Genomic DNA, 72,089 nt, shown 5'->3' on the forward strand with positions numbered 1-72,089 from the left:
TCGGACAGACAGCTACTAAATCAAAAAATTAAAATTATTTGCATTTAATATAATAAAGCCCCCATGCATTATTTGTAAAGTCACTAACGAGTTAACGCCTGTTTCATCGAGAACAGTATTAATTCGTTAATATACACTTTTAATATTCCATATTTCCCAGCGAATCACAGCACTGACCACTGTGCCGTGTGATCAGAAAAAGTCTGAAAAGCTTGCAAGTGTATTGCAGGGTACATTGTACTGAGAAATGAGTGTTAAGAAAAAATTCGACACGTTGCGCCGTTTACAAATTATTTAGCATTAAAGTTAGCCGATCAGGGCGTCATGTGCGCCTCCCAGAGGTGGTGTCGCCAAATGTGTTCTACGTTTCGTTTCCTTAAACCAAACAAAAGTAGCTTTTACTCAAGTAGCTTAAATTTAGCACTTCTAAGAAAGACACATTTTAACTGGTAACGAGCATTTCAACAGGTGGTAACTCAGGCCTCACAAATGTCTGCGCTTTGACGAATTTTAGCGCGTGCAGGTGCTTCAGTTTGTATGTGAAACTACCTGATAGGCCAGCTTTAGTGCTAAATAACATGGAAATGGCGCAGCGTATCGAATTTTTTCTTCACAATTATTTCTCAACACAGCCTCCCCTGCAACACCCTTACAAGCTTTTCAGACAGTTCCTCACCATCCTGTGTACTTTATTCCCCAATATTGAACTACTTTACGCTAGGTTCGCGCATATCGAACGGATCATATCAGTCGTGAAAACGGCTGGAAATATTGTAGAACCCTCTTTTTTTCAGGTAATTCCCAGCGAACTGGAAGAAGGGCAAATGGGGTTCTAGTAGCCACTGTTCGAGACGTTTAGCTGATAGTCAAGAGACGTCTTTGTCGGAACCGAAAAAATTTGAGCAATTTCTAATCTGTTACGTGACACAATTTCATCGCAGAAATATATTAATGCTCTGTGAAAGCTTAAGTCTCTGTAAGCGATTGCATATGTATATATGCATGTATGTATGTATGTATGTATGTATGTGCGTGTGTGTGTGTGTGTGTGTGTGTGTGTGTGTGTGTTACATTTTCATATTCAGTTTCATGTATTTCCTTATATCTTGGAATCCAGCAAAGAAATCTAGCGTTCATTCTCCTGGCCACAACGTTTTCTCACGTTTCGTTCATTTCCATTTCAGTCTTCACATGTGGTAATACATACTGATAGTACACTTTCCTTTCCAGGAACACTATAAGCTTATTTTTAAATTACTTTTTTTTACCAAGTTCACTACAGGCCATTTTCTTTTGGTATATATTTATTCACTGCTTTAAAATGCCTTAAATACACAGTCACTCACGACCACCTACTCATGGCTTTCAGTTTCATGTATTTCCTTATATCTTGGAATCCAGCAAAGAAATCTAGCGTTCATTCTCCTGGCCACAACGTTTTCTCACGTTTCGTTCATTTCCATTTCAGTCTTCACATGTGGTAATACATACTGATAGTACACTTTCCTTTCCAGGAACACTATAAGCTTATTTTTAAATTACTTTTTGGTTTACCAAGTTCACTACAGGCCATTTTCTTTTGGTATATATTTATTCACTGCTTTAAAATGCCTTAAATACACAGTCACTCACGACCACCTACTCATGGCTTTGGTACTAGATGGTCCTTAGTCTGCCATCGATATTATAAAAATTTAGTCATGGTAGCTGTGCGTGGGTGGGAATGGGTGATGAAAACTTACGGGGATCACTTTCTAACATATAGTTTTCTTATGATAAGAAAGACAGTGCTTACGTGAGTAGTGGAAGACTCCTAGCAGAGAAGTACGAGCAAGACGGATGTCCGAAAGAGGTAGAAGCGTAAGAGTAAGACAGACTGTGTATTACCAAACGGCTGAAGGCCAAAGCACACTGGACGTGACGTGACATGACTTCACGTCACGTCATGTCACCGTCATGTCAGGGTGTATTCACACTGTTCGTCACGTCACTTCACGTCAGTTGGCTTGGGCCCGAACAGAGCGGTGAGAATGAGAGTATGAGGTACCATCCGTGGCACAAAAAGAGTATAGTACAGAAAATGAGTAACTAACCGTGGTAATTTTTTTAATGGCCAAAACAAATTACATAACGTACTATATTCTCTTGATCAGTTTTGTGTGGCAACGCGCTAAGAAGTGAAACAACTTTTCGAAACATCATCATTTATTTGCTAGCGAAAATGTGTACATACCGACACATCTAACGATATTTATAAGGCAAGAAACAGAGCCTATTTATGTTATCAATTATATTTTTTTCTTGCGTAACTAATAGCGCCGTAAGCAATTGTATTTTTCTTCATTTGAGCTGACTTTTTCACTTCAAATGTTACTTAATGAAAATTTATTTCATCAACTTATATTCTTATTTATACACACTGTGGGCGTCAGTTCTGTTCTGTTATTGTAAAACCTATATAATTTTTCGCTTTCAGTTGCCTGGCCTTTCTTGTGGAAGGGCACTCAATGGAAAAAATTTCGAAGTCTTCATGAGAATATTAGCAAACAAATAAAAAAATATAACGATTAAGAAAACACAAAACCACGAAATCAGCTACTAGGAAATCCGTGAGCGCGGCTAAAATAGTTTAACTTCCGATGTTAACAGATGATGACACCCTCAACACTTTTTTGCTGAGGAACCTTTATGTGACGTGATGTAACAGTCCATTGATGGCCTGTGTGAAAGCCGCTATCTGATATGCATTGTAGAATGTTAGTCGGCGACATGACGTGGCGTAACATAGTGACTAGTGTGTTTTGGCCTTAATCCAGTTCATGGTTCACAGTTCATGGTGCACAGTTCCAGCTGAATGTTGCCTGTCTAATAACATCCAGGGGCAACAAAAATTTAATTTTCGATATTTCGTACAATTACTAACCACATTTAAAAATTTAAAAAGCTCTGCTGAATAATAGGTATAATCTTATGTTAAATGTTTAACACAGTAAAATAAGTACTACAGGTAGAACTGTGTATTTGACTTGAGACAGTGTAAATCAAAGCTCGCAAATTACCCAGATTAAATTCATCCAATATTTGAGAATGAGAGCACTTAGCGGCATCCATCGAACTCTATACATAATTTCAAACCTTTGCGAAAATTTTTCTCGCTGATACCCCCAACAAAATGACGAAAGGAGGAAAGTTTATCGCTCACTAAATTTTCGCTGTTCATCCAGTAAAACGACGTTTTAATTTATTGACGCTTTACTATTAATCCTGTTCGCAATACATTTTGCAGACAGTATCCACTTATAACACTGAATGTACCTGCAAAATTATATCGCTGTATGACACATAGTTCAAGAGATACGACGTCATAAACATTGAGATGCCTGAAAAACTAGCTATTGCTTAAAACGATGGGCAAATTACCCAGACTGCATTCATCTAGTGTTTGATAATTAGAGCAGTTCGTGACTTTCAATAAAAACATAATTTCAAACTTTTCTGAACTCTTTCTCACTTGTCTGCTTCACTTCCAATAGTTAACAAATTAATTTATTTGGAAAGTAATCTGACATTTGAAGTGGTTTTATACATGACAGTTGGATTCTTCACAGAATTGTAGGTTCTAGAATTTTTTATGAGTGTTCCGGAGCCCGAAATTGTAGACATTGTGGAGCACAAATTTCTATCCCTGAAAGCATATAAGGCAAAGTTCGGTGTGAGAATGAGAATGCTCTACGCAGGTCTAGATATTTCTGCAATTCTTTGCTACCAGTCAACTGTAGATGCATTGTTCTTCAAATTTCGACCCTATAAAACACAGCATACAGTATGCCACACAGATATTCCGATAACCTCCGAGGGATTGTAGAGGTTGTCTTGAGGAACCAATCGAGGACAGAAACCCGTCTCCAGAAACATCAATCAACGACGCTACACAGCATAGAAGTTATAGGCACCGACACCTGTCGCTAGGCCATTCCTTCGGCAGAAAATATGGCTTCGTACGCTGACGGACGATAGGCAGAACATCTCGTAAAATTGTTTGTTATGCGGTCATCTCGACTGGTCGCTACGATCACCAGTGGAGATGATGGAGCTAGTTGCTGAGTGGACAGGCCTTCTCGCCTATCTACAAGGTGCGACAATAAAGTAATGAGACTGATTTTCTTTGCAAGATGTGGCAACCCTGCAGGCTTGCGTAGGCACAATATCTTTGACCTTGGTCTATAAGCTGCTTCTAGTCCAAGCGGCACATCGATGCAACTGCTCAGTCGTGAAGGCCGGTTCCCACTAGGGCTGCCGCGCGTTAAAACCGCGCGTCAGCGGCGTGGTTGCCATGGAAACGGCGTCAGCGGCACGGCGCGGCGGGCTCTGCGTCGCGGTTTGACCATGTCGAACCGCTTCCGCTGCCGCGTGCCGCGCTCCAGGTGCGCACCGCCAATCACAGAACGCGCTGAGCGTGACGTCAGGTGCGGAATCCCGGGCCACACGAACTTTCGCCGAACCGCTGGCGCGGACGCAGCGGCAGCTATGAAATACTTATCATCCGATTCCAAGGAAACTATTCGGTTGAAAAATTTGATTCTTGGGCATGTTACAGACTGATATCTTCTCTCGATAAAGGACCGAATTTCTTTTCGTTATTCGTCGTGGTTACTTGCTGTATCGGATTTACGTAAACCTTTATACGAAATTTTAATGAGTGTGCAGAGGTAAAAACGCATTGCGTGGACTTTGCGTACAGTTCATTTTAGGTAATACATTATTGCGTATGAAATTTAGTCAACATATCGAAATTGTTTTTAAAGCTGAGAGCAGATCGATAGCTATCACCGTTCTCGAGATATTGAATGATATGTCGGCGGACGGGCTGTGCGGTAACCGCTCGCGGGTCGCTCGCTACGCGACCGATACTTTCGTCCTGCTCGTCGTAAACCATGTGGTTGTATCGACCGCAAATTTCGTAAACGGTTCAAGAAATTGAAACGTGTTTTTTTGCAAACGATAACTTGTAAAAAGTCATGTATTTCGTCGCATGATAAATATCCAAAATCTGTTTATCTACCGAGATATGAAAGAAACTTCAGTTTTTCGGAAGGGATAGATGAATTTTTTTAAACGCCATTTAATAGCATGTGGAATGAGAAGTTAAACCGAGACTAATTTGCTGGTATGTCATAAGATGTAATTTGCAAAGTATCCACAGCTATTGATTATTTCCTTTGGAAGTAGCAAACGTTTTTTTCTATATCCAGTGTACTTTATTGGTTCAAGACGCTTTTTGCCTTTTACTTTAAGGCAACTTCGGTGGAATCTAGAATGATTCAGTTTTGTTTTGATATGTGATGCTTGCAGATTATAAAACAGTTCACATTTTTTTTTTTTTTTACGTGAATAACTGATTACTTACAGTGAATAGAGTTTTTGGCGGACATCTGCGTTTCCCCTCACCTGGTCACATGCTGGAGGTTGAACTAAAACTTAGTTTGTGGAACATAAGCACATTTTCATGTTCGCTCTTTTTTCTTCTGGCACTAGCTGTAGACATTTTACCGAAAACACTGAATTGAAGTCATAACTAGTGTGTTCACCTTATGTCCCTTACTGTTTGGTTTGTTTATGTACATGTTGCCAACCTAAAGAATTATATGCTGAAAACTAACGTTTGTTTATTTCTGTTCTCCTTATATCTGTATGTGTGTGGGGCTAGCCAGTGATAGTTACAGAAAGTTGAAAGTGAATGCAGTAGTTGTCAGACAGTGGTTGAAAGATTTGGTGTTCAGCTGATTTCAGTTTTGGTTTAAATGTTTTGTGGAGGAGTGCTTGGAAGAGTAAATTCACTGCTTACATTAATAGATAAACTAGTAGAATAGCATTTCAACAGATGATTATTATCAGAATACTATCACCCAACCCCTTTGTCCCCATTCGTTGACGCCTCATAATATGTCCTGTCAACTTACCCGTCTTGTAGTCAAAGTTGTGCCGTAATTTCCTCTTCCTCTTCTATTTAATTCCATTCCTCTTCTTTAGTTACACGATCCTCATATCTAATCTTCAGCATTCTTATTGATCACCACGTTTTGAAAGTGTCCATTGTCTTCTTGACAGAACTGTTCATCACCCACATTTCACTCACATACAAGGCTGCACTCCACACAAAAATGGTTCAAATGGCTCTGAGCACTAGGGGACTCAACTGCTGCGGTCATTAGTCCCCTAGAACTTAGAACTAGTTAAACCTAACTAATCTAAGGACATCACACACATCCATGCCCGAGGCAGGATTCGAACCTGCGACCGTAGCGGTCTCGCGGTTCCAGACTGCAGCGCCAGAACCGCGCGGCCACTTCGGCCGGCCTCCACACAAATACCTTTGTAAAATAGTACCCAATCATTAGAATTTATATTCGATGTGAACAAATTTTCTTTTTCAGGACGCTTTTCTTGCTATTCACTGACTTCATTTTATATCCTCTCTACTTCTGCCTTCTCAATTACTGCTTCCCTTTCAAGTCATTGAAAGTCTTAGAAATGCAGTTTGGTTTCGGTACAAGTTGTAGATAATCTTGTGGCCCTGTGTTTTATCGATGACATCTCCAGAGCTTCAAAGAATGTTTTAATGAAGATTGTCAAAATCTCTCTCTTAACATGCAAATGCTGTAAACACAGTTTCGCAGTTCTTCAGTGTGTCTACTTAGCTAAGTGATAGGATCAGTATTGCCTTGCGTGTTCAGACATCTCTCAGGAATCTGACATTGTGCTTATGTTAGTTTGTACAACCCCTCCCCCTCTCCTCTCTACATATTCCTTCTACTTTCTAGCCTTCTCTTATTTGCTTAATTCTGGCTTGCCAAATGAGTTCTTGACAGTTGCTTCTCCTTTGAGCAAAGTTTTCTTTGTTCTTTCTCATTTTCATTCCCTTATGTTTTCCAAGTGCAAAATCGCGTTGCAATTTTGGACTTTCTGTCAACGTCATGTTTAGACATTTCTATTTGCTATGGCTTACTTTATTTGCTGCATTTTTATATTTTTCCCTCGTGTCAAATTTAATATATCACGTTTTATCTAGCGATTTCTACTGTACCTTCTTCCCGTTCACATACTCTGCTGCACTGACCACTTCTTCTCTCAAAGATATCCATTGGTATTCTAGCGGATTCCTTCCTCTGTTTCAGTCAGTCGTTGCATTACGGTGACTTATTCAAGTTCCATTTCCTTAATTTGCCACCGTTTACTGCCTCTTTAGTTGTAAACCGCAGCTCGTAACCAATAAATTATTGTAGGTTTGCGTCTGCACCAGGAAATGTCTTATAATTTAAAATCTGGTTTCGAAAACTTTGTTCCAAATATGTGTTATTCTTTCATGATTCTTAAGCAAGGTACTGGCGATGATTACATTATGCTCTGTGCGAAATTCTATCTGGTGGCTTCCACTTTCATCCCTTCCCCCCAAGCCTTTGTGTTCTTACTGTTTTCCTGTACCTGCTACCGTATCACATTTTAAATTTTTGTCTCGCTTAACTATCTGAATAATATCTTTTGTCGTACATTGTTTCAATGTGTTAGGAGATAGTGAACAATCATGAACGGTAGTCATCAAATCTGTTTATGGTGAAATGAGAAAACATGAATAATGAAATGTGTGAAAGAGTACATTGTACAGAAAGTGAAATCATGGTATGTCTTCACACAACTTCGTCTTTCCTTCATGTAGGTGTAAGATATAGTTAATCAAACACACCGGGCGTTTCGGTGGGTCTCGCCCCGTACCTCAGTGGCTGTCCGTCATTGGCTACCGCTGGCGTCTGCCGCTTCCAGGTGGGAACGCCGATTCCGCGAGCCGCCGCGTCAAAGCGGAAAACGCTTGCCGCTGCCGTTGCCGCACGCCGCGCTGCCGCGCTCTAGTGGGAACCGGCCTTGAGTTGTGCTGTGACAAATTAACACGTGTTTGTGTCTCTCGTCACGGAAATGGAACTGCATAATATTGCGCAACGGTATGTCATTTCTTTTTGCGTTAAATTGGGTGAAAACGCGACGACAACTTACGGTAAGCTTCAGAAGGCTTTTGGAGAGGAGGTTATGTCAAGAACTCAAGTTTCTCGTTGACATAAAGTGTTCAGTGAAGGCAGAACGAATGTTGAAGATGCAGACCGCAGTGGACGGCCATCAACCTCACAGACGGATGTCAACTTGGCCAGGGTGCGTGAACTCGTACGATCTGATCGAAGATTATCTGTGAAAATGATTGCAGAAAAACTGAACATCAATCGAGAAACGGTTCGTCTTATAGTAACTGAAGATCTTCATATGAGAAAAATTTGTGCAAAACTGGTCCCTAAAAATCTCACACCACAAGAGCGAGAAACACGGGAAAATGTGGCAGCCGATCTGTTAGAGCAAACGGAAATTAATCCGGAATTGTTGAGGCGTGTTATCACTGGTGATGGAAGTTGGTTTTTTCAGTTTGATCCAGAGACAAATGGTACTCAAAGGAATCACCCAGACCAAAAAAAGCTCGCATGTCAAAGTCAAAAGTGAAATGCTTCCTTGTTTGCTTCTTTGATTCCAAGGGAATTGTTCATAAAGAGTGGGTGCCTGCTGGACAAACAATTAACCAATATTACTACAAAGAAATCCGCCCTGGTAGCTGAGTGGTCAGCGTGACAGACTGTCAATCCTAAGGGCCCGGGTTCGATTCCCGGCTGGGTCGGAAATTTTCTCCGCTCAGGGACTGGGTGTTGTGTTGTCCTAATCATCATCATTTCATCCCCATCGACGCGCAGGTCGCCGAAGTGGCGTCAAATCGAAAGACCTGCACCAGGCGAACGGTCTACCCGACGGGAGGCCCTAGCCACACGACATTTCCATTTTCCACTACAAAGAAATTTTAGAAAGACATCGTAAAAGAGTTCTTCGTGTCCGTGCCAACATTGCTGATAACTGGATTCTGCATCACGATAATACGCCGTCCCATACTGCTCTGTCAGTACAGCAATTTTTGACCTCAAAACAAATGGTTCAGTCGCCGACCGGAGTGGCCGTGCGGTTCTAGGCGCTACAGTCTGGATCCGAGCGATCGCTACGGTCGCAGGTTCGAATCCTGCCTAAGACATGGATGTGTGTGCTGTCCTTAGGTTAGTTAGGTTTAATTAGTTCTGAGTTCTAGGAGACCTATGACCTCAGAAGTTAAGTCGCATAGTGCTCAGAGCCATTTGCAGCCAGCCTAAAAACATACGACATGTAACAGCTATAGTTATCAGTCTGCAAATGACGTAAATATTGATGTAATGCTGTTCAGTACACTGTTATCAGTCATCAATAAAAATATCTACACTTATACCGGTTACAGTCTGTGTAAAAGGATGTGTCTTGGCTGAGTGGCTCGTCATCGACCAGCCCAAACCGCCAAGGATTGAAACTTGAAATTTGGAGAGGCTGTTGATGTTGTGGTCTAGAAGCGATTTTTTCTGAAATTTCACAATTAAGGGAGCCAAGTAGGGGATGAAAAGTTTTTGGAAAATATGTCGCTGTTAAGGCAATTTTGAACCAAGTAAGCTTACTACGAAAATTAGCATTTGGTTTCTCGGTCAGAATAAAATAGGTGTTTCAGAATTTTTGGAGCTTCAACCTGGAGAGGGTGAAATAGTGGGTGAAAATGTTTTTTGAAAATAATTCATTATTAAAGAACTACTAAAGCATTTTAAAAGCTACCCCTCTCATTTGTTGTGACAATGGCACAGTCAGATTGCTACCAGAATTATTCGTTTATGTGACCGGAAAGGCACCACAATAAGAACACTTTCTATTTTCTGTTAAAATTCTTGCTTCCAAATGAAACATCTGGGGCTACTCTGTGCACAACAATGACAACTTCAGTCGGCCGAAACCAGGTAATGCAGATAGTTTCTGCTATTTTGTAGCCGGCCGTAGTGGCCGAGCGGTTCTGGGTGCTACAGTCTGGAACCGCGCGACCACTACGGTTGCAGTTTCGAATCCTGCCTCGGGCATGGATGTGTGTGATGTCCTTAGGTTAGTTAGGTTTAAGTAGTTCTAAGTTCTAGGGGACTGATGACCTCAGCAGTTAAGTCCCATAGTGCTCAGAGCCATTTGAACCATTTTGCTATTTTGTAAGATTACCTGTATTACGTTCTTCTCTTCGTTGCTGAAGTCTGCCTTTTCTACAGGCAATCGTTACGTCACTTTCATTTTACACACACTCCTCCTCCGGTTTCCCAGCATAAGGATCCACAAACGTTCTCTAGGACTACTCAAAATATATGTGAAGATGGTATCTGTTCTTTCGGACATTTGACCAGCACCTTCTGTGCGGATGCACAAACATTGCCTGAACTGTAACGGGAATCGGCAGTAAAGCCGCGAGTCATGGGTATAATGGGCAGGGGCACTATGAATATAGTGCAGGACAATAAGTTGCGAATGTGGGTCTCACGGGAGGCGTGGCCGAGTTAAGTCTCTGCAGACGCACTATCCTCTGTGTCCTCAGTGACTCAGGTGGATAGAGCGTTTGCCATGTAAATAGGAGATCGTGGGTTCGAGTCCTGGTCAGGGCACACGTTTTCAACTCTCCCCGTTGACTTATAACAACGTCTGTATGCAGCTAGGGGTATTGATTTCTGTGATTTGAAATCTCGTTAGAGTACTGAATTTCTCAATGATGAAGTCTAACGGAATTACTGGTATTGCTGCAGGTATTCTTCACTACATTGTCATAGGCTAAATCAGGGTCTTGTTTGTCAAGTGTTGTGATCAAAGATTAAGTTCAAACCAAGAGCTTTCACAGAACCTATGAATTTTGTTCGAGATTTGCAAATAGTACATAGAGCAAATCCCACTTCTCTAAACTCAGCTTCTTTGCGAGACTAAAATGTAGTGTTCTTTATGTTTCGGTGGTGGTAAGTTTAATGAATATGTTGTACATGATGAAGATGATTTTCTGCTAATTTTGAAGCACTGAAATTTGAATAGTTCACAAGCTTGACGAAGCTGTAAGCTGTCATAAAATAACAAACATGTAACTGCAGTCTGTAGGGGCACTTACATGCTACATCTACAGGGAGTGAACAAAACTGCGGAAACACCGCGAGAAATGCATATTCGAACAGAAATGCAGATGCTAGCCATACTTCCAGGTTGCAATGTTGTATTAGACCACGAACGACGTGGTCACTGCCGTAGACACTGGCGAGCAGATTGATGCCGTAATCCTGGACATCAGGAAGGCATTTGATACGGTTCCGCACTTACGTTTAGTGAAAAAAATACGAGCTTACGGAATATCGGACCAGGTTTGTGATTGGATTCAGGATTTCCTAGAAGAAAGAACACAACATGTCATTCTTAACGGTTCAAAATCTGCAGATGTAGAGGTAATTTCGGGAGTACCGCAAGGAAGCGTGATAGGACCTTTATTGTTTACAATATACATAAATGACTTAGTTGACAACATCGGTAGCTCCGTGAGGCTATTTGCAGATGACACGGTTGTCTACAAGAAAGTAGCAACATCAGAAGACTCGTACGTACTCCAGGAAGACCTGCAGAGGATTAATGCATGGTGCGACAGCTGGCAGCTTTCCCTAAACGTAGATAAATGTAATATAATGCGCATACATAGGGGCAGAAATCCATTCCAGTACGATTATGCCATAGGTGGTAAATCATTGGAAGCGGTAACGACCGTAAAATACTTAGGAGTTACTATCCGGAGCGATCTGAAGTGGAATGATCACATAAAACAAATAGTGGGAAAAGCAGGCGCCAGGTTGAGATTCATAGGAAGAATTCTAAGAAAATGTGACTCATCGACGAAAGAAGTAGCTTACAAAACGCTTGTTCGTCCGATTCTTGAGTATTGCTCATCAGTATGGGACCCTTACCAGGTTGGAGTAATAGAAAAGATAGACATGATCCAGCGAAAAGCAGCGCGATTCGTCATGGGGACATTTAGTCAGCGCGAGAGCGTTACGGAGATGCTGAACAAGCTCCAGTGGCGGACACTTCAAGAAAGGCGTTACGCAATACGGAGAGATTTATTATCGAAATTACGAGAGAGCACATTCCGGGAAGAGATGGGCAACATATTACTACCGCCCACATATATCTCGCGTAATGATCACAACGAAAAGATCCGAGAAATTAGAGCAAATACGGAGACTTACAAGCAGTCGTTCTTCCCACGCACAATTCGTGAATGGAACAGGGAAGCGGGGATCAGATAGTGGTACAATAAGTACCCTCCGCCTCACACCGTAAGGTGGCTCGCGGAGTATAGATGTAGATGTAGATGTAGACGCCTGTGCAATGTCGTCATTACGTTGCAAGTGTCAATCGTGTTCAGAATAGAGTTCTGTGTAGTTGTGAGTGGATCATTCGTCGGAGCTCAGTGCACTCGAGAGTGAGAAACATTGTAGGTGTTCGTATGGTGGGTCCTTCCATAACCAAGGTAACCGAAGAGTTTGTTGTTTCAAGAGGCGCCGTACGCAAGATTTACACCACTCATAGGGAAAGCTGTAAAACATCATCCGCTGAGCCACTACTCGTACGAAAGTGTGTGTTGAGTGGTGTGACGAACGGTCATTGAAGAGTGTTGTGACGAAAAATAAAAGAGAGACAGCCGCTAAAGTCAATGCAGAGCTCAAAGTCGTACTCACTTACCCTGTCAGCACCACATGAAGGGATCTCCATAAGCAGCCAGTTGCACAGCGAGCTGGAATTCCAAAACCACTCGTGAGTGATCCAAATGCCCGTAACAGGGAAAGGTGGAGCCGAAGCCATAAAACTTGGACTGTGGAGCAACAGCAGAGAGTCATTTAGTTGGATAAGTCTTCTTTCACAATATTTCCAACTTCTGGCCTAGTTTACGTCCCAAGAGTGAAACATGGCAGGGGTTCCGTTATGATTTGGGCAGCCGTGTCGTGGTGTTCCATGGCCCCCTGGTTTCTCTGCACGGTCGTATTACGGCCAAGGATTATGTGACAGTTGGCACTGATCAGATGCATCCCATGGTACAATGTTTGTTCCCCAATGTTGACGCTGTGATCCAAACGATATGTTTTCTGCCCACACAGCTTGCATCGTACAGGAATGGTTTTGTAAGCTCGATGATGAATTGCATCATCACCCCTGGCCATCACAGTCGCCAGATTATGGAGCCTTTCTGGTCTCTTTCGGAGAGAAGGATGCACGGTTCCTAGCCACCTCCATTATTGTTACCGGAATTTTTCAGTATTTTGCTGGAAGAATCGTACAAGATTCCCTTGGAAACCATACAGGACCTGTAGGAGATCCATTGCGAAACGATTGGAAGCCAACAGTTTTCCTACACCGTATTAGGAGTATGAATGTGTTGAATTCTTCGTGTTTCCCTGCATGCAGCTCTGCTTCATCAGACACTCGGTTAAAATTCTGTGGAAACCATATGCTACGTGGTACTGTCTTCGTTCAACAAATTGTCCTGCTCTCTTTTAGCAGGCTTGATTGTTCCCACTTCCTCGAGTGCATCCGTTTCTGAAGGGCTTTGCTGCTCTGTGAAATAGAGTGGATGGTCTCTTTCTCTTTACACCCATAGGTTGTTTGGTTTGGGGAAGGAGACCAGACAGCGTGGTCATAGGTCTCATCGGATTAGGGAAGGATGGGGAAGGAAGTCGGCCGTGCCCTTTCAGAGGAACCATCCCGCCATTTGCCTGGAGCGATTTAGGGAAATCACGGAAAACCTAAATCAGGATGGCCGGACGCGGGATTGAACCGTCGTCCTCCCGAATGCGAGTCCAGTGTCTAACCACTGCGCCACCTCGCTCGGTACACCCATAGCAACTGGAGTACCAACAGGAGTAATGAAAACTTGTCTCTACCTTTGTAAACAATAAAAACTTCGCTCATTTTATATAAAATGTTTTATCCGAATCTCTTGGGGTGTAAGGGGTAATTTCTACCCAAATTTCATCATCATCTACACTTTGTGCACCCTGCTTTAGACTGACGAGGCTCTGGCGACCGAGTAGCTCCGGGAGTTACAGTTACAGTTACAGGAGGAACAGTTACCAGTGCAGACATAAAGAAAATCAAATGGCAAGGAAAAATAAAAGTGGCAACGTGGAATGTAAAATCAATGAGTCAAGCAGGGAAAATACATAATACAATTCAAGAAATGGATAGGGTGGGAGTAGAGATACATGGAGTTAACGAGATGCGATTGCCGAATACAGGAGAGATTTACGTAAACTGACAAAGAGTGCTATGTCCAGGAAGAGCAGACTGGATGCATGAGTATAGAGTCGGTGTAATGCTATTATCGAAACTAGCAAGATGTCTCAAAAGTTTCATACCTGTATCAGCCTGCATAATGTTATTGCAGCTGAGTGGTAGCGCTAGTGATATAAGTGCATGCCCCTACAGTGGACAAGAAAGATGAAGAGACACAAGAATTTCATGATAACATAAATGTAATTTGAGAAAACATATAAGAGTTTACAGTTTGATGGGACATTTTAATTCGAAAGTAGGGGAGGTAGATCGTCCGACATGGTAGGACCATTTGGACTAGGAGAGAGGAATTCTAAAGTGGATTATCTTGAAAATTTTGCGGTGTCAAATGATCTAGTGATTATGAACACCTGGTTTAAACTTCCACCTAGAAGACTGTATATATGGAAGTGTCCAATGGACAAACCTGGCAAATGTGTAAGAAATCAGATTGATTTCATACTAGTAAATAAACAGAAAGACCTGATAGTAAAACAGAATATGCAAACAGAACTCGACTTGGCGATTAAAACAGAAGACGTCAAAAGTAACAATGTCAACTTAGAATGGAACAAATTACAGAATGTCGTACAGCAAATAAAAGAAAAGTACATGAAACCAGAGAGATAGAAGAGTAAGTCATAGGTGATGGATGAGATACTGAATCTAATGGAGTAAAGGAGATTAAATAACGGAAACCCAACGGAATACAGTATGATATATTAAGACATCAGCAGAAAAACAAGAGAGGTAAAAGAAAATGAAAAAAGTGGAGCACTGCGAGGAAATCGAGTTTTTTCAGAATAAATATGATAGTTTCAATGTACACAAGAAAGCCAAAGAAATAACAGGGAATTACAGGAAGATCACCAGTGGAAAACTAGTGGATGAAGCAGGGAACTTGATGGTGGGATCAGAAGGTAAGAACAAGAAATGAAAGGCTGTGGGGCCAGGTAAAGTACAAGTAGATTTCTTAATATTGATGGATGAAAATCACGTAAAATGGTTAACTCGAATTTTCAATCACATTTATGTACATCATCATCATCAGCATTTAAGACTGATTATGCCTTTCAGCGTTCAGTCTGGAGCATAGCCCCCCTTATACAGTTCCTCCATGATCCCCTATTCAGTGCTAACATTGGTGCCTCTTCTGATGTTAAACCTATGACTTCAAAATCATTCTTAACCGAATCCAGGTACCTTCTCCTCGGTCTGCCCCGACTCCTCTTACCCTCTACTGCTGAATCCATGAGTCTCTTGGGTAACCTTGCTTCACCCATGCGTGTAACATGACCCCACCATCCAAGCCTGTTCGCCCTGACTGCTACATCTATAGAGTTCATTCCCAGTTTTTCTTTGATTTCCTCATTGTGGACACCCTCCTGCCATTGTTCCCATCTACTAGTACCTGCAATCATCCTAGCTACTTTCATATTCGTAACCTCAACCTTGTTGATAAGGTAACCTGAATCCACCCAGCTTTCGCTCCCATGCAACAAAGTTGGTCGAAAGATTGAACGGCGCACAGATAACTTAGTCTTGGTACTGACTTCCTTCTTGCAGAAGAGAGTAGATTGTAGCTGAGCGCTCACTGCATTAGCTTTGCTACACCTCGCTTCCACTTCCTTCACCATGTTGCCATCCTGTGAGAATATGCATCCTAAGTACTTGAAACCGTCCACCTGTTCTAACTTTGTTCCTCCTATTTGGCACTCAATCCGTTTATATTTCTTTCCCACTGACATTACTTTCGTTTTGGAGATGCTAATCTTCATACCATAGTCCTTACATTTCTGATCTAGCTCTGAAATATTACTTTGCAAACTTTCAATCGAATCTTCCATCACAACTAAGTCATCCGCATATGCAAGACTGCTTATTTTGTGTTCACATATCTTAATCTCACCAAGCCAGTCTATTGTTTTCAACATATGATCCATAAATAATATGATCAACAGTGGAGACAGGTTGCAGCCTTGTCTTACCCCTGAAACTACTCTGATCCATGAATTCAATTTACCGTCAACTCTAACTGCTGCCTGACTATCCATGTAAAGACCTTTAATTGCTTGCAAAAGTTTGCCTCCTATTCCATAATCTTGTAGAACAGACAATAACTTCCTCCTAGGAACCCGATCATATGCCTTTTCTAGATCTATAAAGCATAGATACAATTCCCTGTTCCACTCATAACACTTCTCCATTATTTGCCGTAAGCTAAAGATCTGGTCCTGACAGCCTCTACGAGGCCTAAACCCACACTGATTTTCATCCAATTGGTCCTCAACTAATACTCGCACTTTCCTTTCAACAATACCTGAGAAGATTTTACCCACAACGCTGATTAAAGAGATACCTCTGTAGTTGTTACAATCTTTTCTGTTTCCATGTTTAAAGATTGGTGTGATTACTGCTTTTGTCCAGTCTGATGGAACCTGTCCCGACTCCCAGGCCATTTCAGTTATCCTGTGTAGCCATTTAAGACCTGACATTCCACTGTATTTGATGAGTTCCGACTTAATTTCATCCACCCCAGCCGCTTTATTGCACTGCAATCTATTGACCATTTTTTCCACTTCCTCAAATGTGATCCTATTTCCATCGTTATTCCTATCCCATTCTACCTCGAAATCTGAAACATTACTGATCGCATTTTCACCTACATTGAGCAACTCTTCAAAATATTCCCTCCATCTGCCCAAGACATCCACAGGATTCACCAGCAGTTTTCCTGACCTGTCCAAAATACTTGTCATTTCCTTCTTACCTCCCTTTCGAAGACTGCTAATTACACTCAAGAATGGTTTTCCAGCAGCTTGACCCATAGTCTCCAACCTGTTTCCAAAGTCTTCCCACGATTTCTTCTTGGATGCTGCAGTTATCTGTTTGGCTTTGTTTCTTTCTTCAACATAACTTTCTCTGTCTACCTGGGTTCTGGCATGTAGCCATTTTTGATACGCCTTCTTTTTCCTTTTACAGGCTGCCTTGACTGTATCATTCCACCAAGCTGTTTGCTTCATCCTACTTTTACACACTACTGTTCCAAGACATTCTTTAGCCACTTCTAGTACTGTGTCCCTGTACCTTGTCCATTCCTTTTCCAATGACTGTAATTGACTACACTCAACTAACTGGTACCTTTCTGAGATCGCTGTCATGTACTTGTGCCTGATTTCCTTATCCTGAAGTTTCTCCACTCTTATCCTCCTACATATGGACCTGACCTCCTGCACTTTCGGCCTCACAATCCCAATTTCACTGCAGATTAAATAATGATCAGTGTCATCAAAGAATCCCCTGAATACCTGTGTGTCCCTCACAGCCTGTTATTATATAGTCAATGACAGATCTGGTTCCCCTGCCTTCCCAAGTATACCGATGAATGTTCTTATGTTTAAAAAAGGAGTTTGTGATTACTAAGCCCATACTGGCACAGAAATCCAAGAGTTGTTTCCCGTTCCTGTTGGCCTCCATATCCTCTCCAAATTTACCCATAACCTTTTCATACCCTTCTGTTCGATTTCCAATCCTGGCGTTAAAATCACCCATGAGCAGAACACTGTCCTTGTCCTTTACTCTAACAACTACATCACTGAGTGCGTCATAAAAACTATCCATCTTATCTTGATCTGTCCCTTCACAATGCGAATATACTGACACAATCCTAATTTTCTTGCTAGACACTGTCAAATCTATCCACATCAGTCGTTCGTTTACATACCTTATTGCAACTACGCTGGGTTCCATTTCTTTCCTGATGTAAAGCCCTACACCCCATTGTGCTATTCCTGCTTTGACTCCTGACAGGTAGAACTTGTATTCTCCCACTACCTCTTCTTTCTCACCCCTTACCCGAATGTCACTAATAGCTAAAACATCCAGCCCCAACTTACTTGCAGCCTCTGCCAGCTCTACCTTCTTCCCAGAGTAGCCCCCATTGATATTAATAGCTCCCCATCTCTTTACCATTTGTTTGCCAAGACGTATCTTAGGAGTCCCTGGTTTGTCAGTTAGAGGTGGGACTCCGTCACCTCCAAAGGTCCGAGGCATTTTGCTCTGATTGTTGCCAGCATCATATTTAAAGTACCAGGGAAGCAGGTTGCTAGCCTTACTTGCCCCGAGTCCCATTGGGTTTTACCCCTAACGGCTGAGGGACTAACCGGTGGATTTGGTAGTCTTTGCCGTATGAGCACAAAGGTGACCACGACTCAGAATATGTCCGAGATGCCCAGCCTTATTCCAAAGTAACTGGTATCCCGACTGTCGGGACCACTTACTTGGCCACTCATACGTTGCCCGTGGTTCATGAACTAGGACATGACTACAGGAACCCACACCATTTATGTACATGAAAACAGTTCATTGGAATGGCTGAAATCAGAGTTCTGTACTTTGCCCAAAAAGCCAAACGCAAAACAATGTGAAGATTATCGTACGATAAGTTTAATGAGCCATATCTTTAAATTGTTTTTCACGGTGATACACAGAAGAATATATAGATAATGTGAGGAAAAGGTAGCCCCAGTTTGGGTTTGCTAATACCGTGGCTACGACGAGAAAGCCTTGTTCAGTGTACAAGGATTGTTTCAGAGATGTAGAGATGTAAATAAAAAAGGTATTTGCTTGTCTAATAGATTACCAGAATGCTTTTAATAAAGTAAAACAGGACAAATTGGTGGGGTTTTTGTATCTGCAAATTATCAAGACCCTGTACTGGAATCAAACAGCCTTGTTGCGGATGGATGGAGAACACACTGAGGCAGTCAAAATTCTCAGAGGACAAAGATAGGGATGTATCTTGTCACCTGTACTACTTAATATATACGCAAAATTCGTATTCAGAGAATCCCTGGAACAAGTAGAAGAAGGAATTGCGATTAACTTAATAAGATTAAACAACATTCGATATGCTGATGATACTATTGTATTGGCTGACACTATCCAAGCTTTACAATTATTAAAGGATATAACTAGGATTTAGCGGTCAGTATGGGCTTGAAGCAAACACCACAAAGACAAAACTCAAGGTCTTAAGTAAGGAAAATATGACAGGAGTAAACTTAGTCATAAACCAAAGGTCTATAGAAAGGGTAAAACAATATACTTACCTTGGAATCATAGTAAATGAGAATTGGGATAACTCGCAAGAAATCAAGATTCGTATTGGGAAAGCAAGAAGTGTGTTTCAGAAGATGAGTGTTGTCTTCAAAAGCCATAACCTAAATTTAAGAACAAAAATTAGACTTTTGCACTGCTATGTATATTCCGTCATCCTATATGGGATAGACAAGTGGACCTTAAATAAAAACATGGAGAACGAGCTGGAGCCATTTGAATTGCGGCTTTGTAGACGGATCCTGAGAATGCATTTGACCTAGAGAGTGACAAACGTAGAAATTTTGAGAAGAATGAACACTGCACCTAAATTAATCGAGATAGTGAAATGCCGTAAATTGCAATATGTAGAATGCATCAAGCGGAATACAAACAGATACTATTTGTTACAAAAAATACTCCGAGGGAAAATCAGCAGCAAAAGAGGTCTTGGAAGAAGAGGAATATCTTTGTTTGACAACCATAGATGCTGGTTCAATATGTCTTCAGCAGAACTATTCCGTGTTGCTACCAAAACGAGATGGATAGCCATCATGATCGCTAACATCCGAACCGGATAGGCACCGAAGGAAGAAGAGTCTGTACTACCGCCTCACAAGATATTTGAAGGCCTCGGCTGTAAACAATGGTAAGGTGTAACTTCGTTCTAGAATGAGACGAGGTACTGGCAGAAGTAAAGCTGTGAGGACGCGGCGTCAGTCGTGCTTGGGTAGCTCAGTTGGTAGAGCCCTTGCCCGCGAAAGGCAAAGGTCCCGAGTTCGAGTTTCGGTCCGGCACACAGTTTTAATCTGCCAGGAAGTTTCTTTTGTAACTTGGTTGTTTCGAGAAATTGCGCAGTATTTCAAGAACATCGATCGCGATTTGTTTAAAATCGGTAGGTCTTTGTTTTTAAACATTTTTAGAGTAACAACATTTTTTTTAAAAAAAAAAAAGCTGTTCAAAACTTCATTCTTCAAAATGCGTCAATGGGTGTTTAATGATGTTTACTTGTAAGCTGAATGCACTTAACATGTGTTAGCACCGATTTATCACTTTTACTCGCTGGGCGAGTTAATAGAGCATCACTGCTAAACCTCCCAAAACAACAAATTTAAAAGGACCAAACTGTTTCTGTTTGTGATACTGTGACTTTCACAATCAATTTTTGCTGTGATAAAGTATAACAACCTTAAAAATTAATCCATAATTTGGCACAGTATAAAATTAATTTCATTGACACCTTATTACATGACGTAAACAATGTTAAGGATCTCCGTTAACATTTCTGCCATCATATTGCCACGTAAATTCATGTAAACCACTGTAAGGGGCACAACATTGCTTACTTAACTTACTAATTATTCACATTTACGTGATTAGCAACACATATTGAAGAGTATTTGCCTTCAGGAACACATTCATGATATTTATCTGAATCGTAGTTATCCACATTATCATCGGATTTGTACAAATTGTACCTCAAAAGCCTTTTCCTGGGGCGAAGTACTCCTACTGGCAGCCAGGTTTTTGGTGCTTACCGGTGTTTACATGCACTCTTCCTGGTAAAGTTGTCATTAATAAGAATTTGGATTTAGAAACAGAGTTGCCATTTCTTGGCTTATTGTGGAGCTCTTGATTAATATGATAAAGCATATGATGTACCATGTTTTGCATGCAATAACTCTGTTTCTCATTGACTGTCATCATTGTTTACAGCTCAAGTTGTCGTTTACTATTCCACTTGAACGACCCCGTACATTCATGTGTGTCATTTATTTAAGACGCTCTATTACATTCTAATATTATCTGTGTGAAGATTTACTTAAAATTTATCTGTAGAAATTTGGATTAATAATGGTAATACAACCCATGCAGCTATATCAGTTACATTTCTTTCCAGATACAAAATTAGAAAACACCATCAACTTAAGAATCTACCAAAATATCACATTTTTATCTACTAGCGACGCGCCCCAGCCCGCATGGGTAGCACTAAGTGTGTACGGCCTAACGACTTACTTGTAATATGTAGTGAAATACACAAACCTTCCACTACCTTACGGTAGTTGCTGAGATTAGCCTTCACACACAGGCAGAAAAACGCCGTGGGTCACTAACGCACAACACTTCCTCGTAAATCAGTCTGTCTGTTCGTGAAACCGTACCAGAATCCCCGCGTACTTTCTGAGATTAGTCTGAACATACAGATGGAACGTCAAATAAATCGTTGTGTTCACGCATTAAGACAACGTCTCCCCGACACGCTTTGCACATCCTGCACTGCTGGCACTCCCAGCTGCCATCTGTGAGTGGTTCTTACACGTTGACTCCGAAGATAGGCGGTGGGCGCATTACCTTGAGTGAACCGTGCACATTGATTAACACTAAGTCTTTTGAAGTTCCCAGCTTCAGTGAATATTACAACGTCTTTGCCAGCATTGTTATGTAACACTTAACACGTTCAGTACAACATGAACCTCCTGAATACTTACTACTTTCGGCAGAATTTTCCGCTTAGTTTTGTACATGAATTTAAGAAAGGTGTCTACATCTTTAATGGTTATCTCTTCTGTGCGTTCCCCTTTCAATTGATTGTATATAAGATTTGATGGTCTCTCTGTAGCTTTTCTCTTCAGATCACAAACTATTTCCTATCTCTGAACTTCATCACCAGCTACTTCTGCGTGGTTGTGGTTGTCTGAACCCTCCAGAACATCGGTGTCTTCAATGGAGACAGTTTCAGTGAAATTTTTGCAATTCTTAATGTTGCACGTCCATCGCGCTACACCACCATTTAACAACTTTTTGGATATGAGAACGTAGCCTTTCTGAAGAAGCATTTTCTTTCCTGTTCTACTCGCAGTAGCTGCGACAGCGTCGAAGGACAAGTCCACTATGAAACGATCTGCCGTAGACTGACGCATGAGCCCACAAACTACCATTGCGAGGAGGCACGAAGGCCTCGGTTATTTAGGTTTGTTCGAGAGACACGGGTCCTGCCACCTGCTAGGCCTACCTGCTTGCGGAAAGTTTGGGTCCTGCGTCCTGACAGGCACGAATATTGCTGTCATAGTTATTTTGTACAGGATTCCGCGCTTCAAGGTATTTTCTGATCCATTTTGCAGCTCTAAAAGAGCTGTACGAGTAAAAGACAGAGGTAAAAACGGAGACACTATTTCTGCACTATCCTGTGAAGTTTGGCATCCATCTTGACTGCAGAATACTTCCGAAACTGTCACCACACCAAGGAATTAACATAATTTCTCATTAACGGTATGAAAACCAAATGCAGAGCAACTTTCAATAACGCATAATGTAACAGAAATAAAAAATTGCAGGAGACGCGAAAAATGTAAACCACAAACAGCATTTCATTATTTTACGCAATGTACAGAGATTCAGGGAGAGCATAAGGGAGCAATTGACAGGAATGGGGGAAATAAATACAGTAGAAGAAGAATGGGTAGCTTTGAGGGATGAAGTAGTGAAAGCAGCAGAGGATCAAGTAGGTAAAAAGACGAGGGCTAGTAGAAATCCTTGGGTAACAGAAGAAATATTGAATTTAATTGATGAAAGGAGAAAATATAAAAATGCAGTAAGAGAAACAGGCAAAAAGGAATACAAACGTCTCAAAAATGAGATCGACAGGAAGTGCAAAATGGCTAAGCAGGGATGGCTAGAGGACAAATGTAAGGATGTAGAGGCCTATCTCACTAGGGGTAAGATAGATGCCGCCTACAGGAAAATTAAAGAGACCTTTGGAGATAAGAGAACGACTTGTATGAATATCAAGAGCTCAGATGGAAACGCAGTTCTAAGCAAAGAAGGGAAAGCAGAAAGGTGGAAGGAGTATATAGAGGGTCTATACAAGGGCGATGTACTTGAGGACAATATTATGGAAATGGAAGAGGATGTAGATGAAGATGAAATGGGAGATATGATACTGCGTGAAGAGTTTGACAGAGCACTGAAAGACCTGAGTCGAAATAAGGCCCCCGGAGTAGACAATATTCCATTGGAACTACTGACGGCCGTGGGAAAGCCAGTCCTGACAAAATTCTACCATCTGGTGAGCAAGATGTATGAAACAAGCGAAATACCCTCAGACTTCAAGAACAATATAATAATTCCAATCCCAAAGAAAGCAGGTGTTGACAGATGTGAAAATTACCGAACTATCAGCTTAATAAGTCACAGCTGCAAAATACTAACACGAATTCTTTACAGACGAATGGAAAAAACTAGTAGAAGCCAACCTCGGGGAAGATCAGTTTGGATTCCGTAGAAACACTGGAACACGTGAGGCAATACTGACCTTACGACTTATCTTAGAAGAAAAATTAAGGAAAGGCAAACCTACGTTTCTAGCATTTGTAGACTTAGAGAAAGCTTTTGACAATGTTGACTGGAATACTCTCTTTCAAATTCTAAAGGTGGCAGGGGTAAAATACAGGGAGCGAAAGGCTATTTACAATTTGTACAGAAACCAGATGGCAGTTATAAGAATCGAGGGACACGAAAGGAAAGCAGTGGTTGGGAAGGGAGTAAGACAGGGTTGTAGCCTCTCCCCGATGTTGTTCAATCTGTATATTGAGCAAGCAGTAAAGGAAACAAAAGAAAAATTCGGAGTAGGTATTAAAATTCATGGAGAAGAAATAAAAACTTTGAGGTTCGCCGATGACATTGTAATTCTGTCAGAGACAGCAAAGGACTTGGAAGAGCAGTTGAATGGAATGGACAGTGTCTTGAAAGGAGGATATAAGATGAACATCAACAAAAGCAAAACAAGGATAATGGAATGTAGTCTAATTAAGTCAGGTGATGCTGAAGGAATTAGATTAGGAAATGAGGCACTTAAAGTAGTAAAGGAGTTTTGCTATTTGGGGAGGAAAATAACTGATGATGGTCGAAGTAGAGAGGATATAAAATGTAGGCTGGCAATGGCAAGGAAAGCGTTTCTGAAGAAGAGAAATTTGTTTACATCCAGTATTGATTTAAGTGTCAGGAAGTCATTTCTGAAAGTATTTGTATGGAGTGTAGCCATGTATGGAAGTGAAACATGGACGATAAATAGTTTGGACAAGAAGAGAATAGAAGCTTTTGAAATGTGGTGCTACAGAAGAATGCTGAAGATTAGATGGGTAGATCACATAACTAATGAGGAAGTATTGAATAGGATTGGGGAGAAGAGAAGTTTGTGGCACAACTTGACCAGAAGAAGGGATCGGTTGGTAGGACATGTTCTGAGGCATCAAGGGATCACCAATTTAGTATTGGAGGGCAGCATGGAGGGTAAAAATCGTAGAGGGAGACCAAGAGATGAATACACTAAGCAGATTCAGAAGGATGTAGGTTGCAGTAGGTACTGGGAGATGGAAAAGCTTGCACAGGATAGAGTAGCATGGAGAGCTGCATCAAACCAGTCTCAGGACTGAAGACCACAACAACAACAACAACGCATTAGGACTGTTGATTAAAATGTGTTTATTACGACGTAAATGTTTATTTTACTTTCAAGGTATGAGAACTGTTGTGATAGCCTAAATGTGGTTTGTTGTGTTATACTGGACAATATACCTTTTGACGTAAGTTGCATTTCTATTAGTTTTCAATATCATGAACTGGAAAACACCTTTTTTTTAAAAAATTCACTTATTAATATTCAGTAAAGCGCTTCAACGCCAGAAATAGAAAAAACAAATGTGAACTCTATTATGGGAAATGCGCTCCATTTCCAATGGTACTGCTCACCTCATTCTTACAAAACAGCCTCTTCTTCTTTATAATCTATACAGTATACGGGGCAGTTACTTTTTTGCAAGCCAGACGCGGTGGCTGAGCGGTTCTAGGCCCTTCAGTCCGGAACCGCGCTGCGGCTACGGTCGCCGTTTCGAATCCTGCCTCGGTCATCGATGTGTGTGATATCCTTAGGTTAGTTAGGTTTAAGTAGTTCTAAGTTCTAGGGGACTGATGACCTCTGGTGTTAAGTCCCATAGTGCACAGAGCTTTTTGAACCATGTTTTTTTTTTTTTTTTACTTCTTTGCATGGAAATCTAGTAATCTCGTTGAAATACTCAAGTGCTTTATTTTCTCTAGAGTTTTTCCACATCTGAGACTTAGCTGTTTTTCTTCATCGCCTTAGTGTCCTTGTTTTATCCTGTTCAGAAATGACACTTTGGATCATTTAGTTACTTTCCTAAAGCTGTATGCACTTTTGCCTAATGGTAAGGTGAGTTTTGATTTCTACATCAGTTACCCTTTCGCGTACAACGTATTTCTTCAAATGAATCTTCTTCGGATCACAGATCCCATTCACAGACCTCAAATTTTTCCGTAGTTTCTATCAAATATTTCCCACTTCTGCATAAACTTCCTGGTATGTGCTTGGTTTCAATATTTCTGAAATTGTATATCGTTCCCTTTCCACTCGGCGAAAAATGCTGTCAGCAGCTAAAAAGGACTGCCCTTTCACTGGAAAATAGATAAGCGCAACAGTCACATGCACTCGACAGTCTTTTCTAACTAAAAATGGCGAAAATCAATTAAAAATGCTCATCCTCTCTCTGCTATACACGCATCTTAACAGCACAAAGTTTTCATATTTGTCTTCTGTATTTCTAACAGTCAGAATGAAAAAACAAAAGAAACACACCAATGCTGTACTATTTGAAAACGAATGGAAGTTAATCCTGGTTGGTCAGTTATAAGGTTTAGCTTCAGTCAACCATTCTTACATTGCAGCCAACAAAATAAAATTACGGAGCTTGATGCATACATACTACAGTACAAAATGCTATTTGTTCCATTTGCTACTTTTCAAAGCTCATTTTGAATGTTTTAAAATGCGTTTTGATGGGTTGTGATTGTAGGAGTGAGTAGAACGGGTCAGAAAACACGCGATTTCATTTAAAACTCTTTTTTCTTACATCAGTGGACATTATGCATTTTAAAAAGTTGTTCCTCAAATAAACCCCGAAACAGGTAGTTGTTGCTAAAGTCACAGTATTTTCGCGTATGGCAATGTTCCATCTGAACCTTAGTAGGGTCGCAGGCAATGACTGCTAGAACTTTGTGAGAGTTGTACAATGAATAAAACGCCTGTACCCCAGATTCCAGGAGGGGAAATGCCCCATCTTCCTCCCCTCCCTTCACCTCCAGTCCCCCCCTCCCCCCAGTCTCCCGTGGCCAACATACGATTAAACTGGCGCGGGGTCTGTAGGAAGTACTAAGGCTTTAGGCCTGAAAGTTGAGGATACAAAATAATACAGCACTTTACTTTGATTCAGAAACGCTATGTACATTTTCTTGGATGATTATCGCTAAACAGACGTTTTAAACATAAATTCTTTTCGCCCTAAAAGAAAATATAAACGCTGCAGTACTACAATCACGTTTTTAACACAAATTCACTTCATTAAATTTGTGCAAAAGGATACACTTAATAAAATGATTGAAATGAGGCATGGAAAATTAAATTTAAGAAAATAATTATATTTACGACCAAATGAAACGAACAAAAATAAGTATCACCATCACTTTGATAAGGATTTTACAAGAATTACCGTTCTGAATACGCGACCTTTATCTTGCGAGCCTGGAGTCTTAGCCATTATGCTGCGGAGCTCCTGGGTAAACTCATGTTATTTTTAATAGTTTAGTGTCTCACAAGAGATTATTTTCGTCACGTTTTCACAAATGAGGGTCCACCAGGGTGGATGGCTGCACAGTGTGAAACCGGGCATCCAAGCCTACACCGTTGTATGGGTGGTTTCAATTAGTTAGTTCCACCCCTCGTGTCTCAGTGGCAAATAAATCTTTACTGTATTCGTAAGTAAATTAATTATAATTATAAGTTTTTTATTATCAGATCAAACATCAATAACTGAAACGTGCATTGTTGTATATGTTGCACTTAGAACCGACTTGGTTTTTTTTTAACCTGGTAGCGTATATAAACAAAGTAAATAAGCTTACCTTATCCTTCAGTGCTTCTCATTTTTCTGATGGCAAATTTCGCAGTCACATAGATAAAATTATATTTCACTATCGTAATATCTTCTAATGTTGTTAAACAATAGCATTTTACCTGCAGTCCACAGTGATGGTCAGAGAAACGACGTACAAAAAAACGAGAACTGTGAAACTATAACACGTTAGGCCTATACAAGAGTAATCCCCCAACAAGTAATCAACCTTCACTGCGAACCAGGTGTGTCCAACATTTTAGTTTACATGGGCTACAGTGAAAAAAGGAGTATTTTAGGATCGCACATAATAAACTTGACACTAACCACTGAGAAAAAGAAGTGAGACAGTCAGAGTTATATAGTTAACACGTTTACGTAACTGGAATTAATTACTTCATGATTCTTTATTTTTTTTACCTGTAGTGTGGTAGACGCTCACTTGTTGGGCCGCACTGAGGATGGGTTTGGGTCGCATGCAACCCGCCGACCGATATTCGGACAACCCCTGTCCTAGACGGCTCGTATCTAAAGTACTGTAAGAAAAGTCAATGCATGATGAAGGAATGACCAATGAAAGTTCTCGGGTGTTCTCTGCGCTCTGCTTTGAATGTCGCAGCCAGTGCGAGCATTAAACGTGATCGTAGCGAGTTATTTAGTGAATTTTTATTCCATTTGTTGCCGGTTGTCACGGCTGATGGTGGTGGTAAGCGAGAGGCATAATTTGCAGTAAACACGCTTTCGTCAGTTGCACAGGACGTTAATGCGCTTGCCGCAACCGTCGCTTGGAACCGGCGACAATGCAGTTGTCGGCCGTGTCTCGAGCTGCGCGAACCGCCATCGTTCGTGGATGGGACTATAGCTCGGACAACATTATGGAAGTTTTTCGGTGGTGTCAGGTTGCGACACATAATGTACGGTGGGGTCAGCGCTCGCTTTTCGAGATGCGCAAAACTTGTTACCACTCATTGCAGATTTGGTCACCACCGTCTTAACATTAGACGTTGGCTGGAATACCGTTGCCATCTAACTTGACAGATTTTCCTACACCCAGACTCGGGGCTCCATAATGCGCAAGGCTACGGTTAACAGATCATACGGTTTATACGGATTCCGTCCAGTTTTAATGCTCTATTTCAACCCCAGGTTGTGAATTTATAAAACAGTGAAAACCTCCGATTTTTGGACTTCCAAGTCAAGTTGTCTTTCTGTGATGTCAGGTGTCATCTGACGGAAAGAAACTGAAATTAGACGTAAGTTGGGAGTGGTAAGACCAAGTTGGCAATACTTCAGGCAATTGTTGAGTGTCCTGGCACGCCGATTTGATCTTCAGCTTCGCTACTGTAGAATTCCGCCCACTAGATGTTCTGATTGTAGATAACGTTTCGAATATGCACAGATACAAATTTAGACTATAAATATCTCACTTGTTCTCAGTACTATGGTAAATTCACATCCAAGAAAGCGTTACTCTGAAGGTTCGACAAAGCGAGAAATACACTGAGGTGACAAAAGTCTTGGGCCGGCCGATGTGGCCGAGTGATTCTAGGCGATTCAATCTGGAACCGCTACGGTCGCAGGTTCGAATCCTGCCTCGGGCATGAATATGTGTGATGTCCTTAGGTTAGTTAGGTTTAAGTAGTTCTATGTTCTAGGGGACTGATGACCTCAGATGTTAAGTGTAAGTGGGTAGGACAAATCCGATATGTGACGAAACAGAATGTCGGATCCATCGGACACATTTTATTGTGCCACTTACCTGCAGTTATCATTGTTAGCCAAGTGGTTATCGTCAAGTGTGAATGTGAATCGTTTCAATTCTTGCTCTAAAGGTGATACGCAGGCTGCTTGCTTATTGATGTATAGATTATCTAATAAAAAATCAATACTTCAACAAACGGCTCTTAAACCGAGGTATATTTACAATATGCAGCAGCTATCGTTTTTGGTCGATATGTCGATATCTTTTCCCATTCATACATCGATAATTTTTTCGATATATCGATGACGAAAATGATACTTTTTATAAATATCAATACATCGGAGTCCCGATACTTTCAAAAATATCAACAATTCTAACGTGCATGTCGCCGTCCCACGACTTTTGCCGCTTCAAAGAATGATTTCGTCAAGAAGTAACCCATTGTTCTTCACGGAAGTATTGTTTGTAATAGTCCCTCAGTTTTTTCATTTGTTGATGTGATAACCCTGCGCGGAGCCTGTAGTATTTGTTCTTAGCACATGGCTAGTTCGGCACTGCCCTCGTCCCCTTGCGGACGCCTACGATTACGGTTACGGATTCTTGCGGTGGGCTGGTAGTGACGGCTGGGTCGCCACCCAGTACGTCCAGATTTGAATCGATGTGGCGGGAAGAGGCGGCCGTTTGGCTGCCCCTGCCGGCTGCGGCTGTGACGGGCCGGCGCGGCGGGGAGCGTTTGAAACGGAACGGTAGGCTCGGGGATACGTTATACGTTGCGGGCCCGGCCGGTCGGCGGCATTGTGGGGCGCAGCCAACGTGTCGCCTAGCTACCTCCCCCTCCCCGCTGCCTCACGTGTCCACGGGGCCGGAGCCGTGTGAATGTTCGTTATACGGCGGGCAGACGTGTTGGCGGGTGGCGCGTTTGAATGGCGCCCTTGTCTGTCTGGGAGCGCAGACAGGCGTGGGCGGAGATCGACCCTCCGCACCCGCCCCTATTAAACGGGACGGCCTTCGTAGAAGGACACCTAGCGCGACGGCTAAGCAGTTCAGTGCACACCGAGCCGTTGTCACAATGCCTGACGGGCAGGAATGTAATAGACGGCCAGAAGTGCGTGGAATCCTGAGTTCCAATACATTTCGAAGCGCTTAATAAAGAATCTGGCATATCACTGTATGGCATATACGGATCTCAAGTTCCTATGTCGAAACTGTGGCGCACTACGTAGCGTCTTGAACTATGAAGCGAAAAGTAGAGTGTTTGCGTCCACCTCCTTCCAATTTTTTTCATCTTTTGCTTCATAAAAGACGCTGCGTCTTATTCATTTACTAGAAGTATTATCTGAAAAACCGATGTTATTTATTATAAACAATGCAAACGCCAGTCACTGGAGTGGAATGTGTTCCTAGTCTATGTCTGAAAGTAAATACAAGTTACGCACTGGAAGTTTTTGCTATTACGACACTTTTTGTAAAATATATACAGGGTTGTCCATTGATAGTGACCAGGCCTAATATCTCACGAAATACGCATCAAACGAAAAAACTACGAGGAACGAAACTCGTCTAGCTTGAAGGGGGAAACCAGATGGTGCTATGGTTGGCCCGCTAGATGGCGCTGCCATAGGTCAAACAGATATCAATCAAATGCCTTCTTTTAAATAGGAACCCGCATTTTTTATTATATATTCGTCTAGTACGTCAACAAATATGAGTGTTTTACTTGAACCACTTTTTTCGCTTTGTGATAGATGGCGTTGTAATAGTCACAAACGTATAAGTACGTGGTATCACGTAACATTCCGCCAGTGCGGACGGTATTTGCTTCGTGATACATTACCCGTGTTAAAATGGACCGTTTACCAAATGCGGAAAAGATCGATATCGTGTTGATGTATGGCTATTATGATCAAAATGCGCAACGGGCGTGTGCTATGTATGCTGCTCGGTATACTGGACGACATCATCCTAGTGTCCGGACCGTTCGCCGGAAAGTTACGTTATTTAAGGAAACAGGAAGTGTTCAGCCATAACTGAAACGTCAACCACGACCTGCAACAAATTATGATGCCCAAGTAGGTGTTTTAGCTGCTGTCGCGGCTAATGCGCACATCAGTAGCAGACACATTGCGCGAAAATCGGAAATCTCAAAAACGTTGGTGTTGAGAATGCTACATCAACATCGATTGCACTCGTACCACAATTCTATGCACCAGGAATTGCATGGCGACGACTTTGAACGTCGTGTACAGTTCTGCCACTGGGCACAAGAGAAATTACGGAATGATGACAGAGTTTTTTCACGCGCTCTATTTAGAGACGAAGCGTCATTCACCACCAGCGGTAACGTAAACCAGCATAATATGCACTACTGGGCAACGGAAAATCCACGATGGCTGCGACAAGTGGAACATGAGCGACCTTGACGGTTTAATGTATGGTGCGGCATTACGGGAGGAAGGATAATTGGCCCCCGTTTTATCAATGGCAATCTAAATGGTGCAATGTATCCTGATTTCCTACGTAATTTTCTACCGATGTTACTACAAGATGTTTCAATGCACGACAGGATGGCGATGTATTTCCAACACGATGGATGTCCGGCACATAGCTCGCGTGCGGTTGAAGCGGTATTGAATAGCATATTTCATGACAGGTGGATTGGTCGTCAAAGAACCATACCACTGCCCGCACGTTCACCGGATCTGACGTCCCCGGATTTATTTCTGTGGGGAAAGTTGAAGGATATTTGCTGTTGTGATCCACCGACAACGCCTGACAGCATGCGTCAGCGCATTGTCAACGCATGTGCGAGCGTTACGGAAGGCAAACTACTCGCTGTTGAGAGGAATGTCGTTACACTTATTGCCAAATGCGTTGAGGTTGACGGACATCATTTTGAGCATTTATTACATTAATGTGGTATTTACAAGTAATCACCCTGTAACAGCATGCTTTCTCAGAAATGATAAGTTCACAAGGGTAGATGTGTCACATTGGAACAACCGAAATAAAATGTTCAAACCTACCTACGTTCTGTATTTTAATTTAAAAACCTACCTGTTAACAACTGTTTGTCTAAAATTGTGAGCCATATGTTTGTGACTATTACAGCGCCATCTATCACAAAGCGAAAAAAAGTGGTCCAACTAAAACATCCCTGTTTCTTTATGTACTACACGAATATGTAATAAAAAATGGGGGTTCCTATTTATAAAAACGCAGTTGATATCCGTTTGACCTATGGCAGCGCCATCTAGGGGGCAACCGTAGCGCCATCTGGTTTTCCCCTTCAAGCTAGACAAGTTTCGTTCTTTGTAGTTTTATCGTTTGACGCTTACTTCGGGAGATATTTGGCCCGGTCACGATCAATGGACTACCATGTATATATTGTGTTATGTCCTAGCCAGTAATGCCACCCGAGCCCGCTGCCAAAAGGTTGGCAGTATCAAAGTCCGGACGCCGTCCGCATAAGCAGCGCCAGCGAGACAGCAAATCGCCGCAAGTCTGCGCGCGCCACCGCTGGCTTCTGGCTTCTTAAGCGCTGGAGTCGCGAGCGCTAGGACAGTTCTGCATTCGCCGCTCAGTTGTGTATTCGCCACCGAATTGTGTACTTGCTAGTCAGTTGTGTGTTCATCGCAGCAGAGTTGTTGTTTGTCGTCAGCCGACGCTGACCTAGCCGCTCCGACTTGAACTAGACAGATTTCCGTAGACACGGAGTTCACGACCTTGTTTCTGTATCTTAGTGAATAAAGATAAGTACCGACTTTTATTTAATCTGAGTGTTTGGGCTTTCATCTTTCTGTTTACTGTTCCAGCGGACCGGTCGGCCCGCTATTAAAAGTGTGGCGGTGACTTCGTAAGCCATTTCCACAGCCAAGTGTTTGTCGCTACGAACACCGCCACAAAATATTGTCTCTCGATTTATGGAATGGTTCATGTTTTTGTATTTTGCCGGTAAATATCTTTTTCAGTGATAGTGAGCAGCTTCAAAACAATCTCCTCTCCCATTCTAATGAAACATCGAAATGAATCTGCTTCTTGGAATCTTTGTGGTGAAGTCGTTATTACAGAGTTGTGGTAGTCAATGCAACATAGAGAATATGGATATTATGCATATGTAAACAGACATTAGACACTACACCTCACTATATTTGTCCACAGCTCCTAATCTAGAGGCTAGCTGGCAGGGTAGCTCAGCGTGTTCGGTCAGAGGGCTGGTTCCCCTCTGTAATAAAAAAAACTGAGTGAAGGGATGAACAACGAACTTCAACGGATGTCATGTTACGTCCGCTACGATGAAATACAACGAACAATAATGAACAAAATGCAAAAAAAAAGAAGTGGCCAGCGTTGCAACTTCTACATCGCGGGGTCCCGGGTTCGATTCCCGGCAGGGATGGGGACTTTCTCTGCCCGCGGACTGGATGTTTTGTGTTGTCCTCATCATTTCATCATTATTCGTGAAAGTGGCTAGATTGGACTGTGCACAGATTGAGAATTTCTACAGGCGCTGATGACAGCGCAGTTGAGATCTGGAGGATCTCAGACATCATCATCATTAACTATATTCAATTTAAAACCGAATATGGGATGAAACATTCACTGCATTAACGAATAACTTCTACTAGTGTGTATCTCGTCCGCAGCTGGTGGTCTCGCAGTAGCGTTCACGCTCACCGTGCACGGCGTCCCGGGTTCGATTCCCCGCGGGGTCAAGGATTTTCACCTGCCCCGAGATGACTGAGTGTTGTTGTGTCGTCTTCATCATCATCATTCATCCCCATTATGGTCGGAGAAAGGCAACAGCAAACCACCTCCATTAGGATCTTGCCTAGTACGGCTAGTACGGCGGTGGGGGTCTCGCGCATCGTTCCCCTACGCTCTGTCAAGAAGCATGGGACTTCATCTCCATTCCAGTGTGTTTCTCAGACCGTTGTACAGCGTCATGTAGTGTTTCTCTACCATCAGTTCTCCGTTAAAGCCATCGACGAGTCTAGAAACTTCTTCGCGCTTTTCTCAGCTCTTCTTCGACAATCGCTGACAGGGTTAACGCAGCTATTTTACGCGCATCCGTTTTCGTGAAGAAACTGTGTGTTTGGCGGGTCAGATAAATCCGACAACGGCCGCTGGAGAGCGCTGACGGCTCAAATCACGTTAACCAGCCAGCCCCGTGTGCCGAGAGCGTTTTCTCTTATGAGGTGTGATGTGCCATCCGCGTTACGTTAACGTTAGCTGCCTCGTCCCGTGTGAGGAAGGCTTTAAGCCGTTCTCACAAAGGACGCGTTTCTCATCGCGAAACACGTCTGACGTTGTGTCCGTCGTGGTTGCTGGTCTGGAACGACGTGCCACATCTCACTGATTTGCGACCTTAGCGCTTTCCAGTGGCAGTTGTCGGATGCATATGGCGCGTAAATCTCGCAGTTTCGTTACGACACAGACGCGCAAAAAATAGCTGCATCAACTCTGTCAGCGATTGTCGCAGAAGAGCAGAGGAAATCGCGAAGAAGATTCTGGACTCGTTGAGGGCTTGGACAGCAAATTGCTGGTTTAAGAACACCACATGATGCTGTGCAACGATCTGAGATTACACACTGGTATAAGTTATTCGTTAACTCAATTGCATCTTCGTCCCATTTTCGGTTTTAAGTCGAATGTATTTTAAGCATAGGGGAATGTCGGGAAAGAGTACGAACTTAATATTTAACGTCTCATGTGTAGTAGTTGACAATATTAAAACAAGCTTTTCTTATAACAAATTATTGCAGGTTTATTGAGGAACAACGTACATCTGTTGCAACTGCCTAACTTTTAACACAAATCTTAAATGCCAACATACGTAAGACACTGCTCGTTCGTACTTTTAGCCATGCTGTCTCGTAAGAGTAGGCGACATGTAGTCAAAGAGCATGCACTGACATAAATCACAAGAAAATTTACCATGTCCTTCAAAAACTGTGCGTTCTTCTACCACAACTGGCAGCACTTATCACACTTAATCCTGTCTTTCGTGATAAGCTCTTTCAAGACTTCACCACACCATGAGCAGTTCAAAACATCAGATCCCTCCTTGGATGTGGAACAGATTGTTCCTGAAGAGGTTGGCGCGGTTGTTCCCAGGGATTACTTATATTTTGTCTCTGTTTGGTTTTTGTCTGGTTTAGCTTGTTTTTCTAACAATGAATTTTTGTACGGAGACCCAGACAAAATCTCGGATTTTTTACCACTTTCTTCTTTGTTGTGTGTCGATCATGTTTTGGCAGTGGATAGATACTAGATAGGCGTACACTCGTCCGTGCATCAGCACTCTGAACTTCACTTGAGTCACGTTCCTGGTTTTTTCCTGGTGACTGTACACGCAAATCATCTGTCACTGAGGGGTAGCATTTGTCCGTCGGCTCCCGTTGAACTCCTTTGCCTTCTTCAGTTGATGGAAATTCGGCTCTCTCAGTGATTTCTGATCGAACAAAGTCTTCTGCTGCGGAGACATCAGGACTGAACGGCAATATTCCCGTTCACTCGAAGGATTTCTCAGCTGTTTGAATTACGGCTTCTCTAGAATATGCAGCTCGAAACATAGCACTCACATGTCTGCCTAAAGGGCCTTCCTGCGTTAGTTACCGTTAGAAACAAAGTCTTTCCCCTTGTCTTACAGCGTACTCTTAACCGATGCGCCATACAGTTAAAAAATTATCACAAATGACAGTCACTGCTTGGTTCCGATGTTTGTCGTGCTGCGGTTTGCTCCTCACAGAACGGTGATTATTTTGGCAAATAATTTTATTTTCTAGTACAGACATAAGTAATGTTTACTGCTTACGGTATACAAATTACAGATTATATAATTTGAAACAAAATCTTGTATTTACCTGCTATAGTCCATAAATATGGCGGAGCTCTTCAAGATTAATTGTGGTGGCGTCGCTATAAAAGCAACAACTGAATGTCGTATTGACTACTATCACTCTGAACTAACGTACTTGATCACGTAGATTTCAAGATGGAGATTCGTTTAGTTATTTTATTTGAATCAAAGAAATTTCTTGGAAACTGCTCACCATCACTGAAAACGCTGATTATATTTAAGATAAAAACATGAGGTAGTCCGTAAAAACATGAGATGCGGAAAGTTTCATAATAGCCAAAATTTCCAGCGAGTAACTTGTGTTTACTTTTTGACAGTCCGGAAATCGCGTTAAGATTTCTGGCCACCGGGAAAACATTCCTTGCTGTCTTTGCACCAACAGTTGCCGCAAATTCATCACGTATAATAAATAACATACACTTTTGCATTTAATACTTCCATTAAATAGATAGTAAAGACCCAGAATATTTTAGAAAACAAATGATGGAAAAGAAATTGGAGAGACGGTGGTCATGAACATGCTACTTTTCTCTCTAAAGCTGACAACGCTATCAACCACACTGCAGCTTCGACATAACCGCTAAGTCTCCGTGTGTGGTATACGCTGTTAATGACTGCATCTACAAATGCCATTATTTGAGTTTCAATATGCAAATAGTACCAAAAAGACACGCTTTTGGTAGATCATCATCGTGCCGTAGCACTGAAATAGTATCGTATACTTTCATAACACACGTGTTATAGCGCTAAACACATCAACCTGTATAAGGCTTTACCTATAGATATGTAGTTTCCTGTCGTTTTATTATAACAAATCGCAGCTAAAAGGACGTGTTTTCGAGAGATCCTCCCTGTGTTGATGCTTTGAAATTGCTTATATTCACACCATGTACTGTTCATATGACCAAATGTTATGCAGCTTTTAAGTTCTGTTTGTGACGTAAGAACTATGTCGCACGTCATTGGACACTTTTCTCTACATGAGGCAAAAACATGGCATGCCAGTTTCTTTATTTCACGCTACGCAGTGTAGTGGAAAGTGGAATTCCACACTGTGACGTCATCAGCGCCTCGTCCACACGCCTTTTTACGTCCCGCATTTAGTGCGTCACAAGCATATACGTAAAACTTAGAGCAATGATTCCCAGTGTGGCAGCCATTGCCCACTCCTCCCATTTTTGGAGATAAAATTAATTTTTCTTGCAGGTTCCGAGCATGGTACTGCATTTAATTGTAACAGACCTGAAGAATGGAACCAAAGAGTCTAACTCACTATTATTTTCCATCATTTGTCTACAGAACCGATTGTTTTCTACGAGGTTCGGTTTTTACACGCATTTCCATTCGTAAATACACTGTTGACGACAAAATTGTTGATTCACCTTAGATTTTATTATGTATTTGGTCTTCGTCCCTCCTGATACAAAAGAACACTCCTGATAGCCTGGTAAGTTCACAAAAATCATAAATAAACTGAGTACATGCTGCAAACGTCTTTCTCCTTCTGAGTCCATAATTCAACCGATGCCTTGTAAATGTATATAGTGTAAGCCGAAAGGCAAAGCTACCAAACATTTGACTGTCTTGCAGTTTTTTTGGTTCTAAATATAAATCATTTACGGCAATAAATATTTTCCCGTAGTACTGCGTGTAACAGCGTGTTTACGGATTCACATTCTGAAATTTTAATATCCAAGTAGCCTGAGTATGCAGAAGTGGCTTTTCTTGTACAAATGCCAACTTCTTGTGATAAAATAATAATATTAACCAAATTTTAACAATTTTGTTTTGAAAGTCGTAGTTACTGTTAACAGCTTGCAGTATGTATGAAAACAGTAACAGTAATGTAATTTCTTTCGGTTGGCCAAAGCATGAGGTTCCGAAAAGTATGTGAAATTTACAATTGAAAACTAATTTTTGAGCAATACACGTTTTGAAATACGAAATATTAAACAAACTCAAACAGAAACCGTGTAGTTTTTATTACGCTTTGGTTCGGTTGACTTATAAATGTGCTGAGAATGTTATTTTTGTGGTTTGAAATACACGTTAATAAGTCGTATAAACCCCCCCCCCCCCCCCCCATGAACCATGGACTTTGCCGTTGGTGGGGAGGCTTGCGTGCCTCAGCGATACAGATAGCCGTACCGTAGGTGCAACCACAACGGAGGGGTATCTGTTGAGAGGCCAGACAAACGTGTGGTTCCTGAAGAGGGGCAGCAGCCTTTTCAGTAGTTGCAAGGGCAACAGTCTGGATGATTGACTGATCTGGCCTTGTAACACTAACCAAAACGGCCTTGCTGTGCTGGTACTGCGAACGGCTGAAAGCAAGGGGAAACTACGGCCGTAATTTTTCCCGAGGGCATGCAGCTTTACTATATGGTTAAATGATGATGGCGTCCTCTTGGGTAAAATATTCCGGAGGTAAAATAGTCCCCCATTCGGATCTCCGGAGGGGGACTACTCAAGAGGATGTCGTTATCAGGAGAAAGAAAACTGGCGTTCTACGGATCGGAGCGTGGAATGTCAGATCCCTTAATCGGGCAGGTAGGTTAGAAAATTTAAAAAGGGAAATGGATAGGCTAAAGTTAGATATAGTGGGAATTAGTGAAGTTCGGTGGCAGGAGGAACAACACTTCTGGTCAGGTGACTACAGGGTTATAAACACAAAATCAAATAGGGGTAATGCTGGAGTAGGTTTAATAATGAATAGGAGAATAGGAATGCGGGTAAGCTACCACAAACAGCATAGTGAACGCATTATTGTGGCCAAGATAGATACGAAGCCCACGCCTACTACAGTAGTACAAGTTTATATGCCAACTAGCTCTGCAGATGACGAAGAAATTGAAGAAATGTATGTTGAAATAAAAGAAATTATTCAGATTGTGAAGGGAGACGAAAATTTAATAGTCATGGGTGACTGGAATTCGGCAGTAGGAAAAGGGAGACTAGGAAACGTAGTAGGTGAATATGGATTGGGAGTAAGAAATGAAAGAGGAAGCCGCCTGGTAGAATATTGCACAGGGCACAACTTAATCATAGCTAACACTTGGTTTAAGAATCATGATAGAAGGTTGTATACATGGAAGAACCCTGGAGATACTAAAAGGTATCAAATAGATTATATAATGGTAAGACAGAGATTTAGGAACCAGGTTTTAAATTGTAAGACATTTCCAGGGGCAGATGTGGACTCTGACCACAATCTATTGGTTATGACCTGTAGATTAAAACTGAAGAAACTGCAAAAAGGTGGGAATTTAAGGAGATGGGACCTGGATAAACTAAAAGAATCAGAGGTTGTACAGAGTTTCAGGGAGAGCATAAGGGAACAACTGACAGGAATGGGGGAAAGAATACAGTAGAAGACGAATTGGTAGCTTTGAGGGATGAAGTAGTGAAGGCAGCAGAGGATCAAGTAGGTAAAAAGACGAGGGCTAATAGAAATCCTTGGGTGACAGAAGAAATACTAAATTTAATTGATGAAAGGAGAAAATATAAAAATGCAGTAAATGAAGCAGGCTAAAGGAATACAAACGTCTCAAAAATGAGATCGACAGGAAGTGCAAAATGGCTAAGCAGGCATGGCTAGAGGATAAATGTAAGAATGTAGAGGCTTACCTCACTAGGGGTAAGATAGATACAGCCTACAGGAAAATTAAACAGACCTTCAGAGAAAAGACAACCACTTGTATGAACATCAAAAGCTCAGATGGAAACCCAGTTCCAAGCAAAGAAGGGAAAGCAGAAAAGTGGAAGGTGTATATAGAGGGTCTATACAAGGGCGATGTACTTGAGGACAAAATTATGGAAATGGAAGAGGATGTAGATGAAGATGAAATTGGAGATATAATACTACGTGAAGAGTTTGACAGAGCACTGAAAGACCTGAGTCGAAACAAGGCCCCGGGAGTAGACAACATTCCATTAGAACTACTGACAGCCTTGGGAGAGCCAGTCCTGACGAAACTCTACCATCTGGTGAGCAAGATGTATGAAACAGGCGAAATACCCTCAGATTTCAAGAAGAATATAATAATTCCAATCCCAAAGAAAGCAGGTGTTGACAAATGTGAAAATTACCGAACTATCAGTTTAATAAGTCACGGCTGCAAATACTGACGCTGACTCTTTACAGACGAATGAAAAACTAGTAGAAGCTGACCTCGGGGAAGATCAGTTTGGATTCCTTAGAAATGTTGGGACACGTGAGGCAATACTGACCCTACGACTTATCTTAGAAACTAGGTTCAGGAAAGGCAAACCTACGTTTCTAGCATTTGTAGACTTAGAGAAAGTTTTTACAATGTGGACTGGCATACGCTCTTTCAAATTCTGAAGGTGGCAGGGGTAAAATACAGGGAGCGAAAGGCTATTTACAATTTGTACAGAAACCAGATGGCAGTTATAAGAGTCGAGGGACATGAAAGGGAAGCAGTGGTTGGGAAGGGAGTGAGACAGGGTTGTAGTCTCTCCCCGGTGTTATTCAATCTGTATATTGAGCAAGCAGTGAAGAAAACAAAAGAAAAGTTCGGAGTAGGTATTAAAATCCATGGAGAAGAAACAAAAACTTTGAGGTTCGCCGATGACATTGTAATTCTGTCAGAGACAGCAAAGGACTTGGAAGAGCAGTTGAATGGAATGGATAGTGTCTTGAAAGGAGGGTATAAGATGAACATGAGCAAAAGCAAAACGAGGATAATGGAATGTCGTCGAATTAAGTCGGTTGATTCTGAGGGAATTAGATTAGGAAATGAAACACTTAAAGTAGTAAAGGAGTTTTGCTATTTGGGGAGCAAAATAACTAATGATGGTCGAAGTAGAGAGGATATAAAATGTAGACTGGCATTGACAAGGAAAGCGTTTCTGAAGAAGAGAAATTTGTTGACATAGAGTATAGATTTAAGTGTCAGGAAGTCATTTCTGAAAGTATTTGTATGGAGTGTAGCCATTTATGTAAGTGAAACATGGACGATAAATAGTTTGGACAAGAAGAGAATAGAAGCTTTTGAAATGTGGTGCTACAGAAGAATGCTGAAGATGAGATGGGTAGATCACGTAACTAATGAGGAGATATTGAATAGGATTAGGGAGAAGAGAAGTTTGTGGCACAACTTGACTAGAAGAAGGGATCGGTTGGTAGGACATGTGTTGTGGCATCAAGGGATCACCAATTTAGTATTGGAGGGCAGCGTGGAGGGTAAAAATCGTAGAGGGAGACCAAGAGATGAATACACTAAGCAGATACAGAATGATATAGGTTGCAGTAGGTACTGGGAGATGAATAAGCTTTCACAGGATAGAGTAGCATGGAGTGCTGCATCAAACCAGTCTCAGGACTGAAGACCACAACAACAACAACAAGTCGTATAAGTTGAAACTGTTTGCAGAACAATTTTTAAAATATTCTGAGTCAAGCTTTATTTTAACGTAATTCTGGTGCTATATCTATAATCTGTATTCAAATAAGCAAAAGTACCGGAATGGGTTTACCAGCACTTAGAAACTGCGGACACACAAGTTCTACGCAAAAGATAAATTTGTATCAAACACCAGAAATTTGCCATTGATTGCATTTTTATGTAAAAATAAATATAGTACAATGTAGAGTTCCATAAAACGGTAAAAACGACAAGGCTTCGATTTTGATTTACTCACGACTCCTGTATTTTCATCGTATTATTAACTACGTTTTTCAACTCATTCCCTGAAACATTTCTTCATTTTATGTCTCACTCAATGATTCCAATAATGCACCTCTCCATATCCGATAGCGTAACGTTCAAGTTTTGACCGGTTTTCTGATTAAAAGTCCATGCCTCAATGCCCTAAATCAAAACTGTCATTCACGCAGATTTTCAGTCAAGTTTAGCTAAATCGGAAGCTTAGTCTGCCAGCCTATTTTCGGTTTTCTGTTTTATATCACTGATCATCATATATATTATTTGTTAAAGGTGTTCTTTTCGTCGGTACGCCATATCTCACGTATTACTTAATCAAAATTAATGACTGAGATATTATTTTCAAGACTTCGTCCACCGGTAATGACGGAAAATACACAGATAGCTTATAGTTATTGTTTTCGTTAAAAACGTTATTTTGAACACATTTATATAAAGACTGTGTAGGAGGTGCCACGTATTGACAGCTGTTTAACTAACCTGCACCACAGCTGTTGCAGTTTCTTTGCGCAAGCGTAGTCTATCACGCGATTTCAGACATACAAAACGATGTAAAGAATTCAGAAGCGCCATTTAATTTTATGCACAACAGCGGCTGGAGTTGTTTACTTTCTTAAAGCAAGCGTTCCTGACTGCGCGAGTACTCCGAAGCACACTGATGTTCGTTATTGCGATGCTACGGGCACAGCATGCACACGAGGACGGTCCTCCAAGCACAAGGCTTCCACGCCGTTGGAACGTGTCACAGCCCACAACAGAAGAATTTCCACAAAAAGCGACGAACACAGGCAACTTCGACTTCAGCAAGATACAGAAGCTCAGCGCAATCGCAGACAAGACCGACTCAATGCTTTGAAAGAAAAACGCTGTTGTCATGTTAGAAAACTTAGTGGCGCAAGATTAATGGGAATTCACTTGGACAAGTTCATCGTTACTACTAAATTAATTGAGTCCGAGAAAACTGTGCAGATAACCGCTTTAGTCTCACGCCTTCTGATCCAACCAGGCCGACCCAGATGACAAGAAAACAATTCTCAATAAAAACAGCCTTCGCCATATCCATTGATAAAGCACAAGGTCGCACGCTTCAAACGGCAGCATTGTATTTACTACAGTCTGTTTCTTCACATGGACAGTTGTACGTGACTATTTCAATGAGTTCACAAATTTTGTGATATTTATGTTTCTGCTAAAGACACATGTAGCCGAAAAGCAAACGAGGTCATATTATAACTGTTGACTGATTTGAAAGTAGTTTCGTAAAATAATTGAATTTTAAAAAATAAAATTAACATGAAGAAGACAATACTTGCTTTTTTATATTTTACAGTTAATAATATTGTATATAGTGAAGTGATTTTTTACAGTGAGTGAAACATTTAGTAATACTATTCAAACTATAATGACTTACCTTAAGAAATACTTATGTTTACTTATTTCGCCATTACTAAATTAGCTGTCGTTGACTGATCAGGATGAAGGGCGAATTTTTCGCACAGGTCAACTAGTACATTCTGTTAGTACCTATTTTTCTGATTCGGAAAATCTACATGATAATAACTAGGTTATAAGACCATTTTCATGGACAACACGGTCAAAATAGATTTCGTTGAAACAGTAAATAACGCATACCTACCAAGCTCTCAGAAAATTCCATAAGATGATCGATTCCATTCGCCAGGTGTTACTCCGTAGGGCGGTAATGGTATCGGAAAGGTTGGGGAACACTGCATTAGAGAACCTATACCGAATAGTCTGAGCTAAGATTTTAATTGTCCAGAATAAATATTTGGAGTGGTACAAATCTCGAATACGTCTGAGCAACTTGCCAATGAACAGTGTCTGCATCATAAAAAACAACAGCCTGAGAGTCGACGAGCGGTAGCGTTAACAAACATAATTAATAGAAGAGATAGAGAAAGTCCTAAGTCGAGAAGCCGCTTTGTCACAGGTTCGCTTAAAAAGTACAAGGGCGTTACAGAAAATTTCATCAAATTGCTGTTACATATGCAACAAGAGAGGCGTCGTGCATCATGCAGACGTTCGTTGATCGTTCTTTGACGGACTTTGACCGTCCAGATCGATCATTAAAAAGTAGTTGATTCGTGATATCACAGATAAAAAATTGTAATTCATTATCTCATAGGTAAGAAATTGAAAGAAATTATTATACTGCAAAGTACTTGCTTCTTTGCTTTCACTTCTGCAAATGCTTGCTGCGACATCCTGAACGAGTTCAAAAGCGTTTGAGATTGACTCCCTGTATAATAATTTTCAGGAATTCATAAGAGCAGAAAAATGCTCCTATCGGATCACAAAAAATGCGGGTATGTTCCCGTGTATTGAAAAGACCCTGAGTGAAAAGTGGGGCACCAGCTACTTTATTCTACTTTCCTCTCAGAACCTTTAAAAAAAACCTCCCTAAAATTTGGGAATGCTAACATGTGGTTGCTCTCTTTTCCCTGATCATCAGAACATGTAACTCACATGAAAATAAATGAATTGGTCAGTGAAATTTAGATATTTCAATAGCTTTGTTTACAAATAAATAAATCTTCTGCTACCAGTCACGATTTTCTTTATTTTACTATTTGCACGACGCGTTTCGAGAAATATTTCCCATTTTCAAGTGCGTTTTTATGATGTGTGTTAAGCCATTTCTTTTGATGTTGTCAGTGTGTGTGAGTCTGCTTCATTTTGTTGACTTTTACTGTAATACATAAGAAACGCGATTTTTAGTTGGGTATCAATATTTTCTGTGAGGTTAGTGGCTAAAGTTTGAGAACAATTTGTACTTACAATTTTCTAATGGTCCATTTGTGTAGAGAGTCACACACACTTAACATCACACACAACTTGTACATTTTACACATCGAAAATATCTTATATAAACAAAACAGTTACAAAGATCTTCTTATAGGTAGTTCACAGAGATAACATTATAGGTCTTCCACAGATTATGATATGCTTTTGTACAGAGGTTAATTTATCTTTACAATTTGGCTCATGAATTACTTATACTGATTTTACAATTGTGCTTATTTCTATGTTTTACTATTTTTATTTAAGTATATTATCGAAACATCTGAAGAAATTCACTGATTCACTTTCAAGTTTTTCATTTAATATTTTATCTTCATATTTTCTGTAATGTGAATATATCTCCAGTTCTTCAAGCAAATCCATTTTATGTCCTTTATCTAGTCGGTGGAGTACTTTGACATTTTGCTCTATTTTTCCAAATGGGTGTCCTGTATTATGTATGTGTGTTGCTATTGCTGATGTAGCATGTTTGTTGTGGGTGTATGCTCTAATGTGCTCTGTGTACCTGGTGTTGATATTTCAGCCTGTTTGTCCTATGTAGAACTTGGAGCATTCCTGGCATGTTACCTTGTATATTCCAGAGTCTGAATATGGATCATGATTACACTTTATATTATGTATTAGTTTTTGGTGTAGTTTATTGGATGTAGAAAACCCAATTTTTACTCTGTGATTTTTGAAAATATTTGCAATCTTCTGTGATACATTGCCTATCTATGGAATGCTAGATATATATTTGTTTTTCTCTTTTTCTTCTGTGGTGCAGTTTGTACCTGGGTTTCTCTTCATTTTGTCTAAGATTGTGTCAACCATGGAAGCATTGTAACCATTGGCAACTGCAATCTTCTTCACTGTGTTTATTTTTTGTTGCATATTTTCTTGGTTCAATGGTATTTTTGTTGCCCTATGCAGCATTGACCTGTAAGCTGCCTGTTTATGAATATTTGTGTGACATGAGGTTGCAGGGATTGTGGTGTCAGTCATTGTGTTTTTCCTATAAATTTTGAATGTGCATGTGTTGTTGTGTCTTGTAATATTTAGGTCCAGAAAGTTGATATTTTTATTTTGCTCATGTTCCACTGTAAATTTGATTTTCTCATTTAGATTATTGAAATGATTAAGAATGTCTGTGATGTCTTTGGTATCTCCTTTCACTAACAGTAGTGTGTCATCTACATATCTCCTATAAAATTCTATTTTCCTTAGGCAGTGCAACTATTTTTAGTACTTTCATTTTGAGGTTTTTGTATTTATATATAGCTTTCATTGCCTGGCTTGGCACTAATAATCTGATTTGATCATTATGAATGGTTTTTTAAAGCCTGCGACTGTAGATACAATAGGTTTGTTTATAAATAAATAAATCTTCTGCTAGCAGTCATGATTTTCTTTATTTTACTATTTGCACGACGCATTTCGAAAAATAATTCCCATTTTCAAGTGCGTTTTTATGATGTGTGTTAAGCCATTTCTTTTGATGTTGTCAGTGTGTGTGAGTCTGCCAGGCAATGAAAGCTATATATAAATACAAAAACAGTTGCACACATAAGATTCAACAAGCACTGTCAACAACTAGGCATAATTCCGAAATATATAAAAGTGAAAATATGTTCTAGCAGCAACATAGCAAAACTTATAAAACATAAAGCAGAAAAACTCTGGCTTAAAACCGAAATAAGGCAGTTACATAAGAAAAAGGACTTACTAAACAGAAAGCTACTCAACATGCAGATAGAAGCAGCAAACAACATAGAACCTACAGTTTATGACAGAATTTGCAGGCATATCCAGGAAATAGTCGACAAGGAGTGCTTGACGATTTGCAACACACATAACAAGAAACTACAGACCTTGAAATCCAAACAAGACAAGAGATCCAACCTTGAGATAACTGATAAAAACAAACACATATTTTACAGTAGAGTGGTAAACAACACTGACATAAAGTTCAACCAAAGAGAAAACGATCTACTCCAAAAAGGACTAAAATACAACGTAGAACCTAACCTCAACAACCATACACTGAAACAGGTTATAGCTGCAACTAAAAGTGCAGCAGATGCTGCAAAATTAAATTCAAATACAAAAGCAGCAATAGGTCACAAAGTAAGCAAGCTTCTTGAGAAAGAAATGAATAAAGATAAGTTTAGATCTAAATATACAATAAATGATACAAAAACTTTAAAAATCTATAAATAATAAACCGAAAAACGACCAATCCATAGTTATAAAGTCAGACAAAAGTAATACATTAGTTGTGATGAAAGAAAAAGAATACATAGACAAAACAAATGAATTTTTTGCTGCTAATAACATTCAGCACATTGAAAAAGACCCAACCAAACAATTACAAAATAAAGTTAAGGAACAATTAAAGAACACACATTTCCTGTTGACAGAAACTGAAAAGAAATACGTTACATGTATGAATCCAAAAGCACCACACCTAAGAGCACAGCCAAAAGTACACAAAAATGGATACCCGATACATCCTGTGGTCAACTCTATAAACAGCCCAGCATACAAACTGTCTCAAAAACTGAATAACATACTGGTGAAAAATTATACATATGAAACAACATATGCCATAAAAAACAGCATGATTCTAGCCAAAAAACTAAGAACCAGAAAGCTCCCCCAAGATGCACGGTTTATATCACTTGACATCACCAACCTTTATTCAAACATACCCATACAAGAAGCTCTAACAGTAATACAAAAGAACCTTATGCAACACAAGAAACTTTCATACACAGAGATTGTCGAATTTATGGAACTCCTTCAGCTAACCCTAAGTTACAACTACTTTACCTTTAATGACAACATTTATAAGCAACCAGATGGCCTAGCAATGCGATCATGTATATCCGGTACCATAGCTGACATATACATAAATCACTTAGAACAAAAATTATTTGACAGCCAAGAACCCTGCCTAAGGAAAATAGAATTTTATAGGAGATATGTAGATGACACACTACTGTTAGTGAAAGGAGATACCAAAGACATCACAGACATTCTTAATCATTTCAATAATCTAAATGAGAAAATCAAATTTACAGTGGAACATGAGCAAAATAAAAATATCAACTTTCTGGACTTAAATATTACAAGACACAACAACACATGCACATTCAAAATTTATAGGAAAAACACAATGACTGACACCACAATCCCTGCAACCTCATGTCACACAAATATTCATAAACAGGCAGCTTACAGGTCAATGCTGCATAGGGCAACAAAAATACCATTGAACCAAGAAAATATGCAACAAAAAATAAACACAGTGAAGAAGATTGCAGTTGCCAATGGTTACAATGCTTCCATGGTTGACACAATCTTAGACAAAATGAAGAGAAACCCAGGTACAAACTGCACCACAGAAGAAAAAGAGAAAAACAAATATATATCTAGCATTCCATAGATAGGCAATGTATCACAGAAGATTGCAAATATTTTCAAAAATCACAGAGTAAAAATTGGGTTTTCTACATCCAATAAACTACACCAAAAACTAATACATAATATAAAGTGTAATCATGATCCATATTCAGACTCTGGAATATACAAGGTAACATGCCAGGAATGCTCCAAGTTCTACATAGGACAAACAGGCTGAAATATCAACACCAGGTACACAGAGCACATTAGAGCATACACCCACAACAAACATGCTACATCAGCAATAGCAACACACATACATAATACAGGACACCCATTTGGAAAAATAGAGCAAAATGTCAAAGTACTCCACCGACTAGATAAAGGACATAAAATGGATTTGCTTGAAGAACTGGAGATATATTCACATTACAGAAAATATGAAGATAAAATATTAAATGAAAAACTTGAAAGTGAATCAGTGAATTTCTTCAGATGTTTCGATAATATACTTAAATAAAAATAGTAAAACATAGAAATAAGCACAATTGTAAAATCAGTATAAGTAATTCATGAGCCAAATTGTAAAGATAAATTAACCTCTGTACAAAAGCATATCATAATCTGTGGAAGACCTATAATGTTATCTCTGTGAACTACCTATAAGAAGATCTTTGTAACTGTTTTGTTTATATAAGATATTTTCGATGTGTAAAATGTACAAGTTGTGTGTGATGTTAAGTGTGTGTGACTCTCTACACAAATGGACCATTAGAAAATTGTAAGTACAAATTGTTCTCAAACTTTAGCCACTAACCTCACAGAAAATATTGATACCCAACTAAAAATCGCGTTTCTTATGTATTACAGTAAAAGTCAACAAAATGAAGCAGACTCACACACACTGACAACATCAAAAGAAATGGCTTAACACACATCATAAAAACGCACTTGAAAATGGGAATTATTTCTCGAAACGCGTCGTGCAAATAGTAAAATAAAGAAAATCGTGACTGGTAGCAGAAGATTTATTTATTTATAAACAAACCTATTGTATATACAGTCGCAGGCTTTCAAAAACCATTCATAATGGATCAAATTAGATATTTCACTTATGCGATAATAAAACAACGCAAAACTACTTTTACACTTCAGACCAGATTTTACGTGTAAAAAGATTTGCGTGTGCTTCAGTTCTACAATATGGTATTCCCAGATGATAACAGAGACAGTCTACTGCACGTTTCTCTTTGTTACGTCACTTCATAAACTAAGTTTTCGCCTCACCGGATTTTACGCGCTTGTTTTACATGTAAAAGTAGGGTAACTTTGAACCTCTGTACCTCGGAAATGGATAAAGGTTTGGAGAAGATTTTCAAGGTTGCTCGAGATCGAGGACTTAGAAATGTATTGTAACAATGAAAACCATCTGAGCCGTGCTGACCCCGGCTTATGCGTTGGTTTAAACCTTGACTGTTGCCCTGCGTTTGGTTTCCAGCGGTTATTGCGGTTATGCTGTTGTTCTTTCTCTACGTGTGGCAGCAGAAGTGTGTATCGATATTCGCACCTTGTACTATTTTTGGTCTGGTGCTTATAGTTTCCAGCTAGCCGGTGTGCGGCAGTCTTTGGGTTGGTGTGGATCAGCCAGGAAATCTCCGGGCGGCGCAGTAGGCCGGGCCCGCTGGCGGTCTCTACGCAGTGTCGGAGTGTGTGGGAGTTGTTCCGATTGCTACAAGGTTCGTGGTTCATCGACCTAGGACATCAAAGTTGAATGGTGATTTAATTACCGAAGCCGGTCTGTTCACATTGTGCCGTTGCTTTTCATGGTTGGCTGTTGGGGGTATTCCCGTGAGCAACAGCGAGTGCTCGAGTTGACGGAAGTTTGGCCACCATCCGGTGGATTTTAACTGTATTTTGGTTATTAGAAGTCCAAGTGCACCAGCGGAATTTTCTGCCTTGTGACTGTGAGCGTTCCAGTTACCTGCCCTGGCCGCTGACGTAAAATTCAAGCACTGTCCTTTCCTCGCCGTGTTGTCGCTGTTCAACACGTGTGTGTAGTTTTGACAGCTTATGCGTACTTGGTTGTGGGCGGCTACGCCTTTTACGTTTTGGCTTTGGAGTTCCTTGTGTACTGGTCGGGTGGAAAGCAAGTCGTCTTGTCGGTGGGTTCGTTGACTGTCTCTTGGTTGGGTTGCCGGCGGATCTGATCTTGTTGGGCCGACTACCTGTCTCCCCTAAGCAAAGGTTAATATTTCAAGTGCAGACCGACCCCCGGAAACTTCTGAGCGCCGCTGGCTTTACTGCCTTTTCTTGCTGATGTTTGACTGTGTATTTAATGGCTCATAGCCGATGGTTTTAATTTGTATGCTTTTAGTTGCGTTTCAAATAATGGGCCTTCAGCCGTTATAGAATTAAAATTCCTTACTTGCTAAGTCTTAGATTGTTTGGGCCTTCAGCCTCATTTAAAAAAAAATGTTTAAGGCTAAAGCCTTGGGCTTTCCACCTTGTAAAAATTTATTGTAGTTGTGTTTTTAATCACGGGCCTTCAGCCGATTCAAATGTAAAATTTCTTATTGTTTGGGCCTTCAGCCTCATTTGAAATATTATATAAGGATAAAACCTTGCGCTTTCTGCCTTTAAAAAATTTATTGTAGTTTGTGTCTTAAATCATGGGCGTTCAGCGATTTTAAAAATTATAGAGGTTGTGCCCTTAAGCCATAAGATTGTGTGACATATTCAGTCGATAGTTAAGTTCGGAACTTTGCGCTGTAATGTTTGGGCAACTAAATAAAGTTATATGTGTTCGAGTGTAACTGACAGCCCCTAATTTTGGCCACTTTCTACAGTTTCAAGTACCTGTTCTGTCCTGAGGTGTTTCACCATCTGCTGTGTGTAGCCGTCTCCGAATCCGTCGCTGGGGTTTGGTATCCAAAAAGCAAGTTTCTTGCGTGTCTCTCGATAACGGATAAAGATTTTTTAAAAACGGGGAGATGGCTCTTCTAGAAAAATGTCTAGAGAACATACTGTTAAAATCTGATCAATTTGCTGCGATTATTTATAATTTAAATTTCACCTTATATCGTATTTTACGTATGGAAGTAGGGTAAATTAGATCCTCTTTGTCAGGAAAACGGATAAATATATCCAGAAAAATTTTAAAATTATTCGAGATCGAGATCTTAGGAATGTTTCTTAAAAATTTCAGCCATTTGCTGTGCGTAGGCGTCTTGGAATCCTCGGCTGGCTTTTGGTCCACTAGTGATGGCGAAACTGTAGTGAAAAGTACTTTTCTAGTGGTTTTCCAAGCAACCGCCCATGGACTAACGGTACCTCCGTAAGTCCCATCAAACCACCGTGAACGACATCAAATGCAAAAAGAACCATTTCTGTAAGCAGGAGAAAATGTGTAATATTCGTACTTTGACCGTGTACTATAGGATAGTGACACTAAGACGGTTCTTCTTTTGGGTTTATAAATGATCCCTAGTCCAAGGGCTATCCAAAACACTGCGCCGTACCTTTTCATCATCAACAGAAGACGAAGTAAATATTCCAGAATTCGAATCAAGAACAGCTAAAAACATGACTAACTTAGAAGTAGATACCCCCGGAGTAGTGAAGCGATTTAAATGACTTAATAAAAGCACGTCTACTGGTCCAGAATGAATACCAATCGGGTTCCTTTCAGAATATGCTGATGCAATAGCTCCATCCTTAGCAACCATATACAACGTCGATATGCAGCAGGATTTTCGAACATATATTGTTTTCGAATATCATGAATTACCTCGAAGAGAACTGTCTGTTAACACACAGTCAACAGGGATTTAGAAAACGTCGTTGTTGACTATATCAATAATCTGTGTTCAAATAAACAAAAGTACCCGAATGGAATATGTAAAATAAAGGGTTTAACAGCACTTAGTAACACAACTAGCTCTTTACGCACAAGAAGCGTTGAGTGTTATTGACAAGGGATTTAAATTGATTCCGTATTTCTAGATTTCCAAAAGGCTTTTGACACTGTACTACACAAGCGGCTTGTACTGAAATTGTGTGCTTATGGAATATCGACTCAGTTATGTGATCGGATTTGTGATTTCCTGTCACAGAGGTCATAGTAATTGACAGAAAGTCATCGGGTAAAACAGAATTGATTTCTGGCGTTCCCCAAGGTACAATAATAGGCCCTCAGCTGTTCCTTATCTAAATAAACAATGTCGGAGACAATCTTAGCAGCCCTTTTAGTTTGTTTACAGACAATGCTGTCGTTTGTCGTCTAGTAAAGGCATCAGAAGATCAAAACAAATTGCAAAACGATTCAGGAAAGATATCTACACTCCTGGAAATTGAAATAAGAACACCGTGAATTCATTGTCCCAGGAAGGGGAAACTTTATTGACACATTCCTGGGGTCAGATACATCACATGATCACACTGACAGAACCACAGGCACATAGACACAGGCAACAGAGCATGCACAATGTCGGCACTAGTACAGTGTATATCCACCTTTCGCAGCAATGCAGGCTGCTATTCTCCCATGGAGACGATCGTAGAGATGCTGGATGTAGTCCTGTGGAACGGCTTGCCATGCCATTTCCACCTGGCGCCTCAGTTGGACCAGCGTTCGTGCTGGACGTGCAGACCGCGTGAGACGACGCTTCATCCAGTCCCAAACATGCTCAATGGGGGACAGATCCGGAGATCTTGCTGGCCAGGGTAGTTGACTTACACCTTCTAGAGCACGTTGGGTGGCACGGGATACATGCGGACGTGCATTGTCCTGTTGGAACAGCAAGTTCCCTTGCCGGTCTAGGAATGGTAGAACGATGGGTTCGATGACGGTTTGGATGTACCGTGCACTATTCAGTGTCCCCTCGACGATCACCAGTGGTGTACGGCCAGTGTAGGAGATCGCTCCCCACACCATGATGCCGGGTGTTGGCCCTGTGTGCCTCGGTCGTATGCAGTCCTGATTGTGGCGCTCACCTGCACGGCGCCAAACACGCATACGACCATCATTGGCACCAAGGCAGAAGCGACTCTCATCGCTGAAGACGACACGTCTCCATTCGTCCCTCCATTCACGCCTGTCGCGACACCACTGGAGGCGGGCTGCACGATGTTGGGGCGTGAGCGGAAGACGGCCTAACGGTGTGCGGGACCGTAGCCCAGCTTCATGGAGACGGTTGCGAATGGTCCTCGCCGATACCCCAGGAGCAACAGTGTCCCTAATTTGCTGGGAAGTGGCGGTGTGGTCCCCTACGGCACTGCGTAGGATCCTACGGTCTTGGCGTGCATCCGTGCGTCGCTGCGGTCCGGTCCCAGGTCGACGGGCACGTGCACCTTCCGCCGACCACTGGCGACAACATCGATGTACTGTGGAGACCTCACGCCCCACGTGTTGAGCAATTCGGCGGTACGTCCACCCGGCCTCCCGCATGCCCACTATACGCCCTCGCTCAAAGTCCGTCAACTGCACATACGGTTCACGTCCACGCTGTCGCGGCATGCTACCAGTGTTAAAGACTGCGATGGAGCTCCGTATGCCACGGCAAACTGGCTGACACTGACGGCGGCGGTGCACAAATGCTGCGCAGCTAGCGCCATTCGACGGCCAACACCGCGGTTCCTGGTGTGTCCGCTGTGCCGTGCGTGTGATCATTGCTTGTACAGCCCTCTCGCAGTGTCCGGAGCAAGTATGGTGGGTCTGACACACCGGTGTCAATGTGTTCTTTTTTCCATTTCCAGGAGTGTATATGGTGCAAAAAGAGGCATTTGACCCTAAATGATGAAACGAGTGATGTGATACACATGAGTGCTGAAAGGAATCCGTTACACCACAAATCAGTCTAATCTGAAGGCTGTAAATTCAATTAAATACCTAGGAGTTACGATTACGAACAATTTACGTTGGAAAGAACACATAGAAAATGTTGTGGGGAAGGCAATCAAAAGACTCCGTTTTATTGGTAGAGTGCTTAGAAAATGTAACAGGTCTACTAAAGAGACTGCCTACACAACGCTTGTCCGTCCTCTTTAGGAGTGCTGCTGCGTGGTCTAGGATCCTTATCCGATAGGATTAACGGAGCACGTCGAGAAGCTTCAAAGAAGATCAGCACGTTTTGTATTATCGCGAAACAGGGGAGAGGGTGTCACGAACATGATACAGGATTTAGGTTGGACACTATTAACACAAAGGCGTTTTTTTGTTGCGGCGGAATCTCCCAGCGAAATTTCAATCACCAACGTTCTTCTCCTAATGCTAATATTTTGTTGAAGCCGACCTACACAGGGAGAAACGATAATCGTAATAAAATAAGGGATATCAGACTTTGTACGGAGAGATAAAGGTGTTCGTTTTTTTGCAAACGGTGTTCGATAATACACTCCTGGAAATGGAAAAAAGCACACATTGACACCGGTGTGTCAGACCCACCATACTTGCTCCGGGCACTGCGAGAGGGCTGTACAAGCAATGATCACACGCACGGCACAGCGGACACACCAGGAACCGCGGTGTTGGCCGTCGAATGGCGCTAGCTGCGCAGCATATGTGCACCGCCGCCGTCAGTGTCAGCCAGTTTGCCGTGGCATACGGAGCTCCATCGCAGTCTTTAACACTGGTAGCATGCCGCGAAAGCGTGGACGTGAACCGTATGTGCAGTTGACGGACTTTGAGCGAGGGCGTATAGTGGGCATGCGGGAGGCCGGGTGGACGTACCGCCGAATTGCTCAACACGTGGGGCGTGAGGTCTCCACAGTACATCGATGTTGTCGCCAGTGGTCGGCGGAAGGTGCACGTGCCCGTCGACCTGGGACCGGACCGCAGCGACGCACGGATGCACGCCAAGACCGTAGGATCCTACGCAGTGCCGTAGGGGACCACACCGCCACTTCCCAGCAAATTAGGGACACTGTTGCTCCTGGGGTATCGGCGAGGACCATTCGCAACCGTCTCCATGAAGCTGGGCTACGGTCCCGCACACCGTTAGGCCGTCTTCCGCTCACGCCCCAACATCGTGCAGCCCGCCTCCAGTGGTGTCGCGACAGGCGTGAATGGAGGGACGAATGGAGACGTGTCGTCTTCAGCGATGAGAGTCGCTTCTGCCTTGGTGCCAATGATGGTCGTATGCGTGTTTGGCGCCGTGCAGGTGAGCGCCACAATCAGGACTGCATACGACCGAGGCACACAGGGCCAACACCCGGCATCATTGTGTGGGGAGCGATCTCCTACACTGGCCGTACACCACTGGTGATCGTCGAGGGGACACTGAATAGTGCACAGTACATCCAAACCGTCATCGAACCCATCGTTCTACCATTCCTAGACCGGCAAGGGAACTTGCTGTTCCAACAGGACAATGCACGTCCCCATGTATCCCGTGCCACCCAACGTGCTCTAGAAGGTGTAAGTCAACTACCCTGGCCAGCAAGATCTCCGGATCTGTCCCCCATTGAGCATGTTTGGGACTGGATGCAGCGTCGTCTCACGCGGTCTGCACGTCCAGCACGAACGCTGGTCCAACTGAGGCGCCAGGTGGAAATGGCATGGCAAGCCGTTCCACAGGACTACATCCAGCATCTCTACGATCGTCTCCATGGGAGAATAGCAGCCTGCATTGCTGCGAAAGGTGGATATACACTGTACTAGTGGCGACATTGTGCATGCTCTGTTGCCTGTGTCTATGTGCCTGTGGTTCTGTCAGGAATGTGTCAATAAAGTTTCCCCTTCCTGGGACAATGAATTCACGGTGTTCTTATTTCAATTTCCAGGAGTGTAGAATAATAGAAAATTAGTGTGAAGGTGGCTCGATGATACCTCTGCCAGGAACGTAAGTGTGGTTTGCAGAGTATCCATGTAAAAATTTTTTGTATTACAGTTCTTGTTTTAGCATCATTAGTAATCTTCATCCTTACTCCACGTAGAAGCCCTCGGCACTTCTACCTACCGGGCAAGTTGCGGAGTTACGACACGGGTATTAGTGGACCTTTTGACGACCTTTTCTGGGCGGAAATATCAGTGAGCGCAGCTCACAGGACACTCCAATAGCTATGCAGAGACGAATACATTGGACACGATACATTGCCGCTGAGAGCGCCATCAAAACGGGTCCTTGCTCAACTTATCCGCGTGTAACCACCGTTACTTTTCTGTACATCCGCAGTTTTGGACCGGATTTCGTATATTCTCATTGAAGAGCTTGAGAGTGGCAGGTTCAACACTCGGCTACTTAAAATCATTCATCCTTTTACGTCGAATTACTCATGTTTCTCTCTCGCCGTTGGCGGCATTATATTTTTGCTGCCACTGTCACTGATTTCATTATTTTTGTCGCTCTCGTCATTACAACGCCCTCGCTTCCACAGCATCTACTAACGAGTAATGGAAACGTTTGCAGCCCAACTTGAACGGGTCAACTTCTATATAAGAGGAGGAATAATGCTACCCTCCTGCAACGATCACTGGTCACTTTGTGTGCTCAAAGGAAAACGATGGGGAGGGGGGCCACTGTTATGCAAATGGCACCTTCGGAGCGCCCCGCTCATTCTTTCTTTAGTCCCGCCTATTCCTCCTTTTACTGCTGAATGTCTAGGCTCACGGATGTACCAGTATTCGTGTACTGAATAAAAGAGTGTTCATGTGACACATTCTTTATTAAGTACAGTCGGACTCAACTCTCCATATTTTTAATGTCGCTGATTTTTTGGTGAAAATTTCCTCAATGAAACGAAATAAGGGATGGTTTACTCGACAGTGACAAGAAGTAATTGTGGAGAACATTTCTCATGGAGAAAAAAGGTCTACCTAAGACACTTTAAGATGGATTAAAAACAGTCTTGAGTGCAATAAAATATTTATTTGCAATGGATACTGGTTTCGGTCACAATGTGACGTTTTCAGACCATTTACACCGTGAAGGTAAGCGTTAGCGGTGAGCGGAACAGTTGTTGTGACTCCACGAACTTCAGCTAGTTGGTTGATCCCGTTGGATGCGTCGAAATACTGGACGGCTTTGATTGTTATCGAGAAAGGCTCTGATCGTGATTCAGAAAGCAGACGATGATAATGGCTAATGCAAGATAATTCTCTCAAGAGTTTGTGTTTCCCGTGGCTACAGTCTTGCTAGTTTTCTGTATTTACTCAGTTACATGACAGCTCGTGAGTCACACTGCGAATGGTTCAAATGGCTCTAAGCGCTATGGGACTTAACATCTGAGGTCATCAGTCCTCCAGACTTAGAACTACGTAAACCTAACTAACCTAAAGACATCACACGCAACCATACCCGAGGTAGGATTCGAACCTGCGACCGTAGCAGCAGCTTCGCGGTTCCGGACCGAAGCGCCTAGAACCGCTTGGCCACAACGGCCGGCTCACACTGCGTAACTTACGTTAACTGTGTTGATAAATGTTGATTGTTTTGTCTACGTCAAAATTTGTTTTATGGAGTTTCAGCACAATTCATCTCCTTACAGTATTCTCTACCAATGTATAAAGGGGAATTGTAGATCATACGTTTTAAGCATCCTGTTTATTGCAGTATACGTTCTCATATTTGCTGAGAGAGTTGTGGAGTGTAGCCACTTAATTCGTGAAAATTATATGTACTCTTAAATTGTGATAGCCTTGTGATTGGCTAAGGGTTTCTCTTTATGAATATTGTTGTTTTTTTCATGGAAGTCTTTAATATAATAAAATCGAAATGCAATTTCAAAGAAATGAATCACACCCACCTGGCCCTTCCACTTATTCTGTTGCATATTCCAGTCCATGTCTTCCCTTACACTTTTTACCATCTACAACTCCCTCTAATCCCTTCTTGTTGTCAATTTTTCCACTTCTTCTGCATGAATGTTCTCTTTGCCTGCGCTAGACTCCTTTTTATGACGTCATTGCTTCGTACAACACTTAGCAAAATAATAGATTTCCTGTACTTCCTCCATTTCCTGGTCCTAAATTTTCACGTTAGGTTTATCGCTACATTCATTCCTGCAACATCTCGTTGCTTTCGTCTTTCTTCGGTTTACTATCAGTCCGTAGTGTGTGCTCCTTAGACTGTTCATTCTGTTCAACAGCTCCTGCAGCTCTTCCTCACTGACACTGAGGATAACATCTCGTCGGAGAACCTTATCACTGACGGCCTTTCAACGTGAATTTTAATCCAACTCGTGGTAGTTTCTCTTATTTCCATTGTTGTTTCTTTAATGCATCGAGTGAACACAAGCTAGGTGCCTCTCTGTTGCTTCCACCGTTCCTAAGAACAAACTGATCGTCATCTAACAGATCCTAAAGCGCCATTGTCATTCTCCTGTTTAGTGTCGTTGACAGCTACTTGCATGCATCAACGTTAAACTGATTCCAATATCGTTCTTATCATTATCAGTCCCTGTCTTTGTGATCGTGTGGCTGATACAGTTATTTCCTGAATATCGGATGGATGTTCCTAGAACATACACTCCTGGAAATTGAAATAAGAACACCGTGAATTCATTGTCCCAGGAAGGGGAAACTTTGTTGACACATTCCTGGGGTCAGATACATCACATGATCACACTGACAGAACCACAGGCACATAGACACAGGCAACAGAGCATGCACAATGTCGCCACTAGTACAGTGTATATCCACCTTTCGCAGCAATGCAGGCTGCTATTCTCCCATGGAGACGATCGTAGAGATGCTGGATGTAGTCCTGTGGAACGGCTTGCCATGCCATTTCCACCTGGCGCCTCAGTTGGACCAGCGTTCGTGCTGGACGTGCAGACCGCGTGAGACGACGCTTCATCCAGTCCCAAACATGCTCAATGGGGGACAGATCCGGAGATCTTGCTGGCCAGGGTAGTTGACTTACACCTTCTAGAGCACGTTGGGTGGCACGGGATACATGCGGACGTGCATTGTCCTGTTGGAACGGCAAGTTCCCTTGCCGGTCTAGGAATGGTAGAACGGTGGGTTCGATGACGGTTTGGATGTACCGTGCACTATTCAGTGTCCCCTCGACGATCACCAGTGGTGTACGGCCAGTGTAGGAGATCGCTCCCCACACCATGATGCCGGGTGTTGGCCTTGTGTGCCTCGGTCGTATGCGGTCCTGATTGTGGCGCTCACCTGCACGGCGCCAAACACGCATACGACCATCATTGGCACCAAGGCAGAAGCGACTCTCATCGCTGAAGACGACACGTCTCCATTCGTCCCTCCATTCACGCCTGTCGCGACACCACTGGAGGCGGGCTGCACGATGTTGGGGCGTGAGCGGAAGACGGCCTAACGGTGTGCGGGACCGTAGCCCAGCTTCATGGAGACGGTTGCGAATGGTCCTCGCCGATACCCCAGGAGCAACAGTGTCCCTAATTTGCTGGGAAGTGGCGGTGCCGTCCCCTACGGCACTGCGTAGGATCCTACGGTCTTGGCGTGCATCCGTGCGTCGCTGCGGTCCGGTCCCAGGTCGACGGGCACGTGCACCTTCCGCCGACCACTGGCGACAACATCGATGTACTGTGGAGACCTCACGCCCCACGTGTTGAGCAATTCGGCGGTACGTCCACCCGGCCTCCCGCATGCCCACTATACGCCCTCGCTCAAAGTCCGTCAACTGCACATACGGTTCACGTCCACGCTGTCGCGGCATGCTACCAGTGTTAAAGACTGCGATGGAGCTCCGTATGCCACGGCAAACTGGCTGACACTGACGACGGCGGTGCACAAATGCTGCGCAGCTAGCGCCATTCGACGGCCAACACCGCGGTTCCTGGTGTGTCCGCTGTGCCGTGCGTGTGATCATTGCTTGTACAGCCCTCTCGCAGTGCCCGGAGCAAGTATGGTGGGTCTGACACACCGGTGTCAATGTGTGCTTTTTTCCATTTCCAGGAGTGTAGTTTCTGCAAACCAAGTCAAGAAACTCTGTAAGAGTCATCTGAAGACAGATTTGCAGCAAATCCGAAACGTGTAATGGTTTGATTCGAATATTTTTGTTTTATTCGCGACAATGACGTAGCTTGTATAAAGTATTTGTAACAATCCGACTGAAGATAGTCGGAAGTTCGAAACAAAAATAGGAAGGATAAGGTGGCTGATAGCCGTATTTCTTCAATAGTGGAATCAACAGCCGTGGTGGTCATTCACTGCTAGAATGAATCACTACCATTAGTAGCGACAAGTTATACAGAGTGTAAACGATAACTGTTTACAACGAAGCACAGTAGTATAGCGAAAGTCGGAACTATAAGTTTGATAATTGAACACGTGTAGTCTATCAAGACGGGAAACGACCTCAAATTGGCGTACGAAATCCATGTAAGCTACAGTGCATAGGAGCCGCGCGAGATTTTTTGAATGTCGTTACGCCCTCTTTCGTCGCCGGATTAATCGGTCAGATTTTTGGAATTATTTATCTCGTTAACATCAATAATTTAAACTTTGACGCTGGAGCACTGACAAAAAAGACTTTTGTAAACTCTGCGCTAAGAGCAACTACGTTTGCGTTTCGATTTAAACCTAACCCTTACAAGCACTGTAGCCTCGCATCAATAGGGCCAGAGAGAAAAAATTATTTAATTATTAATTTTACGCTGTTAAAGTTCACAAAATTTTGATGTAAATAAGCAAGTTGAAGGGCCAGGTGAGTGTGATTCATTTCTTTGAAATTGCATTTCAATTTTATTACATCAAAGATTCCAATGAAAAAAGCAACAATATTCATAAACAGAAACCCTCAGCCAATCACAAGGATATCACAGTTTAAGAATACATATAATTTTAACGATTTAAATGGTTGCACTCTACAACTTTCTCAGCAAATACGAAACGCAAGCTGCAACAAACAGTATGCTTAAAACTCATGATCTAAAATTCCCCTTTACACAAACGACAATTCTACAATTTGTAATTGCAAGAACAAGGTGTGTTTAATATTCAAAGGCGATATTAGCTAGGAAAGAAAAGGGCTTCAAACGATTAATTCGGACTAAGTTGGTCGCGTGGAAGGGCGATAAGGTATTCAAAATCTCGCGCGGCGTGTATGCACCGAAGTTTAGGTAGCTTTTGTAGACCACTTTGAGGTTGTTTACCGGCTTGATATACCGCAAGTGTCCTGTATCAAACTGTACATTTCGACATCTCCTATACCACTGTTGTACATTGTAAAAAGATATCTTTAGCTCCTTGTATATTTCACAAAGGCTCTCTAAGCATTGTCAGCGAGTAAGGTGGATGCAAGGGTCAGCATACAGGACTCGCATTCGGGAGGACGACGGTTCACATCTCCATGCGGCCGTCCTAACTTAGATTTTCGATGATTTTCTTTAATCGCTCCAGGCAAATGCCAGGATGGTTCCTTTAAGTGCACGGTCAATTTCCTTCCCCACTTTGGAAATATGATGAGCTTGTGCTTCGTCTGTAATGACCTCCATGTCGACGGAACATTACATCTAAATCTTCCTTCCTTGTTTCCTAAGCATTGTCAATGAGCAGCCAGTTGGCTTGGCTATGATTCATTATCTTCTTAAAATATCACGAGACTATTAATTCACAGGACTCTATAGTATTTCAGACTGCCGCAAAGATTTGGAAATTATGTTGAACGCACAGAAATGTAGAACTATGAACATTACGAAAAGTGAAAATTTAGCAGAGTTTTGAGAAAGGAGTGATGAGTCACGATAAGAGTCATCGCATAATTAAATACAAGAAAACTGCAGTGCGTGAGTGGGAAAAAATAGTACCGCCCCAAGCATAGTACGGTGGCTTTCGGGGTATCTGTGTAGATGTAGATATAGATGTAGATGGGTTCAGCCTTCAGTAAATTACTTACGACACTTTTTATTTGTTGAAACACCGGGAAACTTCGGTTTATTTAGAAATGGGATTGCTTTCACTAGGTTGTAGATTCTGTAACCAGTCCTAAGATTGGTTAATGTAGGTCTTCACCCCTGCCGCTTACCTACATTTTAACAAGGCTGCTACATCCTACGCTCCGCGTTATATAGTGCTGTCTGGTTCTGCCCAGCGATTCTTTACTTCATCATTGCTTTAACTATAGCTTGCAGCACCGTTTCACGTAATATATGCCCAACCATTGTATCTCCTTGTTTCATTACGTTCTGATTAGGTTACTTTCTCTCGTTAATTCATTGCAAGACGAGTTCCCACTTTGTCAGATGAAGCCATCTGATCTTGATATAGCATTCATTTTAACGGTAGTATCTCCCATATTTAAAGGTCTTTTTTATCGTTCATCCAAGATAGGACATGGATCCAGCTCTTAAATAGAGTCTTGCTCGAGATTAAAATTTAGCTGTCTTGGATGTCTTGAGCACAAAATTATCTTAGGTTTCCTACGTGCACCATCGTAATGAGGCTATAAGATATTTGCTCCATTTCTTTAAGCACTCGGTTCAGTAACTGATCACTTTCGGCAACCACTGATATGTCATAGCAGATCGTAGACAGCTGATGTTCTGTCCGTAACAAACAACTCCTCCATCTCCTTACACTTCTTTTTACTATTTCTCTAAATTTACGCAAAAGGGTCTCGCGATAACAACGTCGCCTTTCTTCCTAATATTCAAAATTTCTTGAACATCAAACAGTCCTGTTACAAAGTTGATACGAAATCAAAGGGAATTCCAGCGTGGACATATAACAGCTGAACAAAATGAACGTAAGGAAAGCGGTGCGAGAAGCGTTTAATGGTTCAAATGGCTCTGAGCACTATGGGACTTAACAGCTGAGGTCATCAGTCCCCTAGACGTAGAACTACTTAAACCTAACTAACCTAAGGACGTCACACACATCCATGCCCAAGGCAGTATTCGAACCTGCGACGTAGCGGTCGCGCGGTTCCAGACTGAAGCGCCTAGAACCGCTCGGCCACAGCGGCCGGCTGTTAGCGTTTAATGAATTCGGGAGCAAAAGTTTTGTCGACCAATCTGACGAATAAAATCTAAGAACTTCTGGCTTTATATAAGGTCAGTAAACGATTAAACCAATCCATCCAGTTGTTCAGTCAAGATACAGGTACAAGAAAAAGCGATCTTAGGAGATCGAAATATTGAAATCCAACGATCTGAAATTATTTCTACCGAAGCCCGTAATTCTAAATCGGTCACAGAGGACATCCATATGTACGTATAACGCACTTTCAAGATCCTGTACATATTATCCGAAAGATGTTTCTCCCCTTCTAGCAGCAGTTTGTCTGGGATATCTGATGCAGCGAAGGATAGCAAGCGATTGAACCAGGAGCGTCCAATAACTATGCTTCTTTATTTGATAAAGACATTACATTTTATCATGCTGAAATAATTTTATTGACATTGTACAATGCTTCTGTTACTTTTCTGCATAGTTTCCATGTTTACCAAGCATTTTTGGTAACGTGACATAAGCTTTTCAAACCAATGTTGTACCAGGTCGGGTCCTGTGCACGTAACCAACTGTTCACTGTTGATGTGACTCCATCACCTTTGTGAATATAACTTTCAGGTGTGTTGAATATGGAGGATGCGGGAACGGTTCTCAGTTTCCGAGTTCCGCCTGGGCCACTCGAGCTGCATGAAGCAGAGCACTGTTGTGGAGGAAGAAAACTTTACTAGACAAAAGTCAACATTTTCTTCTGATAGCGGCACCCAGATTTCTTACGACATTACAGCACCTCTTTGCATTCATTGTTGTGTTACGAGGACGGTAGTGAACGATCAACACCCCATGACGGTCCCAAAAGATGGCTGCCGTAACTTTTCCTACCGAATGTGTGATCTTTGCGTTTTTTGGGGCACTTTCGCCAGCTTTCAGCCATACCATGCTCTGACGTTTTGCCTCAGGGGTTGGTTGATGGATCATGGATAGTTGTTTTGCTGTAAAAACAACTAGTGACAGAGCGGAGCTCACAAGCGGACACACTATGTAGTGATAATGCCATACTAACCGGCAGCATACTGGCAAGGTAGTGCAGTATACATCGTAAGCCAATCTGGGCGTTGTCAACACGTACCAGTCGAAGTCGCCAGCCCGCAATTGTCACGAGCACAGTTTATATTGCAGAGAAACAGAATAGTGAAACTTACTTAATGTACCACCGACGTAGAAAAGTGCAGGACTTACCTATTTTTGTGAAGGGCCGTCGGAAAGATGCACATGACTATAGGTCTGTTTCACTAATCCAGAAAGAGATTTTCACTCTGCAGCGGAGTGTGCGCTGATATGAAACTTCCTGGCAGATTAAAACTGTGTGCCGGACCAAGACTTGAACTCGGGACCTTTGCCTTTCGCGGGCAAGTGCTCTACCAACTGAGCTACCCAAGCACGACTCACGCCCGGTACTCACAGCTTTACTTCTGCCAGCACCTACTTTCCAAACTTTACAGAAGCTCTCCTGCGCAGGAGACGAGGTACTGGCAGAAGTAAAGCTATGAGGACGGGGCCTGAGTCGTGCTTGGGTAGCTCAGTTGGTAGAGCACATGCCCGCGAAAGGCAAAGGTCCCGAGTTCGAGTGTCGGTCCGGCACACAGTTTTAATCTGCCAGGATGTTTCACTAATGCCTACAGCTGTAGAATTTGATGCTCACGCATTATAACCAGTTTGGAGAGTGAAAATCTCCTCCATAAGACGACATATCCATGCTGTGGACGCTCTGTTCGTGCATCAGATGCAGAGCACCGTGGATAATGGCGCACAAGTTGATGCTACAGTAATTGACTTCTGAAATGTATTGGATAGAGTTCCGCACAATTGATCTGAGAACTATAACAGCAACAATCTTTCATAACTTAGTCAACGTCATAATTTGCACGCTGTAAAACCGACTCACCATTATCAGCGTTCCACTTAGCACAACGACTGTAAACAGAGGCCGACAGACTTTGGCTATGCGAACGCATAAGTTGGCAGAATGCTGCTTGTTCTACACACTAGCTAAAGTGTTTAGGACATAACAAATACAGATACACAGTCCAGCAGGCAAATAATCAATTAGGTTCCAAAACAAAAGCCAGCTTCAATCAATACTAGAAGCCAGACGGACAAAGCCCTGTGTGAGAAAGAAATGAAGATAATGCAGCACAGTTCCCGTCATGTAGGTGTTGCTTTGGGAACGATCTATCTTCCTTCTCTTCCTTGTAGTCATCCGATTTGTGGGCGGCAGGTGCGATAAACCTTCGCCTGAGCGCCTTCAAGTAAGTGGAATATTTTCTGTAGCCAATTTGGCCGCAAGCCCATCCGCTTGAGCCAAACCATAGGCAAGCAACTAAAAAGGGCAATTCCTTGGGATTATCAGCACGCTTAGCTTTCATCCTACATTATTCCCCACGAGGTGATAAGGATTAATGAAAACTGACATGTGTAAAAATATAAATGGATTTGGTAAATCGTTTCTGCTGGGAGCCATGACCCTCATAGCCCCCCTCCCCCCCCCCCCCACCTCCCTTGGATTCAAGACTGCCTTCATCTGCTACCTCAATGCGTGAGCGAATACGCGAACTAGACTACCTGATCAAAATCTTGACACAAGTTCGTGGATGTTAATATGGAGTGCGTCCACCCTTCGCCTTCTTGACGGTCGCGCGGCTGCCCCCGTCGGAGTTCTCTCTCGGGCATGGGTGTGTACTGTCTTTAGCGTAAGTTAGTTTAAGTTAGATTAAGTAGTGTGTAAGCTTAGGGACCGATGGCCTCAGCAGTTTGGTCCCATAGGACTCACCACAAATTTCCAAATTTCTTCTTGACGGCTTGAATTCTGCCAAAGACAAAACAGAGTGTCTGAATGTCTGTAGAGGGATGGTAGACCAAAGTAGGTACAGGCGTCATACCCTGGGGCCTGGAGCTAAGTTCTGATGCCAAAGATGTTGTTCCATTGGGTTCAGATCGGGGCTTTGGGCAGGCTATTCCATTTCAAGATTGTTATTGTCCACAAACCATAGCCTCACATATGCTTGTTTACGACAAGGTGCGTTGTCATGCTGATAAACTCCTCGTCTCCGAACTGTTGCTCTGCTGTAATCAATACATAATGCTGTAAACTGTGTACAAATCCGTCAGTATTTATCATTTTCTTAAGCGCAATAAGGAGACTACATCATAATCACAGGAAACATCTCCATACCGCAACACAGCCACCTCTGTGCCTCACTGCTGGCAATACACATGGTGGCTCGTAAAGTTCTTCAGTTATTCACCCAACCTAAACCCTTCTATCGGACTGTCACATAGGGCGATTCATCACCGCTATTAATTCGTTTCTATTCAAGGACTGTCGAGTGGCGTCCGTCTTTATATCTCCACAATAGTCGATTAGCTTCACTACAGAAATGTGTGGCTTACGAGGAGCTGCCCGCCCATTGTACCCCATTGTTTTTAACTCCCTATGCACAGTCATCGTGCTTCGGTACTGCAGGTAGCAGTTTGGAACTCGAGAGTGATTCCTTCCTCTGATTTTCGTGCCCTTGTTTACAGCCACCCGCCTCAGTGCTCGACGGTCCCTGTCGGTCAGTGGGTAAGGTCTGTCTGGTCTTGGTTTAACTGCGGTTATTCCTTCGCGTTTCCGCTTCACAGTGACATCATTAACAGTCGACTTGTGCAGCCTTAGGAAGATTGGAACGTCCCTCACGCATTTGTTACTCCAGTGACATCCACTATCTAGCCCACATTCGGAATCACTGACCTATTACCGAGCGAGGTGGCGCAGTGGTTAAAACACTGGACTCGCTTTTGAAAGACCACAGTCGATTTCCTTCCCCATCCTTCCCTAATCCGATGGGACCGATGACCATGCTGTTTGGTCCACTTCCTCAAACCAACCAACCAACCAACTGACCTATCCTGACCGACCCACTCGTCTGTTACTGCTTCTCTACTGAAAACACTCCCCGCCTCCTTTTATAGTGGCGACTTCGCCTCTCGTGATATTTAGTGGCAACTTCCGCCTTACATAGGGGACTCCGGATACTTTTGGTCATGAAGTGTACGTTTCACAAGAAGTGGATTTCCCGGGCCTGCGCTGACTCTTGAAGATGAGATTATATTCCTGTAGGAAGAGCTCGGAGCCCGCCGCAGAGCGCAGTGGTTAGCACACTGGACTCGCATTCGGGAGGACGACGGTTCAATCCCGCGTCCGGCCATCCTGATTTGGGTTTTCCGTGATTTCCCTAAATCGCTCCGGGCAAATGCCGGGATGGTTCCTTTGAAAGGGCACGGCCGACATTCTTCCCCGTCCTTCCCTAATCCGATGAGACCGATGACCTCGCTGACTGGTCTACTACCCCAAAACAACCAACCAACCCGCCGCAGATGGACCTTTGAAAACTGCGAACGACTGTTGGAGCCACTGGGCGGCAACGGTAGGTAATGTTTCCCAGAGGTGCAGGTGGCCCGGACGTCATGGCCGCGCTCTGATAATATTTGTACCAGCCCTGTTTATCATCAGAGACAAATATTTGGCCAGCAGACTGCGGGAGCGCCATGTGCCGCGACGCTATTGTGCTCGCTATTCAAAACACCCGCTCCGGCAGACAATAGCCGTCATTGCGCTGTTGTCCCCTCGCTGGCAGGTGTCGCTTGTAAATGTGCAAACCAGACGTCCGTCGCCAGTTTATAAACCGAAGTTCCTTTGTGTCGGCAGGTTCATAGCAGCAGGCCAACGCAGATGATCAGATGTAAGCTGCGCCTCACGCAGATAATGATCTATCTCGAGTTCCATGTCGGTATATACCTGGATAGTGCTCCATACCCACTCTCCTTCAATATTTTTAACGGTTTTCTACCAAAATCCAGAAAGGAATCCCTGGAGAACTTTTTAATCCGATAAAGCATTATTAAACATTGTCGAGTCAAATTGTAAGGTGCCTATAATTTCGCACCTTACAAGCACTGAACTACAATCGCAAATACATATCATTTGATAAGTTGTACATCGTATATATGAATATATAAAGGAGACTGACATTGCCATTTAGCTTTTGTAAATAATTGTAAACGGTTATTGCATGAAAGGTGACGGAGTGTTTTTATTATAAAAACGACGTAATGAATGATTGCCTGTACTAGTAGCGGTTGGAACGCCAGTGGAAATGAAACGGCTGGCGGAACTGAAGCCCTGGGTGGAAGGCCCACACAGGTGTGTTGGTCCTGCTTAAACACAGGAAATAGCAAGACGGACTTCGTAGCACCTAAGCACTGGAGCGCAGTAGAGTCGCGACCGGCCAAATTGTAGGCGAACCCGAAGAATTGTACTTCGGAAACGCTGAAAATCTTGGGCACAGGTGAGAGGAACGAAGAAGCGGCTGCTGGGAAACCACGCAGGCTGGGTTATTTCCAAGGATTCTTACTCAGAAGCGTACCATTGTACAAGTATAGGTTTTTCCTCGCAAACTTTCCGCGCTGAACGACGAAAGACTGAAATATGGTTGGTCGGCGTTCGGAAGAATCTGTAGAGAGGGAGAATATTACGTAGTTTCGGGAATATGATTCGTTTTCGGAATTACGAGTGTGAGGAGCCAAGCCTTTCTGGGAAGCCAGCGCTGGAGAGACGCAGTCTTCCGTTGTGAGCGCCCATGTGTGACGGTCGCTTGATATCAGCTTTTGTTGGTGCAGACGGACTTGCTGTCTTTGCTCTCAAGAGAGTTTGTAGTTAGAACAGTTACGATCTGTACTGTTGCGAAGCTATACGATTCTGGACTTCACCTCCGAGTTGGAAGTCGTCGTTGAGTATGCAGCGTTCAGTCATTGAGAGCATTTCCTCTGCCTATACTTACGTTCAGACGTTATCTGAACTCTGTCCTTGTGGCTGCGAGTTCGCGTTTCTCGTCTGTAGAACACAGACAGGAAAAGATAGTATTAGAGTATATTAGTCAGAGGACCGCCTTCTGCCGTCCAACTGTTTGAAAGAGTTTATTTGTGGATGGAGTTCTTCCATCGTCGCATAGGAGTACGAGAACCAGCACTTCGACACACCGGACGCAGTACATACCGTGATATCGCAAATTGCTTCGGCTTATTAGGACTACAAAGCTAAACACCTGTGATCACGTAAGTTTTATTTGCACTGAGGTTGCACACCACCGTAGATCATCTTTGAAACTAGTGTCTTCTAGTATTTGGTGCGCAGATGATGTCAGTCATTCCGCGTTATTGATATTAAACCGCACAGTCATAATAAAGGGCAGAGTTGGGCAATTGAGCAGTAATTTTACTTAGGAAATGTAAACTTTGTAATATAAACGTCTTTTTTTTAATATACAATAAATATAAGCAGGAACAACGTTTATCATTTAGTAGAGTTAGTTACCTTCATCATTCATTTATGTTTAGATTGTACTTTATATGTTAAAGTCCTTTAAGATATCTTAAAATCTGCTTCAGGGAGTAGTCAGACAGGGCCACATCTTCATTTTAGCGTTTATTATTTTCCTTTGCGCACATTCATTTTACACCCGCCTCGAGTAGCATTTTGGAACATCAATGTGACCACCGCCTATGTTCGACGTCAGTGTGCAATAACCACTCACAGGCGGCAGGTGACAGCACTAATAGTGGAGTGAATATAAAACGTGTCGGTGGGACGCGGTAAACAGTGCTGTCGTTATCGCAATGAGGAAACGAAGAGATTCATCTGATGTCCAAAAGTGCATGATCGTTGGCTTTCCGAAGGTGGCAGAACTTCGGAAACGGCTAAGTTCGTAAACCGTTCGCGTGACGACGTGGTTAAAATACGCTGTGCGTGGCAAAATGGTGCTATCCAAAACCGACGCCGAGGCAACTGTGATATGCCACGGGCCGCAGATGACAGGGGAGAACGACGGCTGCGGAGATGTGTATGGGCGAACAGACGTGCAACCGTTGAGCAAGTGAACTTCCAGATGAATCAAGGGTTTACCAACAGCGTCTACTCAACGAGCGTTCAGTGTGAAACTTCTTTATTTAAATATGTGAGTCCGTACTTAAATTTCTGAATGACTGAGAAGATGAAAATTTTACGTTATTTAATTCTGAAACAGCTGAGTAAAACTGAACGTACTGAACCTACTTTCGCTTTACTTTTTCTTATCCTGTCGCCAGTGACCCACAATATTCTAGCGCAACGCAGTCTGACTGCTCAAAAAAATTACAACCTGACTTTAAATAATTAATTCAACAGAATGGCCCCGACTAAATACAAAGCTTAATAATAACCTATACATTTCATTAAGCACTTACCTCACAAAAATCTACATTAGTCGAATTACTGCAATACAGCGAGCGTCAATACTGCCAGCTAAATGATTTTAACTACTAAAGCCACTAACTACTAACAGGCATGTGGTTAGCAAAGGAAAGATTTTGTTGCAAACCAAATAATGTATTTTTTACCTTAATAATGTGACATTCAGTTCAAAGACGAATATAAATCATCATTGTCATACAGTACAAAGATATATTGTGAAGTTGATGCATTAAGTTGTTCTGAAAGCGGTGCTGATATTCAAGATAATAAAAGCGGGTTAAAAGCTGTGAGCTATCTGCGGAAGCTATCCTTGCATTACTGAGCAACTGTTTCACCAGGTATCCAGTCTAGTTTACCAAATTGCCAACTAGGCTAACATTAATTATAATATTTTAATAGTCATCTTACGACAACCGGTGATATATATATATATATATATATATATATATATATATATATATATATATAATTTAAATAAAAAAAATAAATCAGTTTATATTAGGACATTTATTTCCACATTGATCATTGTTCCGTTAAAATTTCAGCATATTAAACTTGATTCATAACTACACTGGTGCCTTATTTAGGATTGCAAAAATGTGAGTTTGTAATCTTACGGAACACATCAAATATGGAGCCAAGATTAGCAGATTGCATACTACACTGCATTCATAAAATAACACACGAAGAACGTTGAAACATATGCAAGAGGAAATTAACCACAACCAACCGATTCAATTTTCACCCAAAGAAGTTACATTCATAGCGCAATCCTGTCCGTCATGAAATTACCACACACTGGTATACTAAATTCATACTAACTCTGTGTAAAATCTTCCCAAAAAGAATAGCTGAGGGCTACTTTGATGATTACACCTCATGCTTCACGTGGTCAACTTGGTTTACACAAAGAGTGTAACTCCACAATAATTTTGATAATTAAAATAAATTACATCGAAACGCAATTTACAAAAGAAAAACCTCAAACTGGTTACTATCGTCTTACTACTAACCTGATGGGTCAAACAATTGTATAAGCACGTGGTACTGGTCTCACAAAGTAGTGACAAAGCAACTACTGGAAGATATTCTGAACTTCAGACTCGAATTACACTGCGTTGCAATTTAAGATAACATAAGATATTTTAGATCTAAACCTGAAATAAAGGTGATTAAATTATCAGTTAGGCTGAACTTAAGAAATCCATTGTCCTACGGACTTAGCAGAGACGCACTTAGCCAGAGATCTTACCACTTCAGACACTCGCCGTGGACAGACTGGTGTGGGCCCCTACCGAGAGTGCTTAACAGATACAAACGGAAGTGACCAGAGAGGCAGCGTCCTATACTAACATGACAAGGAATGGGCAGAACCACACCCAGAACAGAAACGTCTTTGCTTTTAGAAAGCGTAGCTACCTGTTCCGACGTTGGTCCTACTGTTCTCTAGCAGACAGGCTTGCCTGCTACCACCAATCATGCAACTAGAAATACATTTGCTCATTCATCCTTCCACACAGAAGGGAAGGGGGATGACAGCATTTTATCATATACACTGTATAAAAGACAGCGGATGTAGGTTCCATATGAGACTGTGTGACGCGAATTACGTATAAACTGCGTTTTAAAGTGTAGTAGTGTGACAGATAGTTCTTGCTTATGTGTAAAAGTAACACGTTCCACTGCTCAGTCTCCTCCCAGATAGTCAGAAACACCACAGTAAATTTAGAAGTGGAATGTATGCCATAAATGACAACAGATTTAAGAAGTTAACACGAAAGGAGTCCAACAGAGACCTTTCAATATAATCATGAATAATTTTCAATCTCCAAGTCGGACAGTTCCAGATCGTTAGCCTACGCTAACACTTCAGACCTCTACCCTCCATCAATGCTAACTTCTCACATTAAACATCCATCACTGCTGACTGTTCACCTCCAACTGCCCAACAGTACTTCCATCACTGCTGAAGACTAACTTCCAACAACGAGTCCAACCAGCCACAGAGTCTCTTACAAAGAAAGCGCAGTCAGAGATCCAATGCAAAGCGCTACACAGCGCTGCCAACACAGAAGCAACCCACTTACAAGTCAACGTTGCCGCCTATGGGCCTCC

This window comes from Schistocerca piceifrons, chromosome 7 (genome assembly GCF_021461385.2).
Source record: "Schistocerca piceifrons isolate TAMUIC-IGC-003096 chromosome 7, iqSchPice1.1, whole genome shotgun sequence".
Taxonomy (NCBI): Eukaryota; Metazoa; Arthropoda; class Insecta; order Orthoptera; family Acrididae; genus Schistocerca; species Schistocerca piceifrons.